Source organism: Pristis pectinata, chromosome 22 (genome assembly GCF_009764475.1).
Source record: "Pristis pectinata isolate sPriPec2 chromosome 22, sPriPec2.1.pri, whole genome shotgun sequence".
Classification (NCBI taxonomy): Eukaryota; Metazoa; Chordata; class Chondrichthyes; order Rhinopristiformes; family Pristidae; genus Pristis; species Pristis pectinata.
Window position 1 is genome coordinate 33,105,954 of NC_067426.1, and position 72,089 is coordinate 33,178,042.

General features: G+C 41.9%; 1 protein-coding gene across 5 annotated transcripts; it reads right to left on the minus strand.

The window, feature by feature from the left end:
- Window positions 1-2,560: 2,560 nt before the first annotated feature.
- On the minus strand, window positions 2,561-48,697 carry LOC127581597 (KH domain-containing, RNA-binding, signal transduction-associated protein 2-like). 5 transcript variants are annotated; one of them, XR_007957974.1, is made up of 11 exons: window positions 48,520-48,697; window positions 41,390-41,511; window positions 37,448-37,564; window positions 36,629-36,775; window positions 32,465-32,586; window positions 31,410-31,653; window positions 28,614-28,681; window positions 27,494-27,552; window positions 26,251-26,427; window positions 23,197-23,256; window positions 2,561-2,818 (listed from the first exon to the last, which is right to left on the minus strand). XR_007957974.1 is itself a non-coding variant. In XM_052036092.1 (9 exons), exons 1-9 carry the CDS (start codon window positions 48,680-48,682, stop codon window positions 26,333-26,335), a joined length of 1,122 nt encoding a protein of 373 aa, XP_051892052.1. In that variant the 5' UTR covers window positions 48,683-48,697; the 3' UTR covers window positions 24,262-26,332. The 5 variants fall into 5 exon arrangements, 2 of the variants coding, with proteins under 2 accessions (XP_051892052.1, XP_051892050.1); XR_007957975.1 differs by lacking the exon at window positions 2,561-2,818 and adding an exon at window positions 12,042-12,738 and having other exon boundaries at window positions 31,410-31,638; XR_007957973.1 differs by lacking the exon at window positions 2,561-2,818 and adding an exon at window positions 12,052-12,738.
- Window positions 48,698-72,089: the final 23,392 nt, after the last annotated feature.

A 72,089-nucleotide genomic window follows, 5' to 3' on the forward strand; every position in this document is an offset into this window, starting at 1 on the left:
AGTTTGGCCTGGATTTAGAGCAGCCCAAGACCATGTTCTTGGGGGGGGGGGTGGTGGAGCAATGCAAGTGGTGATTTCAAGTTTAGGACATGCCTTATCTATCACTAGAAAAACCCCAAGGCACTGAAAGACTTATCAAAGGTATTTGCACCAGTCTAATGACAGGTCTAATAGGAAGGCTTAGACCAAAGGAAAACATACTACACTACAATATCTTGGAGACTAATTTGGATAATAAAGACTCTGTTGATCATCAACAGTGCCCCTGGTCACCTGAAGTCCACCAATGATGTATGTAACAACATTAGGGTGATATTCTTGCTGCCCAACATGATAAGTATCTTGCAGCCTATAGACTAAGATATCATTTTTACTTTCAAGACTTATTACCTATGTCGTATGGTGCATCATATGATCAGGGAAAATGAGAAAGATGACTCACTACCCCTCATTTGCTACATGAGGGTAGTATACCATAAAGGATACAATCAGCATCAGAGCAGCCACTGAGGATGAAGTGAAGCAAATGACAAATGAATGGTGTTTGGCACAAGATATATCCTGAAGCAGTGTATGATTTCAGAGGCTTCCCTGATATAAGCAGCATCAAGAATGACACTGTTTCCCTGGCAGTGAGCAGGCATTGAAATGGGAGTTGAGGAGGTTCTCACCTCACATGCTGAGGAACATACAACCGAGGACATTTAAGAGCTAATGAAGAAGAGGCAGCAGCTGAGACAGAAGGTTAAAATCAGGAGCTTTCAAGATATCTTAGTGTGAAAATATTACAGGATTTCTCTTCTGAAATAGAACAGGCTTTCCCAATGATCCCAAAACAGAATGTAGTATGAAGGTTTTCCGTAGCATTGAGCTAAACATTCATTGTTACTAGCAATTGTATGAAAAAATTTGACACTAAACCATCAGCATCTGCCTCCACCAGACCAGTGCTTAACACATTGACAAAAATTGAAAAAAATATAGATACTGGAAACCCAATACAAATAGAAAATGCTGGAAAAACTCAGCAGGTCAGTTGACATCTGTAGGAGGAGAAACAGGGTTAATGTTTCAGGCCAGAGACAAAACATCTCCAACCTGAAACACCAACTGTTTTGTTTTAAAAAACGGATGTGACCTGACCTATCACATCTATATCATCTAACGCTAGAGCTAGCTGCCTTATCTGACTTGTACTCCTCTACCATTTAAAATGTAGATCATTTGCCCACATTTGCTGTCTAAAATGTAGCACTTTATGCATTTACAACAGCATTTTGGTGCTGTTTTGTTTTTATATTAGGTTACAAAATATCTTAGTGCGAGGTACAAAGCCATTTCTCTAAATAGAAAAATTGAAAGCTATCTCCCACTATATGAAGTTTTGTACAACAAGGGCACTCAAGGGAGATGTGTACATATCTAACTGGTTTTCATTTATATTGAATATGATTCCACCACACTGCATTACTGCAGTCCAGATCATTCTGGATGCAAGTAGGCCCCTCATTTGCTGCTCCTACTTGCCCAATATTTTAAATTCACAACTTCAAGTTTTTGATGTACTTACCAGGGGAAACACTTTTGCTGGGTTTGATCCATCAAATTCCTCTAGCTCTACCATGTCTCTCCATAATGCTCCCATTTCTCCAACATCTCCACATAACTGAATTCACCCATCCATGGCAACGTTCTGGTAATGATTCTTTATACCCTCTCCAAGGATTTGAGATTCTTCCCAAAGCACATGACTCTGAACTGCACACACTAATCCAGCCCTAGCCATGTTAGCTTTAGTATGATTTCCATGTTTGATGCTCCAATTATGAAGCCATACACACCATACACTTAATCACCTATTCCACTCCACCGCATTTCAAAGATGTGAAAATATACATGAAAAATCAAAAACTGCAGCAGATACTGGAAATCTGATAAAGGCAGAAAATGCTGGAAAAACTCAGGTCAGGCAGCATCTCTGATAAAAGAAACAGTTTAACATTATGACCGGAAAAACTAACAATTTCTCTTTCCGCAGATGCTGCCTGAGCTGCTGAGTTTTTCCAACATTTTCTGCAAATATACATCTTCAGATCCTTCTGCCCTTGCAGCCAGCTCAATAGAACACAAATTATACGACATATGCATGTTTCTTCTGCAGTGTTTCACTGACAGCAACACCTCATTGTACTCTACCTTAGATTCAATTTGAAGCCACAGTACACTGTGCTATTGATACCACAGAGCACATTTACAGCTGCCCAATGGAGAAGAATTTCTAAGCATATTCCCCTTTAATACCAGCATCATTTTCCAAGCAAATCTGTTATGTCTTCCATTATCAAATGCCTCTGGAAGTCCTTGTGCAACATTTACTGCACTACCTTCATCACCAGACTACTTAAAGATCTGTCATTTTCTTTAGACATGATTACCTTTTCAAAAGTTTGTTCTAGCCTTTTTTCCAACTTAGAATTAACTTTGTTCTCAACAATGGTCTCTAAAATCACTGATGTCAGACCAATTGCAGTTATCAGCTCTCTCATGCATTGTAAGTCTCTATTTATGCACCACCTTTACAAACGTCCCAGTTTACACTGCCCTGCCTCATTCCGCTTATAAAAATGTATTTGGCGAGAGGATGTTAGTGATTTAAGAACAAGGGATAATTATGAAGCAATGCCACTTTGAAGCTGTACAATGTTGGAGTTCAGGAGCTCACTTCACAGTGTATCAGTTGATGCAGGTCTAAATCCAGGCAAGAGATGAACAGCGTCATGTCCAGATGAGGGGATTCCTCTGGCTCTGTTCACAAAGCCTGAAAGACAAATGAAGCAGTTACAAGCACTTTCACATTAATTATCTCATGATCATGCGAACATTTTCAACAAAATAACTTCTCTGCAAGGGAGCTAGAAGTAAGGTGTTCCAGCTCTAATGCCCACATTAATCCTTTTCCAGAATTCAACATTCAAATACCCAATGCAGGTCAGAGTTCCCCTTGAAAGGTCAGCCTACACAGCTGGTCACAGACCACTGTCTAAAATTTATGATAGCAGCAACCTGGATTTTGGAAGTGCAACACAATTTCAAAATTTGATGACTGTGATATACATTAAATATCAAGAAATAATGAGGGAAAACATAGGACATATGTTATGTGTACATAGAATCATAGAACAGTACAGCACAATACAGGCCCTTCGGCCCACCATGTTGTGCCGACCTTTAAACCACACCTAAGACCATCTAACCCCTTCCTCCCACATATCCCTCTATTTTAAATTCCTCCATATGCTTATCCAGCAATCTCTTGAACTTGACCAATGTACCTGCCTCCACCACTGCCCCAGGCAGCGCATTCCATGCCCCAACCACTCTCTGGGTGAAAAACCTCCCTCTGATATCTCCCTTGGACTTCCCACCCACTACCTTAAAGTCATGCACTCTTGTACTGAGCATTGGTGCCCTGGGAAAGAGGCACTGGCTGTCCACTCTATTTATTCTTCTTAATATTTTGTATACCTCTATCATGTCTCCTCTCATCCTCCTTCTCTCCAATGAGTAAAGCCCTAGCTCCCTTAGTCTTTCCTCATAATCCATACTCTCCAAACCAGGCAGCATCCTGGCAAATCTCCTCTGCACCCTTTCCAACGCTTCCACATCCTTCCTATACTGAGGTGACCAGAACTGGACACAGTACTCCAAGTGTGGTCTAACCAGAGTTTTGTAGAGCTGCATCATTACCTCGCGGCTCTTAAACTCGATCCCATGACTTATGAATGCTAACATCCCATAAGCTTTCTTAACTACCCTATCCACCTGTGAGGCTACTTTCAGGGATCTGTGGATATGAACCCCTAGATCTCTCTGCTCCTCCACACCACCCAGAATCCTGCCATTAACTTTGTACTCCGCCTTGGAGTACTACCACATCACACTTCTCCAGATTGAACTTCTCAGCCCAGCTCTGCATCTTATCAATGTCCCTCTGCAATCTTTGACAGTCCTCCACACTATCCACACCACCACCAACCTTTGTGTCATCTGCAAACTTGCCAACGCACCCTTCTACCTCCTCATCCAAGTCATTAATAAAATATCACGAATAGTAGAGGTCACAGAACTGATCTTTGTGGGACACTGCTAGTCACAGCCCTCCAATCTGAATGCACTCCCTCCACCACAACCCTCTGCTTTCTACAGGCAAGCCAATTCTGGATCCAAACAGCCATGCCTACTTAGTTCCATTGAGTCTGATGTGCCATTTAATGACTTACAGTTTCAAACTTCTATCACCTTTTGTTCGTAGAAATGTTTAACTTTATTCCTGAAAATCCTGGCTCCAAATTCTAGATTATTCCCACTCGTCCTCTTGAAAACTTTAATTACATCATTTTTTATTCTTCCAAAATCCAGGGAAAACAAGCCTAGTTTGTGTACTATTTTGTTTCAACTCAACATTTCGAGCAGAGCCATCATCCTGATTAATCCACATGGCAAGCCTTCCATGGCCAAGCATCCTTCTTAAAGTGAGATATCCAAAACTAGTCACTATGCTCCTGGTGTAGCCTGACCAGGGCTTTGTATAGTTGCAGCCAAACTTCTAAACTCTTGTATTCTAATCACTCTTGCCTTAATAAATTCCTTAGCTAAAAAGTCTTTATTTCCCTGGTTTCTATCTCTTATCTTTCTGAATTTGAGTGACATGGTCAACCTTCTGACATATAGGAAAGACTCTTAAATGGAGAAAATGTGGGAAGATTATAGTTAGGGCATGTGCAATGTTTTAACCTGCTACTCCACAACTCTGGAAACGGTTAGTTTTTTGTTGTTGTAATTAGGTCACATGCTCCAGTCTAGAGCCAAGGGGTCAGGCTCAGAGGTTAATACAAGGCATCACAGACTGACAGCCATAAAATTGCAAAAGAGCTTTAGTTCATTTATATAAAGATATAATTCAAAAGCAGTTGTTGTTGAACTTGTACTCAAATTCCATTAAACCATATGGTGTCCATAGCACAATTCTGGTTTCCATATGACGAAAACATAATGAGACACTGGAGAAGATGCAGAGCATTTATCAGAATGATACCAGAAATTAGTTATTAAGACCAGAAAAAGCTAGGACTCTTTCCTCTTAAAGACAAAAATCAGAGGGCAATCTGAGAGGGCACTTCAAAATTTATGTAATGGTTTGATAATGTAGTAGACAGAGGCTTGAACTTGTGGGGAAAGCATATCAAGGGATAATCACTAATAAATTCGATGGGAATTTAAGAACACTCTTAGGCTAAAGAAGTTGTTTAAACCACTTTGAACTGGTTAAGGCATTTAGCACTGAAACCATAAAGCAGAAGCTGGATATATGAGGGAGAAAGGACTAATGGAGTAAGACAGCTGGTGTTTATGCTCATGACCAGCACAGACTTTTGGGCCAAATTTTTTTGGCTTGCTTCAGTATTGCAAGCTCAATAATGACAGAGCACAGGATCTCATACTCAAGTTTCTTTGTAGACATTGTGCTGGCAGACGCTGGATGTAAAGCCTCCTGGTCATCCCATGCTGCAGTTTGGTTTGCACTCACTCATCTAAGCTCTCAGCTTCCAGTGTAAACCCAAGGATACAAAAGGCATAAGGCAATTCATAGACCAATGCACACTTACCAGCTCACAGCTGGCAGTTCTCCTCCTCCAATCCAAGTCAAAAGTTCACTTGTCTTGTCACCTCTCACACGCACGCACGCACTCAATCCGGCAGTTCACTGATCAACATCTTCACTTGCACACAAAGGCCTACAATTTGATCCACTCACAGAATCAACATGTTCACAGCTCAGCCAGTGATACTCTGGTGTTACCACCAACACATGCATCAGCCAGGATGATATAAATTCCCCTATTTCTTCCACACATGAAATCTCATACATCCAGCTGAACAAATGATGCAGCTTCAGGCTAGCATCTCATCCATAAAAGGCCCCTCCAGCAGTGCAGCGCTCTCTTAAAACTGTTATGGAGTTTCAATAAATCAATCTCTTTGAAGGACAAAGCAAGTGGGGGGAGTGTGAAATGGCCAACTCGATGTTCAATGGTGTAAACGCTACTAGCCAGATTACATTGTTTCATCTTAAGTGTGACAATTGGTAGGGAGTATGAGTTAAAGTGGAATAAAATGAAGGTATAGACTTGAACTGAAAATCCCCTTCCTTGGTAACTTCCAAACAGTAACAGGATATGCAGAGTGGTCCTGGTGTGTAGCCAAGCGTGAAAGCATCTGGCTATCTGCTCCTCAGTTTATGGCGTTTGCCTCTTCTGTCCACAAGATGCCCTCTTCTCAGTTCATTCGGTCCCTGCCCCATCCTTCCCACTGAGCTCAGTCTGTACTAGTAGTCCATTTTGTTCCAAGGGAATTTGCTGTCAATAGTATTCAAAATTTAGCAGCTTCCAAGTGTAAGACACAAAACATTTAGGCTTTGGTTTTACCCTGCATCTGACAGTGGGTATCTTGCAGAAACAGACAGACCTATCTCTCTACACTGCCCATCCTCCCACATAGCACCATGAGGCGAGAAAAGACACATGATCCACATACTGCTGGCTAACCATGAATGTTTAACACTAATGGAAGGCTTATTACACCAAGGCAACACAGCCCAAGGATCACATCATACAATCCAATACCTGGACTCCTTTGGCTATTAAGCTCAGTCGTCAGCTAAAAATACACCAACACAAATAGTAGCGGAACTTAACAGAGAAAATACAAAACTGATATAATGAGCCAACAAAAGAAAAGACCCAAAAGATTCTCCTGTGAAAGAATGGAACCACTAAGATAATTACAGTAATTGCCAGCTTTTCCTGAGAACAGATCTAAAGCCCTGGGTTGTTGCAGGATGTCTTTGCAATAATAGGAAGAATACTACTGTCCCACAGTGATCAGTTTAAATTCAAGTCTGGCAGCATCTGACAAAGAAATTCCAGCTGCTGTTACTCACAAGGTTTAGTAGGGTTCCGCTTGCACCAAAGAAATTGTTGGGAAAATAAACCAGATTTTATTATTTTGAAATAAAAAAATTAGTCCCAGTAAAAATGATCAGCAGAGAGCAGCATGCAATATCAGATAAGAAATAAATTTGTTTACAATGGCTGCCCTGGTTACATACATACTCAGTTTGAAAATGACATCATGGTTAATTCCAACATCAATTAGTTTGGGTAAGAAATTTTTGCTGAGACAACAGGATTTCACGTATCAAAATAACTCATCTTCTCGTGGTTTCATCACTTTTAACATGTTCCAAAACATTTACAGGCAGTGAAGTAGTTTCTAAAAATGCCATTATGGCTGCAACATGAAAGATGACAGCCATTGCACATAAACAGTAATGTAATGATAACAAAGTAATCTGTTTTAGTTATATTGAGGGATAAAGTTGGCCAGGACTCCATGCAGAACTTGTCTGTTCTCTCAAATATAGCACCGGATCCTCCACAGTGAGAAAAGATGACAGAAATCTCACTTTAATTCCAATGAAAGATCAACAATTTGAAGCATTAGCTCCAATCCTCTCTCTACAGATGTTACCCGAACTGCTGAGAATTTCCTGTTCTTATTACAGATTTCCAGCATCTACAACTTCTTTTTCTTTTGGACTAGATCTTTCATATACATCTGGGAGTGGAAGAAGGAAGAAAGAAAGAAGTCTGACAGGGCCTCACATGAAGGTCTCAACCAAGAAATAACAAGCTAATTTTTCCATTAAGAGAGCACACAGATCTATTTCCAAAAACAGATGTCAACCTTAGTGGGTAGCATATACAGCCAAATCAGAAGGTTGTGCATTCAAATACACAATTCAGGCCATCACTCAATGTTACATTCCCTCAATTCTGCATTCATCACAGAAGCCATCATAAGTCATGTTCCAAATAGGAACCAATGATATACGAATGATATTATAACTGGATGTCCCACCCACTTCCTTAGGTCTAGCTGCTATAGAGAAAGTGCAGTCAACACTCACCAGATTTGTTCACAAGAAGAGATTGAGCAGGCTAGGCCTCATCACCTGCAGGGAATACTCATTAAAACATACAAATATTTAGAGACCTGGACAGGTGGATACAGGGAGAATGTCTCCCCTGACTGAGGAGTCTATAATGAAGGGTCACAGTTTAATACTATGGGGTAAGCCATTTAGAACACATGGAGCGTTCAGAAAGTTTGAGTAGGTAACCATCAGCCAGGTTAAGATGCAGAAATCCTTCAAGACTGTGGCGCTCTCAAATCAGTTGAATGCCAATGAGGGAGAATGTCTTGCACAGAGATTTTGGGGTAGGGGAAGTACAGACAAATAACTGCACCAGAATGATGTGAAAAGGGGTGGAGGTGATTGGTACAGCAGAGAGTAAAATGTGGCAATTTGTCTGCTGAGGACACAAGCTTTTACTCCTTCAAGTCCCAGATGGTATGCTACACCCTCCAGAGCCAAAGTTGAAGACAGTGGGAGCAGAACACAAAGCAGCAAATTCAGGGAACAGTCAGCAGCTCAGACAGTATTTGTGAAAAGAGAAAAAGAGTTAATGTTTCGAGTTGATGATCATGCTTCTGGGTGAAGAGCATTCTGTGGGGCAAAGGGAAGTCATATATCCATAAGTCATGTTCCACATAGAAACCACTGATGTACGAATGACATTGGTTGAAATCACACAAAGGATTTCAGGAGGAAAAAAGGATGTCAAAGGCCAAATTCTCTACACTACTCCCAGTGCCATGCTCAAGTGAGTACTGGAATAGTAAGACAGCTTGGAGCTTGTTTGGAAACACTGTGGAGTGGGGAGGATGGGAGGCAATGTGGGCAAAGTTCTAGGTAGCTAACTTGTGTAAAAAAAAGGAACATAAAGTTCCAGTTGTGTTGAGATTTGTTCTTTTAGGAAGGATAACTGGTGCTTCTGGGTGGATTTAAAATTAATTGGAGGTGAAATGGGGTAGAACAAAACATCTAAAGGAGAAACAGGATGCTAAGGAAACAGGTAGAAACAAAGCACCAGGGTAAACAGAAGTGATATTCATGGGGTATGGGAGGAAGGGGCAATTCCATTGAATTAAAAATTGCTACACCAGTGGGAGGGGATGATGTGATGAGGGGGGGTCAGAGACAAATCTTTACGGTTAGGATAAAGGAGCATCTGTGGAGTTGTGCTACTGGCTATCTCCTGTAGGCTACAGAATGGGAAGGAGATAAAGATGCAAATTTATAGAAATGTATTGTATCCATCCACGTGCTGCCAATGTTCTTCAGTGGTAGAGGTTGTGAGGTTTGGGAAGTGCTGTCAAGTGTCTAGGCTGCTAGCTGTAAATGGTACTGAAGAACAAGAAAGTAGGAGTAGGACTCCAGTCATATGCACAAAGGAAGAGGATGAACACTTAGGTGATGGATGGAGTGTTAAGTACACCATTTTGTCCTGCAGTCAAGCTTCTTGAGCCGTAGGATCTGCACTCTTCCAGGCAAAGGTGGGCTGAAGGGCCTGGTTGTATGCTGTATCTCTATGACTGAATGACAAATGGAGAGTATTCCCTTAACACTTCTGATTTCTGGTTGGTCAGGAAGTGGAGCACCTGCAGGATACCCAGCCTCTGAACCATTTCAGTAGACAGAATATTTATATGGCTGCTCAACCTGAGTTTACGGGTCAATGCTGACTTACCAGGATGTTTACAGCAAGAGATTCTGTGATGTCAATGCCACCAGATGTCAAGAATAGATGGCTAGACTTTTTGTTGATGGCCATTGCCTGGTAATTATGTGGCATGAATGTTGCTTGTCACATTATCAGTCCATGCCTTATTGTCTAGATCTTACTGCACATCTCAAGTTACAAATGGAGTTGAACAATGTGCTATCAGCAAATATCCCCACTTAACTTAATGATGGGAAGTTATAGACATGGTCTAGGACAATGCCTGATGAACTCCTCCAGCAATGCCCCAGAGATTGGATGGTTGACCTCCAACGACAACTTTCCTTTGTGTGAGATGCAACTCCAACCAATGGAAGCTCACTGACTCGTTTTACCTAGAACAAGGCTGTAAGCTGCAGGAGTAACTGGTCATGGTAAAAACCAAACTTACACAGATAATTGATGAAACCTCAGCGTCCTCCATCATTTATTGATGATGGGGCAGCTATTAGCCGCTCTGAATCCCTTGACAGTGGTTTCAACATATTGTTGGGTAGACTCTAGTGTTGCAGTTGTATTCGAACTGTTTGGCTTAAGGAATTGCTCATTCTGAGCACCAGTCTTCAAATCTACAGCCAGGATACCAATATCAATCTTTGCCATATTCTGTGCTCCCACTATGTTAGAGGGAATTGAAGTGACTAAAAACTGAGATGGTGGGGAAATCAGAGGAACAAAATAGATTGTACTCTTGTCACTTCTGGCTGAGGATACTTGCCAATTCTACTGCCTGGATTTTAAGCATTCACATGCTGATCATCAAGAAAGGGCATGTTCTTGTAGCTGCCTCCTATTAATTATCCACAAGACTAGATGTAGAATTGCAGAATTTTGGTTGTGGGATAGCTTAATTATGTTTAATGCGTGCTGCCTTTGATATTTAGCATACAATAGGACCAACTTTGGTGGACGATACCTCATTCTCAGGTATTGTTCCTTTATCCATTTCTCATTGATTCCCTACCTTGATGGTCATGGCAAAGGGAGGGATATGTCAGGTTGCAGATTGTGATGGAATATAAGTTTGGTGCTGTTGATTCCTCTGGTGCAAGTATGAACTTTCCTCCCATCAGTTTGCTCATTGCCTGCCTCAAACTCTGACAGCTGTCTTTCAGAACCTTCACTCATGGTACTACTGAGCCAGTCTTGGGAACTATGTAGTCATGCTCCTAGTGTAAATTCTGTGCTCTTCATATTGTTTCTTCAAAATATTGTTCAATTCATAGGAGGACTGACTTGGCTGAGGCAGGGAATTTGCTTGTCCTTACAGCAAGCGACAGGTCTCTCATGTAGCACAGTCTACCAGGTAGCAGTGATTTCTGCCCTCCTACGTGGTTCTGAGACCTACATAAAGGCATCTCAAGGCACTAGAAAGATACCAACACCATCTCTGCAAGATATTCCAAGTTCACTGGAAGGATAAGCAAACAAATATCAATCACACCACCTCCAGGCCTTAGATGCACTCAGTTGGCTACTTTGGGTGGGCCACTTCACTGATGGTGAAGTGCCTAGCATCATATTCCTGACACGAACACACTATTTGGAGCTCTATTATGGATAGAGTTCACTAGACAGGCAGAAGATTAAAGAATAGGCTCAAAGTCTGCTTGGAGAAATGCAAAATCCCCAGACTCCTAGCCCACGACTGCTCAAGATGGAGGAGGAATATTCTGGATGGAGAAGCTGAAGGCTAGGTATTGGGAGCACACAGAAGCCCCATGGCAGAGCACATCACAAACTATCTAATCACCTCATCTGTGGAAGTGTATGGTTTGCACAGAAAGATCACAGTGAGAGCTCCTCAATCCACAAAACTAGGATGGAAGTCAGTCATCCTCAATCATGAAGGACTGCCCGAGAACAAAACCAAGACCATACAAGACAAAAGCAAAACCATACTCCCCCTCACGGGTATATCACTATACTGTTGTCCCTGGTGGGATTGTACAGATCCAGGAATTGTGATGGAGTGAGCTGACATACAAATTGCAAGGTCTGATTTTGCTAGCACTACACCATCAGACTGTCCCGTGCCTAATCTGTGGGATAGCTCAACTAATTTAGGCACCAGTTATTAGATGTGCAAGATTAACAGAGCTATGAGTAAGTGTTCCATGTCAGAACCCAGTGCCAGCTCAATATAAGGAGGCCCATTTGGTTTCATTCTCATGTTTCACTGTTACCATTTTCAGACCATTGAATAGATAATAAACTATTATCCTAATTTGAAACTGTTCCCCCGTAAAAAGTAAAAGAGGAACAAAATGAAATAAGTAGCACATCCAGATTCTTCAAGGTAACAGGTCAGGAAGTGTTTAATCATTTCTTAAAACACCTTAATCAGAATCAGGTTTATTATCACCAACTTAGATGATGTGAAATCTGTTGTTTTGCAGCAGCAGTAGTACACTGCAAACAAAATTACTATAAATCACAAAAATAAAGTGCAAATCAAAAGGAGACAGTGTTCATGAAATCCGATGGCAGAGGGGAAGCAGCTGTTTCTATATTGAGTGTGGGTCTTCAGGCTCCTGTACCTCCTCCCCAATAGTAGTAATGAGAAGAGGGCATGTTCTGGATGGTGAGGGTCTTAAGTGATTCTTGAGACACCACTTCTTGAAGATGGCCTCTACAATGGGGAGGGTTGTGCCTGTGATGGAACTGGCTGAGTCAACAACCCTCTGCAGCCTCTTGTGATCCTGTGCCATACTAGGTTGTCATGCAACCAGTCACCATCCTCTCTATTGTACATTTATAGAAATTTGCAAATCTTTGGTGATATATCATATCTACTCAGACTCCCAATGAAGTAGAGCCGCTGGCGTGCCTTTGATGCATTCACAATGTGTTGATTCCAGGTTAGATCCTCCGTGACGTTGATGCCCAGGAACTTGAAACTGCTCACCCTTTCCACCGCCGACTCCTCAATGAGCACTGGTATGTGTTCTCCCAACTTCCCCTTCCTGAAGTCCACAATCAGTCAATTCCTCTAAGACAGACAATTGAATCTTGTTGTACCATTGCCAGTCAATGCACTTCAGATCATAACAATTCACTGCGAGAAAGTTCCCCATGTCACCTCTTTTGATAACAGTCTTGTATCTGCTTTCCATTTTTAATTATTCTGGCATTTGAAACCATTTCTATTTACTTCACCTGGATCCTTTAGTCTTCCCTCAACTTTCCCTACTTCATCTGCATAACTGGAGTACCACATTCCTAGAACTCTTCCAGTTAAATTTTCTGCAAGTTCTCCAAGACCTTTAGATCCCATTGTAGCCACTGATAATAAAAATTCAGCATGATTTTGAACAGCGTTTGTAAACAGAATCCCATCCTGTCACCTTCAGATTTATATGGCCCCTCCTTGCTCTTCCTAACAAAATATTTCACTTCAATCTCTTCTGCATTAAGCTTATTCTACACGTGTATACCCATTCCACCAGCCTTGTATGTTTTGAAGTTTTTGAGCTCATTATTTGGTAGACTAAATAATGAGCACCTGCAAATTTTGCCCTTGTACACCCACGTCCAAACTATTATTATATCAAGATAAGTGTGCTCAGTTTCCATCCTTGAAGGACACCACTTCAAGCCTTTCTCCAGTTACTTACTACTTGTTTTCAGTCAAAGCCAAATCCATAATGTTGCCACTATCTTTTGTTATATGCATTCCACTTTTGATGAGCCAATTATTAAATGCCTAGTTAAGAGCACATACAGTAAAACTTCAATAATCCAGTACACTTTAAGATTTAATAGAACTGGATTTGGAGATTTTCTGGACCATTGGATATTATTTCTGTTGATACCTCACACTTTCAATTCACTTTAAAACATTACAATATGATAAATTGCCCAGTGGCCCCAATGAGTTTAAAGGGAGCACGGTAAAATGTTATTCTGGTGAGTCAGATGTTGAACCACTAGGATTTCAAAATAGCAGGTTAACAGAGTTTCAATGTATCAAGCACACCTTCCCCAAACCTTTGTAACTTCAAGTCATTTTGGCACAATTTACAAATCTGTGCTGGTTCCATCAATACATACTTGTCCACAAACAATAATTTGGATCATTTCAAGCAGCTTCCTCCTCAAAGATTAGACGGTCTGACCTGATGCAGCTGCCTTTGTACTTGCATCCTCTTAAGCAATGACATAATATTGGGAATTCTCTAGTCCTCTGGCACCATCCCCACATCTGATAACAATTAGAAGATTATGCCCAACATAAAATACATTCTCCAACCTTCCCTTAGAAGCTCAAGATGAATTCCATTTCGACTTCAATCTGCTTTTAAGCACCGCCAGTCATTCTAATGGTTTCCATCAGTATACAACCTTAGTACCTACAACTTGTTTTTTTTTAAAATAAGGGATATACTATCCCTGGTTGTCATTTAAAACCTGTGTGTGGATCTGCTCTGATTAATTGGAGAAACAGTGGAGAAGAATCTGTATTCTGCCTGAAATCCAGCATTTTTCAGATACAAATCTCATCTAGCTCCAATGCCAGTTGATATGAAAATAATTTTCAAACTGTTGTGCCCCTAATGCCTCTGCTATTGTTGAATATGCCACGAGTATACAAAATAAGGTAGATGAGCTTACAGCACAGTTAGAAATTGGCAGGTATGACATTGTGGGTATCACAGAGTCGTGGTTGAAAAAAAATCACATCTGGGAGCTAAACATCCAAGGATACATATCCTATCAAAAAAGATACAGGTGGGCAGAGGGCTGGAGTGGCTATGTTGGTTAAAAAGTGAAATCAAACCCTTAGAAAATGACATAGGATCAGAAGACGTAGAATCCTTGTGGGTAGAGTTAAGAAACTTCAAGGGTAAAATGACCCTGTTGGGAGTTATATACAGGCCTCCAAATAGTAGCCAGGATGTGGGGTACAAATTACAACAGGGAAAAGATGAGATTTGTATCTGGAAAAGGAATGTAAGAAAGATAATGTTACAGTGATCATGGGGGACTTAAATATGCAGGTACACCGGGGAAAAAAACCAGGTTGGTACTGGATCCCAAGAGAAGGAATTTGTAGAATGCCTGTGAGATGGCTTTTTAGAGCAGCTTGTGGTCGAACCCACAAGGGAAACAAGTAATTCTGGATTTGGTGGTGTGCAATGAATGAGATTTGATTAGGGAGCTTAAGGTAAAGGAACCCATAGAAGGCAGTGATCATAATATGATAGAATTCACCCTGCAATTTGAGAGGGAGAAGCTAAAATCAGGTGTATCAGTGGTGAGTAAAAGGTAGCTACAGAGGCGTGAAAGAAGAGCTGGCCAAAGTTGATTGGAATGGAACCCTAGCAGGGATGATGGTAGAGATGGCAGGAGTTTGAGTGTAATTCAGAAGACACACACACACAAAATCAGTTCATCCCAAAGAAGCAGCATTCTAAAAAGGGAGGATGAGGCAACCATGGCCAACAAGGGCACAACAATATTGCAAAAGAGAGGGCACACAATATTGCAAAAATTAGCAAGAAACTATGGGATTGGGAAGCAAATAAAAACAAACAGAAGGCAACTAAAAAAGCAATAAGGGGAGAAAAGATGACATATGAAGGTAAGCTAGCCAACAATAAGAGTTTTCTCAGATATATAAAGAGAGACGAGAGTGGACATCGGACCACTGGAGAATGACACTGGAGAGGTAGTAATGGGGAACAAAAAAAATGGCAGACGAACTGAATAAGCATTTTGCGTCAGTCTTCACAATGGAAGACACCAGCAGCATGCCAGAAATTCAAGCGAGTCAGGGTGCAGAGGCGAGTGTAATTGCTATAACCAAGGAGAAGGTACTTGGGAAGCTGAAAGGTCTGAAGGTGGACATCACCTGGATCAGATGAACTATACACCAGGGTCTTGAAAGAGGTAGCTGAAGAGATTGTGGAGGCATTAGTAGTGATCTTTCAAAAATCACCAGAATCAGGAATGGATCCCAAGGACTGGAAAATTGCAAATGTCACTTCACTTTTTAAAGGGAGGGAGGCAAAAGCCAGGAAATTATAGGCCAGTTAGCTTGACTTCAGTGGTTGGTAAGATTTTTTTTTTAAAAAGAGTCCATTAAGGATGAGGTTTCGGGGTACTTGAAAGTACACGATAAAATAGGCCAAAGTCAGCATGGTTTCCTTAAGGAGAGATCTTGCCTGACAAATCTGCTGGAATTCTTTGTCTACCCTGCTTGTTACTTCCTCAAAGGAGTGTCAGTGGATGCTGTTTACTTGAATTTTCAGAAGTCCTTTGACAAGGTGCCACACAAGGCTGCTAAAGAAAGGAGCCCATGGTTTAAATGAAAAGGTACTCGCATGGATAGACAATTGGCTGACTGGCAGAGGGGGAAATAAAGGGGGCCCTTCTGGTTGGCTACCGGTGACTAGTGGTGTTTTGCAGGGGTCAGTGTTGGGTCCGCTACTTTTCACGTTATATGTTAATGATCTGGATGACAGAATTGATGGCTTTGTAGCCAGGTTTGCACCAGATACAAAGATAGGTGGAGGGGCAGGTAGCGTTGAGGAAGCAGGGTGTCTGCAGAAAGATTTGGACAGATTGGGAGCATGAGCAAAGAAGTGGCAGATGGAATACAGTGTAGGGAAGTGTATGGTCATGCACTTTGGTAGAAGGAATAAAGGAGTTGACTATTTTCTAAACGGGGAATGAATTCAGAAAATCGGAGCTGCAAAGGGACTTGGGAGTCCTAGTGCAGGATTCCCTAAAGGTTAACTTGCAGGTTGAGTTGGTAGTAAGGAAGGCAAATGCAGTGTTAGCATTCATTTCATGAGGACTAAAATATAAAAGGAGGTAATGCTGAGGCTTTATAAGGTGTTGATCAGACCACATTTGGAGTATTGTGAGCAGTTTTGGGCCCCATATCCAAGGATGGATGTGCTGGCACTGGAAAGGGTCCAGAGGAGATTTACAAGAATAATCCCAGGAATGGAAGGGTTAACATACAAGGAACATTTGATGGCTCTGGGCCTGTACTCGCTGGAGTTTAGAAGGATGAGGAAGGATCTCATTGAAACCTACCAAATATTGAAAGGCCTGGATCAAGTGGATGTTTCCCATAGTGGGAGAGTCTAGGACCAGAGGGCAGAATAGAAGGATGTCCCTTTAGAACAGATGAGGAGCAATTTCTTTAGCCAGAGGGTGGTCAATCTGTGGAATTCATCGCCACAGACAACTGTGGAGGCCAAGTCATTGAGTATGTTTAAAGCAGAGGTTGATAGGTTCTTGATTAGAAAATGCATCAAAGGTTGCAGGGAGATTGCAGAATAAGGTTGAGGGGGAAAAATAAATCAGCCATGACCGAATAGCAGAGCAGACTCGATGGGCTGAATGGCCTAATTCTGCTCCTATGTCTTATGAGAATAAGCAATTCAGACAGTCAATATGCTGCCTTTGGCCCACCATCCAAGCTCCACTGATACAATCCAAAAATCCTTTGAAATTTCTCAATTGCAAATATTGATAGAATTCAGTAAACCAACTTGTATTTACTCTTCAAAGTAATAGGACTTACAGCCCATTAGGTATACAGCAATTATAACACTTAATATGTACAAGATTGATCAGAGCCAAATCCTTCAATATTTGTTCAACACTTACCCAGTACGCAAAATGCACCATGTCATGATTGTACTTATGGCTGCTCATTAAAGTTAACTGTAATGGTAACTATTTTGTCAATGACCACCACCACAGTTTTACCTCTCACTCAGTGAAAATCTTCAAGATCTCCATCTGCCTCCCTGATGGTTATGGGCCTGCTTATATTAAAGCAAAAGCTCTAACCTTTAATTTGGTTTGATAAATAGGTCATTGGATTGTCATTATTTAATTCAACAGTTACTCATACAAATTGACTTGGACTTCCTTATTGAACAGATTAAAGGCTTACTGCTCCTACGGCATAATATCAGATTTCAAGACAGTCCATCTAATTCAAAAGTATTAGCCCGTTTTCCTTTTTAAAAGATGCAATGGTGCCTGCCTCAAACTCCCAAAAACAATTAACAATCCCTGTAGAGATTTCCCCATCTTTGACTTGCCGGTCTGTGTTCTGCTCAACTTCAAAATGTCACAAGTAATCTTTAATTTCCCCTGAATTTAATGCTTCTGTATCAGGGATTACCATCTAATAAGAGGTCTCAGTCACCACATCACCCTTGTAGTATAAGCAGCTTTGGAAGGAATTCTAGATATCATCATGTAACTCTTATAGATGACTATTTTCAGTTGTTCGAAACTGTTAGAGTATAGGCCAAGTGTAAATGTGCAGTGTTGTAATATAGCCTGGGAAAGAATGAAGAAATACAGTCGTTAGCAAATAAAACTGAGGTGGAAATATATAATTGAATCAAAATGCAGAATTTACATTTATAAAACATCCTAAATGAACTTAGAACCCAGGCAGCAAATATAAAATATATACAAAAACTGCAGCCTACAACAACTCCAAGGGAAGCAGATTACGATAGTCACCGATTTCATGGTTATGGCAGAAGTACTTTTCAAATCTATCCTGAAATGACTGAGCTCTAAAATCTCGTGCGTCTCTCCAAAAACACTTACCGTGCTAACAGATTCATCCAGAAATTATATTAAAAGCTTCTCAATAGTGAATGCACTTATTAACAAATAAAAATCGACAGTGCAGGGAAATTATTTGGCAATAGAGTAATATCTTTAGGTTAATTACCCTTTGAAAGATAGGTATTTGAAAGAATTCACAAACTAAAGTTTTGCAGCATGGGCAAGAAATGCTCATCAACAAGAAATGTATGCCATTGTATCTTAGGCCTTTGAGGAAAATAAAACCCTGATGGTGGCATTAAGATTTGAGACCAAGAGAAAGTTCGTATCTCAGACATGAGGTTTCTGAATCAAGGAACACTCGATGGATGCAAATTGAAATAGGAAATGTAAGGTGATAGAATTGTGGAATAGCTTACTGACAGGGCAAGTACAACAGAACAAGGTGGATTTCGTAGAAGTTCAGGTAACTGTTAGAAAAGGGCACAAAGCAATATTTGTTATAAATCGTAAGGTGGAAACTGATGGGGATTAGATAACAAGATGCATGCATGCCAGGTGAGTTCAAGCAAAAAAAAATTAAGATTTAAATAATCGTAGGTATTCTAAAAAGATGATATTCTAATTTGCACGTTAGAGCACTGTCTCAAATCAATTGAGAGAGAGAAATAGCCAGTCTGTATAACTGAGTGACATGCCAAGCAGTCCTTGTTGGAGACATTGGCCAACGTGGAAAGCTTCACCACATGGCAATGTGATGCAACCAAATTCACGGGAGACACAAGCGACTGCAGATGCTGGACTCTGAAGCAACAAAATCTGTTGGAGAACTCAGCGGGTTGAGCAGCGTCTGTGGGAGGAAAGGAACTGTCAAAAGTTTGAGGTCAAAAAATTGACCCAAAATGTCAACAATTCCTTTCCTCCTACAGACGCTGCTCAACCTGAGTTCCTCCAGCAGATAGTTTGTTGCTTGACATCTGGCCTATTCACATTTCCCTGAATGACTGCCCTCAGATCCAAATTCCAATACAGATTCCAGGCAGGATCTCTGCCTGCAACATTAGAGGAACTTCCCTCTTTCCCCAACACCAAGTTTACCTCACTTAAATTTCAGTAGCTGAACTGAATTCATATACCACCTAAACCTTGATATAAACAAAGCTTCCCACAGTAACTCACAGAACGAATTGATTGGTTTCATTTGAGAATATCTGGCTGAAATTCAAGACATGAATTACACCGCTCAGCTCAAAAAGCCTCATGGATGGGATGAAATAAACATTGTTGCAAGCATTTATGGCAGATCAATAAACATCACGAATATCAAACATAATTCTTGTGGAATTTTAAAAGGAGTTACTGCTTGCTTGTGCTTGAAATTCTAGAATGAGATAGGGATGGGCCCTGCATCACTGGACACAAATTGATTACAGTTGGAGTTCAGCATTTGATGGTGCTGCAGCTGGGCTCACCTCAAAAAAGGTACAAGCCACAACTTTTCCTTAAAGAGCCTTGGTCTGAAGCCAAAAATTAAACCAATAATAATTGCATCTATTGCAATCAGCTCAGCCTTGAATTACATCAATTTGCTGTGGTACCCAGACAAAATTGGGTGTGTAAAATTTGTTGTCCCAATCTTCCTGTAATGGTGCACTCTTTCACCCACTATTGTTTTCTACAAGATGCAATGTCGATTACAAATGATAATTACAAATGTATAGCTGATTGACAATGATAAAAACAGAATACCACTCATTATCCCAGACCAGCTTTGCTGACCGTTCTTCAACATTTTACAGTACAAATCCAAATTCAATTAATTCCTTAAGTTATTGCATTGTCAAATACTAAGACCAAAAACTGTTTTCATTTCTAATTTGACAAACACCAGAGTACAAGATTTTTCTCTCAACATCTCATCAGATCTTTCTTTTATTGACCTTTAATACACACAAAATGCAGCAGTACAAAGAACTCAACATGACTGTTTACAAAGTCTTATCTACTTTTATATTGTCTTTAACAAAAGATCTGAGCTCCAAGGAATCTCCACATTTTCCACTTGCTAAAGAGGACAGATTAATCTTTCTAAACACACGCAGCATCCTTCTACTCCCCAGCAGCAGCCGCCTGTGATCTAACATGATACAATTTTTCCATATATTGTTAATCACAGGACAGAAAACATCCTTACAAAGAAAAGCAGTTATTTCTTGCCTCATTGTCCTGGAGTGAAATGATGTACTAGTAATCAGGACATACATTTCTGAAAAACAATATAATTCACCATATAATCTCCTGTGCTTTAAACAATATCCTACTTAAAGAGCTTTTGTGCAAAGATGCAAATGTTGTAATGTTCAGCAATCTACTGAAGATATGATGACAGATGGTCCTTCAATAGTACCTTGTTCAGTGGTTTACACACTTGCTACAGCAATAATCAGTTATTGACCACATGGGCTTGGTTATCTTTAAGGGAAAAAGGTCAGAGAAACCACGCTACACATTATTGCCACACAGTTTAATAAAACACAGCATCCTTAATTCAAAATGCTCCAGGTTACTACATAGTACCTGAATATACTAGTTTAAAAAAAACAAGCAGGCAATTGCTGCTACTTAGGTGCAAGCTTCAAAGGATTGAGAATTCAATTCTTTTATCAGTAGAAAAATACCAAACTATTAGAGGTAGAATGCATGTTTTCTGAACCAAGACTACACTCCTCAAACTTGGTAAGAGGTAGGAAAGGTTTCTGAAAAACAAAGGTTCAACTGCATGAGTAAGAGCAATAACAGGAAAAACAAAACTGAAATAGAGCAGTGTGGATGGTCTGCAAGTGTAAACCCACTTAGGTTGGGTAGCAACATTTCATTGGAATAAGGGCAGTATGTGCTGTATTCCCAAGCAACAATTATATCAAGGCTGGGTTTCCTAATTTAATGCCATTATGTTAAACAGACCATTTGCAAGACTGCAGAATAAAACTAAAAGTTGAGGATTAGATTGGACAGCTCCTTGGGCCTTCTCCACAATCCAATAAAACCATGACTGATCTAATCATGTCCTGAACATCACCTTTGTGCCAGTTCCCAATAACTTTCAACTCTCCATGCAGTCAAAATAGGCTCGACCTCCATTACTCTGGGTAGAGAAATCAAAAGAATCACAACTCTTAAATTTTAGTCTTAAAGGGCAACTCCTTATTCGGAAACCAGAACTTGGGTTCTGCATTCCCTCATGAGTGGAAATACCCTCATACCATCTACCCTGTCAAGCTCCCCTTTGAATCCCATGTTCATCAAGAGGAATCATAACTCAAATTCCAGCTTGTCCTTGTATATCAATCTTATCATCCCAGGGATCAATGTAGTAAATCTTTTCTAACTACTAATATATTGCACCTTAAAACTATACACAGTACTTTAGATGTGGTCTCACCAATATCCTGCATGCAACAAAACATCCCCATTTCTCTCCTTGATTACCAAGTTAATATGCAAGTAAAACATACAAGAACATCCACATCCCCGTGTACAGCAGCATTTTCTACTCTCTCCACTTAAAAAAAGTGTTATGTCTTTCTATACTCCTTATCAAAGTGGACAAACCCAATTTCCCTACATTGCATGCCACATGTAAAACTTTGGTGAGTTACTGATCTACGTACATCGCTCTGCACTCTGTCCTCCTCACATCTTGCTTTCCCACCTACGATATCAGAAAGTTTGGCCACAACACACTCCGTTCAAAGTTGTTAATACAGACAAAGCTTCACGAAAGGAAAGGAAAGAAACGGGTAAGCTGACAATTCTTGTCACAACTTGCCAACCTCAATGAGCCATTTACTGCAAGTTTGCCAATCTTCTCTGTGCTAGTATGTTAACTCCAACACTGAGCACTATGCATTTTTAAAGAGCACACTTCATTGAATGACATCAATTTTCAGAAGGCATTCAATGTAATATAATTTTAAAATGTCTTATTCCTGCTTTCTTAATCAATCCAAACAATTTCCCAACAGATGTTAGACTAACTGCCTTGCCCCAATTTAAAACAGGTTAAATTTGCAGTTCTCCTGCCCCAATAGACTTCCCCAGAAGACAAATACTTGAAACAAATACTTACATTATCACTGTGATCACTCTTTTTAAAACCCACGGACTCACTTGCATCCATCAGCTTCATCCAGCATCTTTTCTACTATAACTGTTAAAACACTTCCTTTATTGCTTTCAGATTTTCTACTATTGGGATCTTTAGTGTCTACCCTGTAGATACAAAAGTTGTTCCAAGTCTCTGCCATTTCTATATTTCACATTAATTCTTCAGTCTCCTCCTCTAAGGACCTAACTTTGCACTTTTTATTTATCTGTAGTGCTGTTTATCAACTTTTCTTGCACAATTACCACTTCCTTCCTCTGTTTTGTGATCCAATTTTTGTAGCACAAGCTTTTCTTTTCCTAATTATACCCAAGCTAAACTTCAGTTTGAGAAGGATGGTCCACCCTTGCCTATGATTTTGTTGAAAATACTTTGAAATGTCTGCCACCCTGAATTTACTATGTTTTAATTTTATTTTCCCACTACAGCTCTGATCCATTCTGAGGTAGCGTTATAGATACAAAAGGGAAAAAAAAAGGTCAACAACATAAATCTGGCAGTTATATGAAAAGGGTTTCCATCTCAATAAATCTGAGATGCCTAGATCACCCTGAGCAAATACATAAAGCAGCTACCTCTTCTGAAAGTAGATCTTTTCCAGAGACCAGTCTGAGGCAAACTAAATAGTTTTCTTCACTCAGACTTTTTGGCGACTAGGGCACCATAAATTAAGCATATTGGAAACAGGTCTTTATTAGAATAGCATGGAAATATACATTCATTCATACATACCCAACAAGACTTCTCAACTTTCCATGGGTGTAGAATTCAGCAGGGCTTGCTACCCTATGCCTGTGAAAGGAAAGAAACAGGTAAGCATTCCAGTTTGGGATGGACACAAGGTGAACAGTTTGAGTACTTCCATGCACACTAGATTTACATCACACAAGGGCAGCATGCAACTCAAGCTTTTACAAATAGTAACAAACTTCAGATTTAAAGATTGGAAAATAGATAAAGTAAAAAAATTAGTCTTAAATAGGCAAAATCTAATGCATTTTATTACTGCTTGAGGACAAAAATCAAATTTCTTTTAAAGTTTTACCTGGACTGATCTACTTTTTGTGTGCTTTGTTTCAAGTTTTAATAGCATTCAGCGTTTAGCAAGAGTTGCATTACATTCATGTTATGATGGGCAAATTTAGACTCTTTAATCAAGACAGGGTTAAAACAGAACAAGTTTATCACTAGTTAACACTAATTAGAAATTTATTTGCCTATTTTCCTATTTTAATGTTTGGAAGTTTACATTTTTAAACCATTTATAACTATAATAGTTACCAAGAAAGGTTGTATATACACATCAGTGCCTTAAAATTAGAGATTTAGCATTACGGTTACCTTGTGCATTTTGCGAGGTGGTTAAGGTTTAGTCATCCGTCCTGCGATATATTCCTTTAAAAAAATCAGCCATCATCTTTCATTTCACCATAAAGACATTGAGCCCTGTAAACTGACTGGGATTGCCGAGACTCAGTCACATTAACACTGAAAATTGCAAATACATTTTAAAACTCAGTATAGAAAGACATTAACTTTTTTGTATTCATTAACCTTGTGTGTTTTTTTTGTTTGGTGTTTGTTAACTGACATCGGTTATTAGACTCCAAATACTGCAGTGCTCAGGACCCCCGTTTGGCAAAATATCAAACGTACGATTTTAACGGTGTTAGTCACAATATAGAATCTACAAGGAATATTTTGTCTTTTAACAGTTTTATGGCGAAACAGTGGTCTTACCTCTATCTTCTTTATGTTTTGTTCACATAAAATGCAGGCATAAAAAAGTCCGCTATATTTATTTTAGCAAGATGAAACCATTTGTGTGTTTATTTCACCGTTTCTGTACATATTAACCAAAATACATGCAACAGGTTTAACCGGTTTTCTTTTAACTTTCAACTCAATCCAAGGACTTTAACCAAACTATTTTTTTTGGTAAAATGAAATCATTAGAACAACAAGGTCTTTAAATTTATAGTGAAAGTGTTTATTGTACTGCAGGAAAAAAAAGTTTTATTTCTAAGGAAGAGAGGGAATTCGGTTTAGTTCTATACAAAAGAATTGAACTTTATTGACAAACTGCTGCAAGTGTGTCTGACAAATGTTTAGCTACCTATTTAGGCAGGCTCACACAAGGAGTGTAATGCATATTTATGTCCAGGCACAGATTAAAGATAACAGACAATTGTGGCTATAAACTTCCAACTACACACATGAACTCAAGTTTAGCTGCAACATCCCTTTTTACATTAGCAGAAAGGCCCTCTTGAAGATCGCCATAAGCACAGAGGGAAATGGAAAAAGTAGTAATGATGGAGAATGGGGAATGGAATGAAGAAAATCCACTAGCTTTCAGAATTATTTCTGACATGATGGACCATAAAATTTAGGTAAATGTTCAACTCTTAAGTTACTAAAAATGCTTGAATATAAAGATCCCAGCTACCCAAACACTTGACACTTTTTGTACAAAATGATAGACACCCTCTATGAAATGCAAGTTGCTACAGATCCAACTAAACACTGCTTCAACATAAAAACCCTGAAGCACATGCCCAAAACCTATCCACAAGTAAATATAATGGTGTCAAAAGTCCTTCAAAATTTTTCCTTTGACATCACTAATGTTCAGTATATACTGTGGAAACATGCATAACTGCTTCTGAAGTCAAGTAACCTCAAGTTCATGGAAGATCAGCTGGGGAAGAAAGAAAAGATCTCCCTACTCCCACCAGCTGAAATTACTGCAGTTTTTGCAAGGTTTCCTGGCAGGGCTGACAATTACATTACTGAAGCTCCTCATCCAGTAACCCAAATTTAAATAAAATGCTAAGGAACATAAGAGCTGACAGCAGACACTGGGAGCTGAATGACTGACAGACTCTGTTTGAGAATAAATTGCAATTTCAAGTACACATTTATGTACTTGCCATAATCAACCCATACCAAAAAACCAAGATGGCATTCTACTCCAAGAGGCCAAGCTGGCATATACTGAACAATCCCATTTATAATGAGCAAGGAATGCAACCAAGCTTTCTGCAAGCTGGAAGCAAAATTTAAAAAATTATTTACATTGACAATATATTTCCCTTCCACCAGAAGTGAAAATGTTGCCTTGGGGAATTCCAATGGATCGTTAACATGTCAACCTTGGGAGGGTCTTTGGAAAAAAGAGAAATCAAGATCAATTGTACACAACATCCCTTTATAAAAATCCTAAAGATTTGCACTCTTGGTTAAGAGGTCCTTTATCTGACACTGAAACACTAATTAGGCTTAAAATAGTATTTGGGGCCTGCATAAATCCACTAAGAATAGATTGTAGCAAAGAGACTGGCAAAGCTTCATTAATATGTATAATTCTGCAGGGAGACAGAAGGTGAATGGAATGTGGCGAAGATTTGATTTGACAGGTTTGAAATGCAGCTTATATAATCCAATGGGATTCTGCAACTCCAAAGATCAGTTAAAACATTGTCTAAACTGAATCAACAGAAATGTCTAAGTAAACAGGCCTAAAAAAACCTACACAGCAGAATGAAATTCAAATGGCAAATAAAAGCCATCTTTACATGTACATGTAAATTGACAGATGCGCCAACAGTATAAAAACAAAAACAAAGCATTCTAATCATTTGGATTCAGCTAGAACTCACTGCTCACTAATTTATTGAAACAATCATGCCAGAGTTGCACTATCATGGATTTTAATTATCTAAACATGTACATAAATCAGTCCACCCAATAAATTTCCAGAGTAGAAAACAAATGGACTATTACTTGTCTCACAGTTGATAACAAGATGGTGACCACAGAAGACTGAAGCAATTTATAAGGACGCACACATGGTAGGAGGCTGGTCTTAGTATCGCCCATAGGGATGTTCTCTGTACATTCCCTTCAGTGGCCTTGCTGGTGCCTTCCTGCTTGTTCGTCCTGCATTCCATTCCTCCTGACCTGTATTTTAGTATGTTTACATTAGACAGGTTAGTATCCAATGTGCAAAACATCTAAATTCACTGCAACCTGGTGCAGCCATATCCTTCAACTGCCCTTAGAAAACATTACAGCCAACCAGTGAACAGTGCGCCAACCAGTGAGCATTGCTTCTGACATTCAACTGCATTTCAAAAATCAGGTGACTTATTTTTTTAAATGAGTAACCAGAGAATTCAGGAGTTGTACATCAATGAATTGCCATCACAGATAAAGATGGTCACAGATTATAATAAGTCCTCCAGAATAATCAAGCAAATTTAATGCAACCCTTCTGAAGTGTAAAAGGAATCTGAAGTACAATGTGATTAAAACCATGATATCACATGAATGCCAAGTTCATAAAATGGAAGTGAAAACATTTCTGGCTAAATTAGTCAACTGCCCCTCAAGAACTAAAAGGACATCAAAGAACAGGAAAAACAAAATGGACTTGCATGTGCAAACAGAGTAAACAGTTATTTATATCAAGACCACACATGGCACCTAAATGTAAGTGACAAGTTAATTGAAACTTTCATGATGGCATTCACTTAATTCTTGGGAAGTGGAGTTATGGTGCAGGCCTCAAGGCTAGAGCGGCTGAATGGCTTACTTCAGTTTCTACACACCAGTTTCTGAGTGCACAATACATTCCCACCAATCTAACCCTATTTTACCTTGAATACAATTTCTGAACATAACTTCATTTTATCAAGGCAGGCGAGAGCTACAAATGGTAGGCTAGAAAAAGAATAAAGGCACCAGAGGAAATTGAGCAGTTTGGCAACTTGTACTTAATGCCTGAAGGTCAAAAGAAAAACCTCTGTAGGTTGATGAGAGGAATAATGACCTGTCAAATAATTTAGTTTACTGCATTTGGTATGACTTATAATGTGACAATAGACCACATTCAAACCAAGTAAAAATTCAACACTTGGCAATCATACAATACAGCAAGACAGAATAAAATTGGTTTTTAAACCTTAAAAACACATTAATCTACCATTGGATCAGCTATAAAAAGGTGCAAATGCAATTCACTCACCATAATCATCATATGTGTCCTGCACTTCACCATGTCCATAGTCAAAATATTCAGCGTCGCTGCAAACAGAATATCAAGTGTCACCAGATAATGCACTGAAGCTTTGGAAGCAAACAGCTGTGTGTTTTGCTTTTGGTTCCATATTGCAATGTTATATCATCAAATAATGCTCTGGCTTGTTTTTAAAATAATAGTTTTCTTCAGTGACTGAAGCATCAAAATTCCACAAATAGCACTGACCACAAAATTTCAGATCCAAATCCTAACGTGCAGTGCATTCTTCAACTCCAAACACATGGAGGATGATGAACTACAAACATGATTTGGACAAGCAGCTTCTGCTTTAAATCTTCTTTCAAAAACCAAAGCATTTAAGAAATTAAAAAAAAATACAAGATATGCAACCTGTGTTATCAATGTATTTTAATAATGACTTTCAAAATGCAGGAATTGTGCATAGACTATTGAGCAATTGCACTATGAGTGTACAAAATACATGGAGGTATTTCTGGGCAACACGTATGGTGCAGGGATGGGGGTGAGGTAGTAAGAGACCTGGATCAGTAAAACCACGAGCAACAAAGTTGATTCATTATTAACCAGAAATAGCCAATTTTTCCAAAAAACAAATGCTCCCAAAACAAATTAAACATCAAAAAAATTAAATTCTACCTCAAATTTAATGCTACAGAAAACTATGGATCCATTATTCCACACTATGGTGTCAGTAGAGAAAATTGTGATCCCAGAATATGGGTCACTAATGCAGAACAAAGCAACAACCAGGTTTTTGGAGAGAACCATATGAATGTTTCATTCAGCAGACACCAGTTTAGAAGTGGGATTATACACCTTCCAGAGTCATAGTTTTAGGAAATCTGATATCAATGCAATAAAAACACAATCAAAGTGATAACAAATGTACCTCAGACTAACATGCATTAACCAATCCCTATTAGAGAAGAATAAATTTAGTTGAGTGCTGTGGCTTTCAATAATGGAAAGACCCCACATAACACTGCATTATACAAAACCAAAGTACCATGCAAATCCTAGCTGAAGAGTGCAAATATCTTTATGAACTGAACTATTAAATTTATCAACAGCAGACCCCACTTACCCCTGGGCTTGATCATAATAGTTTTCGTAACTATCATAATTTTGCTCTGAATAGCCATCATCATAGCCCTGCAATGTTTAAAAACAAGTTGGGTTACTCACAGGCTTATTAGAAAGTAGTCTAGTTAAAATGGTGAAGAACAATTGTCACCGTCTCTCCAGAGCAAGACATAACCTGTTCGGATCTAAAATTTGTGTTATTTTTAAAATTTAGTACCTGCAATACTATTGTGTAGAGCTATTTATAAATCACACAAGGGAAATGAGACCCAGGCACAACTATACAGGATTACAATGCACAGATGTGTGGATGCAAATGCTGCAAGGAAATATAAATGGCGAGAGGCCTACATACAGAACACAAGAGCAGGGCGGTCAGCTGGGCCATAATGAATGCATACACCTCTGGTCAATATACTAGAGCAAGGATGAGAAAGGTACACAGAAGACACTTAAATGGGGGATGTTGCCAGAGCTACAAGAAATTTACAAGGAGATACTACTTAAGATGCTGAAAGATACCTCTTCTTTGGAAGAACTGGTACAAGGAGAAATGCAAACAGAGTTGCATAAAAGTAAGATGTCTAGGTAGAATGAACAGGTAGAACCAATTTCCCTTGAGCAGAAAGGTTAATTATCAGAGGAAACAGACTTGTTAATTGGTAGAATAATTAGAGAATTGAGGCAAACCTGTTCACCCAAATACTAACAGGTATCTGCCTCAAAGAGTGGTGAAGGCAGCAACACATTACACTCAACTGCCCATCCATGTACTGTTTGAGTAATAACTCAAAGCTATCCTAACCATATTCTAAAGATAAACAGCTATATCTTAAGCATCATCTTGCAAGCAAATATGAACATGGTGGAAAAATCAAGAAATGTGGCATTGATTTCCATTATTATATACTTAATATACTAGCTCTAGACTCTACATAAATACATTCCACTATACTTTGCACTAACTATGATTAGGTGGCAGGCTGTGGTTCACTGCAGGTACTCAAGCAATTCAGAGACATTACTAGATACGTCAGATTCATAAAAAGTAGCCACAAAAGGTGTTTTCTCTGATATTATCAGTTACAATAGCCTAGTTTTACTTTAAGGCTGACCATAAAAGTAGACATGGATATAAGCATAGATCAACAGCTCCTTTAGGGAATTACAGCTTTCAGCACCAGTTAGCCTCTCAATTCTGTGCAGCTTATCCCATATGGACCTGGCAATACTTTACTGGAAAATGCACAATCCTATTATTTGGGGCATTGAGGAAAAAGACCTAATATAATGGGAACTTGAGCCACAGGTTGTATCTTTTGACAATATCTCACATGGCTGTCCCATTATATATTAATGATTTAGACTTAAATGTTGGGAGGCACAATAAAGGTGCTTAACAGATGATATCAGAAAAAAAAAATCAGCCCTGTAGTTGGCAAAAAGGAGAGATTTAGCCATCAACATACAGCCTGGTCAGTTAGGCATAGAAATACGAAGTAATGCATTTGGGGAAAGGGGAGGTGGCAGCAACGCAAGGGAAAACTGATAAATGGGAGGAACAAAAACCTTGGAGTACACTTATAGGTGGTATAAAGAAACAAGGGATGCTTTCCTTCATAAAATACATGAGCAGATAGGTTGTGCTAGAATCATTGAATTCTTGTTAGGCCACAGTTTGAATTACATTACAGGAAAGATGTGATTACACTGAAGAGGGCACCAGGGAAGCAAGCAAGAATGTTGACAGGCCTGGAAAACTGTAGCTACAAGGATTAGATAAGCTGGTGTTACTTTCTTTGGAACAGGCGAGTTTAAGGGGAGGCATCACTGGGGTATATACAAAATTGAGGGGTCTACATACTCTACATAGAAATGACCTACTTCCTTTAACAGATGGGTCAAAAAAAAACAAGGGGGGGGCATGCACTTAACCCACTTAATCTTCTAATTACAGTGGAGTGAGGAATTTCAGCCCCCACCAGAGGGCAGAAGTGATCTGGAATATTGCCTGAAAGGACAGTAATCCCGATCTCATTTAGAAATACTTACAAATGTGCTTGAAGTTTTGATGTGCATTGGGAGGGGTGAACTGGACAGCACATCTGACCAGCACAGACACAAATGGGATTAATGGCATCCTGCTGCATCTCAAATTTTGCAATTTCTTGATCTCCAATCTAAGCTACATTTGATTGTGCAGTTCTGGTTGCCGCATTACAGGAACAATGTGAAGGCTTTGGAGAGGGTTCAGAAGTAGTTCACCAGGACGTTACCTAGATTGGAGAATATTAGCTATAAGGGGAGATTGGACAAATTTGGATTGTTTTCTCTGGAGCATCAAACGCTGAGATGAGAACTGATAGAAGTATATAAAATTATGAGAGGCACAGATAAGGTAGATAGTCAAAGTCCTTCCCCCCTCCACCAAGAGTAGAAATGTCAAATACTAAAGTGCATAGCTTTAAAGGTGAGGGTGGGAAGTTTAAAGGAGATTTATCGGTCATGCATTTTTTTTGTATGAAGAGATTGGTAGGTGCCTAGAGCATGCTGTCAGGGAAAGTGGTGGAAGCAGATAAGATAGCAACATTTAGGAGGCATTTAGACAGGCACCTGAACAGGTGGGAAATAGAGGGATATAGACCAAGTGCAGGCAGATGTGCAGCTTAAATTGGCATCATGGACAGAAGGGCTGTACTGATGTAAATAGATGACAGGCCATACATCACTAACCCTACATAAAAATGCATCCCAACATACACTCCAAACTTCATTGCAGCATGTTTGAGGGGCTTACATATTCATCATAGCTGTCTTGAGCAGGCGGTGGGTGCAGTGGTTGTCTGTACACCGCAGGTGTCCCTCGAGTACGAGGTGCTGGGGCACCCCTCTGTGCTGGGGTGGCACCACGCCCAGTTGTCACTTCTCTGCGGCCTCCTGGTGCTCCTCTCACTGCTGCTCCACGCGTCATTGCACCTCGTGGTCCGTACTGCGGGGAAGGAGGAGGTGGTGCGACACCACGGCCCCTACCAAGAAACACACTATACTTGAATAGATCAGCCAGCTGTTGAAATGGTGCAAAGTAAATCCTTTAACTACAAGCTCAAATAAACAGGACACAAGCTTCCCCACTCTTAATCAACAGAATCCAAAAGAATTTTGAAATGTGCTTCTGGCACAATTGTGGCTGGTGATTTATCCAGTCCACAAGACTTGTAACAAATCAGCAGTTTATTTAATAAGTGGAACATCCATGAGGCAGTCCAGGTGGAACAGTAGGTAAGCTCCCTCCCAAAAATGCAGAGAATTGGCAATAAGTATTCATGAAAATTTGTGTCACAGGAACTATGGGAAAAGTTTCAATGATGTGATGCAATACTGAATGGATGTTAATGCTCAATTTGTAAGCATACCTTCATTTGGTTGCCACAGCTGTAACTCTGAGATAGATGCTGTACAACTCTGGAGGTGCACACACATTTTTATGCAAAAAGAGTTAAGTCTTGAAGATGTACAATTTTATTTTTTCCAGTCAAGCCTTGTGTATGCATGCCCATGCAGGAAGGGAGGAAAATGTGGAAGTGTTTAAAAAGGTTATCTCTAAGAAGATGCACAATAACAGCCTCATGAAGATGGGTATGGAGATAGTGAAGTACTTGGTGTGGCACTACAAAAAGAAACAAGGAAGGTTATGCAGTCAGGTTTGAAGCTGTTCAACAAATCAGATGATTTAAACAAGCCCACACTAAGGATGGAAGGGAAATAAATGATGTTTACAATAAATGAGGCAACCCTACTGGACTATTATATCCCTAGCAATAACTCTTTCCACAACACTTTTAAAATTTTTACCTTGCAAGTGGTACAGGTGGAGCGCCTCGGGCACGTACAGCTCTCCCACGGGATGCATCTTGTCCGCCATTCAAGTATGCCAGCTCAGTTAGCTGCTCCTGCCTTATTTCATCATTGTAGTCCTGTCAACACAAGACATGATTACAAATCAATAATAGATAATTACATGTTAAACCATTTCAACATCAGTCTGAATGACATAATTCAAGTTCTGCCAATTCTGCCTATGTATTTAAGTTCTGACCAACTAAACAACTACAATATTTCATGACTTCCTCACACACCTCTTTTGTGGTTGGATTGGGGTTGCTTACTCTCCTAGGCACAAATGTCTCTGACAACAGTTCCTGCACATCCTGCAATTTTACATTCAACTTTAAAAAAGCTCCAGGAAATACCCATGTTTTCCTTCTCACGTGCAAGTCAGAATGCTCACAACATAGTTTTAAAATTCATTCACTGCACCAAAACTAAATTTTATCCCTTTCAAAATGACAAGCACCTTGGGCTAAATAGTTCATCTAGACCAGGCAGTTCACAGTGAAAGTTATCCAAAATATAGGAAACAGATGGTGCACCTAACCTCCAGATCAGATTTTGTTTAGCCTGTCACCATGACAGCTACAAGCCATGCTATGGGCCTACCAACTTTATTAACCTTATTATGATTGACAAGTGAAATTTACCCTGAAGTTACAAAAGACCCTGAAGTTCTCCACAAAAAGTTTAATTCTCACATAGCTGGCAAAATGCATAAATTCTCTCACATCAAGAATATCTTCAAGAGGTGGTGCCTCAAGAAGGCAGCATCCATCATTAAGGACCCTCACCATCTGGGACATGCCCTCTTCTTAATACTACCATCAGGGAGGAGGTACAGGAGCCTGAAGACCCACACTCCACAATTCAGCAGCAGCTTCTTCCCTTCTGTCATGAATGGTCCATGAACACTACCTCATTGTTCCTTTTTTTTTGCACTATTTTGTAATTTATAGTTTTATGTCTTTGCACTGTACTGCTGCTGCAAAACAACAAATTTCATGTCATACAAGACAGTGATAATAAATCCAACTCTTGAGCATTAAACCAAAATAACCAACCTGGTATCTCCTCCTCTCAGACCAAGAGCATGTACAACGTACAGTATACTCTTATCTATCCAGCATCCATGGGGAATTGGGAGCAGGGGTGATGGCTGTATGAATAAGCCAGTTGGATGAGAAATGCTCAAAAATATTACTGTACATCACACATTCAATACACGAGCATTTAAATCAGTAAACTACATCTCTTACCCTATTAAATAATATTTTACACTGCAATTCTACATTAAGGCTAAACAGTATTAATGTAAAAAAAACAGCAAAAGTAAATCAAATGACTACTCACCATCACATGAAGTCCCAAATTTTCACAGAATGTTGATGCTAATTAGCCTACAATTGCACTGCTCTTACATACAAACTAAAAATCTTTTCACACTTATTTTGCATGAAATAAAATTCACTTAACATTATGAAATTGCTTAATATTCTTATAAATTTACAGCCATTGCACAAGAATTCCAGATGTGCAAAAACTAGATAAATCAAGAGGCCAAACAGTATTGCCATGTGTGTATTTATATCATGAATCTACCTGGAAGAGCTGAGCCACATAGTACACTCCAAAGAATTAGGTTGGAAAGACAAGACCAATTATCACAATGAATAATCGAATCTCATGGCAAAGGCAGCCATTCAGCTATGCTGTAGCTAACTTTGAGAGAGATTCAATTTGGTCCAACACTAATCAAAAACAGTGAGGAAAATCATGATCAACAAGACTGGTTTTAAAGATGGGTTTTCAAGATGGAAGTAATTAAGCTAATTGAAAAAAGATCCCAATTGCAAGGTGAAAGGGAACTAAGGGAGGCAGATTTGCATAGCTTTGAAGGTTGTAGCATGAAGTGGCACACCATCTTTAATTTAGCAGGAAGGTGGTATTCAATATGTACTGACAACCATTTTGGTTTTACTTTCTCATCACGCTTTACAATATTTTGTTATTCATTTTAACTACCTCCAAAAGTATGGCAGACCACCAAAATATAGGCTTTTTTTAAAATAACAGCAGAAAGTCAATTAACTTTGTGAATGAAGTTTCAGTAGAAAATTAAATCCCTAAATTTTTTGGATTGAATAAATTTAATCTATCAAGTCCCATTCAATCTAATTTCTTCTTTCATCCATCCAGAGTTGACTCAGCTTTTTCCATATGGAAAAGGAAGTTAATAGTATGTTTTTGTGATTTATTCATTGATAACTGTTTTTCATCTTTTGAACAATTGTCTAACAAATACAATTTGCCTAGATCACACTTCTTTCGATATTTGCAAATTAGAAATGTTTTTAAAAGCTACTATACCCTCTTTTCCCACACCTTACAAAACTGAAATTACGGAAAAAATTTTTGGTTTTAATCCTTGTCAGAAGGGCTTGATAGCAGTAATTTATGATTTAATTATGAAAATTCATTCAGAACCACTGGACAAAATTAAGAATGAATGGGAAAGTGAACTCTGGACATCTATACCTACAGAGACTTGGAAGAAAATTCTTCATTTAATTAATACATCTTCAATGTGTGCCAGACATTCTTTGATACAGTTTAAGGTAGTTCACAGGACCCATATGTCAAAAGATAAGCTAGCTCGTTTTTATCAACATATAAATCCTATGTGACAGATGTAAATCGAATGTGGCTTCTTTGACACGTTTTGGTCCTGTCCTCTTGGAAAAATATTGGAAAGATATTTTTAAACATTATTTCAAATGTATTGAAGATTGATTTACAACCTCATCCTATCACTGCAATTTTTGGTTTACCAAGGATAGAATCTGGCCATCTATCTGCCTCCACTAACCGTATGATTGCCTTTGTTACATTAATGGCCAAACGATCCATTTTGCTTAAATGGAAGGATCCAATACCCCCTACTACTTTTCAATGGTTCTCTCAAACTATATCATGTTTAAACTTGGAAAAAATTAGGAGTGGTACTGTTGATCCTTCGCTTAAATTTGAGGCAGTTTGGAGTCCATTCATTCAATATTTTCACATGATATAGATCCCCTTATAATAACCTTTCAATTTAGAGAAACAGAGTTGACGACATAATATTGCTCTGTTTCTATTGAGAAATTTTAGTCCAGTTTTTTTCCCCCGTTTTTTGAATTTTTTTTTTCTTTAGCTTAGTTTGGTTTGATATATTGTTTATAATTTTTCTTATTGTTTTGGGGATTTTTTTCTCTTTTATATTTTATAGTAAATGTTTCTCTTATATTCATTCACTAACAGATCGTTGGATCTACAGATTTTTTTATATACTTTATTGTTCTTAATGATTATCCATGTCATGATTGTTCTCCTGATTTCTTTGTATTACATGTATAAACATTGATATATTAATCTGTATTAATTTGAAAACTAATAAAAAGATTGAAAAAGAAAGAAAATTGAATCCCAAATCCAGGTTATTGGTTTTTCTCTTGACAATGTTTCTCTGCCCATATTTAAGCCACATTGGCAAAGTTCATGTCTGCACAGTGTGTGAAAATAGATTTCTCACTTTTGAAGTACAATTTAAACAGTAGAAACTGTTCTTGTACAAATCAGAACTAGACCACCCCTCCCCTAAATAATCACTTTGCATGAAAATTCCATTTAATGACATTTAACCAAGTGTAGAAATTCTGAATTTAGGCAAGTCCCACCTCCCTGTCAACAATAGTACACTCTGATGCACTTCATCCTATAGTTAAATACCTTAATTAGTTGATAAATAATTTTGTCCTTTGTCCAAAAGCAGAAACGATGTAGTTGAAAGTTATCATATTCACCCCAGATTTAAGTTAAACAAAACTGCAACTTCCTCCTTCCCCCATCTTGATGGCTATCATTAATCCAAAAGCAATTGACATCTTAACCTTCACTTGGCTGCCAGCTACAGGACAGAAAGGTTAACAGAGGTAGAAAGTAGGGCAATGAGCAGCTCTTGCAATCTCATTATACTCCCACTGATGTAGCAATCATTCCATTCACACCCTGGGATGATCAGTGCAATGAGGTAAAGCAGAAGCATGAAACTCTCACTTGGAAACAAAGCTGAGAAACAGCACTTACGGGTATGAGAAATTTTTTCAGCTCCTCCATAGCATGGTACATTCGTGAATAGGCTTCAGTTGGAGGTGCAAAGACTTCAACAAGAACGTGCAGATCACTGTTCAAGTGTGCATACTTAGCTTCTCCTCCTTTACGGAGCTCATCTTCCTGAAATGAGAAAAACAACAAGCATGATAGATCAAAGCACAATCACTGATTAACTGCCAAATGACTACTTTCAAGATTATCAGCAAACTGTTGTACAAGAGATGATGTCACATGTGGTACTAAGGATTTTACACTAAAATGGACACTAGTACTGTTACACAAGTATATTGATACTGGCCTATCAGTGTCTTTAGTGTTCTTGAGTTTAACTAATTCAGGGAAGGAAACAACCAAATTCAATACTGTCCTCCCCAAACTAGGCATGCAATTATCAAAAACACTGGATAAAATCTTAAAGTGTTCTCCTCCCCACCTTGCTCGCATAACAAAAGCCAATTTTAATTGTCCCTACCAGCAAGTGAACAGATTGAGGTCAAATCTGACAGTGTTCTCCAAATAGCAATCAGATGCAACACAAGTTACAACATTTTCGTACCTGCAATACCTCAACAACAGTTCACTCAACTTGCATCAAGTGACCCAAGAGACCCATCAAACATCTGACACGTTTACAAAAGACTGTTACAGCTAAAGAAATGGTGTTATCCAATTGCACAGAAGTGAACTTGAAGCCCAATTTCCTTTTTCTGGTTCCATCATTTATCCAGAGATGAAGTTTACATCCAATTGCCATTCCAATAAGCTTATTCAATTTCTCCCAAGTATTCTTACCTTGGCCTTATCTCTCATTGAGCCTTTCCCAAGGATGGACATTTTTGTGCCAGTGTCCTCCTGTAACCGCTTCAATGAATTTCCTCTTGGTCCAAGTAGTTTCCCTACAAAGTTGAACTGCAGAAATATTAAATATTAATGCAAAACTATATTGTAACAGTGACTAGACTTCAAACATACTGGTTGCGAAGTGCTTTAGGATATTAACAAATTGGGTTATTATTGTCACATGTACCAAGGTACAGTGAAAAACTTTGCTTTGCATGCCAGCCATACAGATCATTTCATCACAGTGCATAGATTGATATCAAGGCCATGAAAGACAGGACAATACAAATCCACAGAGTCTATGTATGATATTTAATTAACCATGCAAGAATGATGACTAAAGAACATGCTATTAGGAGTCCCAGGAACAGGCTATTCCTGGGTAACAAAACGGTTCTTTTTACAGACATTCTTAAGTCAATTTTGTCCACAAGTCTGAAAATAGACTAGATGAAAAAAAAATCACTATATGTTAACCATACCTCCAATGTGTTGTAATGAATGACATCAAAAGTACCTATACTGATATGAACAATTACTAAGTGGAGAGAGAGGGGTGGAAACTAGTTCTGTCGTTCACAGGAACGAGCATATGCATGTACACTGGACTTTTGAATTTAATAATATTGTGGGAGCTCATTCATATGCAAGTGTATCCCCAAGTCCAGCATTTGTAACCCAAGACCAGCCTGTATCTTAAAATAAAAAGTGGCACTAACTTGAAGGTGCAAACAACTAAATATGCACATCAACAATGTGATATGTAATCCAGACCGAGCTGTGCCACCAACCAAGCTGTTACAACAAAGCTACCACACCAGTATCCAACTGATAAAGACAGAGGAGTTCCTTCTTAATATTCACAAGCAGGACAAATCCAATCTGGGCAATAACTTGCTCTACCTGCCTGCTTGAGATTAAAAGGAAATGATTACAGTCATTGCCCATGCTCTTAAATAACATTTACAAACAACCCAGTTTCAGCTGAAGAGCCACCTGGTTCCAGATTTCATTACAGCCTTGATCCAAAAGCTCTGAGCAGAACCAAAATCCAGAGACAGGGTTAGAGTGACTGTCTTTAGTAGCTATTCAGGATCTGACCAATACCATTAGCAACAAATTATTAAATCAAAACAAAAATGATTGTGGTTATCATTGCAACCCCATGACATCACTGCAGAATCTTAGGGCAGTGCCCTATACTTGTTATGGAGAGATGGCAATTGATGAAGTGGGGATATTTGCTGACAAATGCCCCACACTCAATTGAATTCACACCTCCTCAGTTGCTGACAAAGCCCATGTCTTTGCACCTGGATAACTTTCAGTTTGGGATTGATTAGGCAATAATCTCCAAGAACAAAACCTAAGCACCTCCATTCATGAGCATCAGCATCTTACAGCTAGAAGGGGGCATGAGAAGTCCTTGGCGAGTAGGATCAAGGAAAACTCCAAAGCGTGCTACACAAATGTGAAGAATAGGAGGATGACCAATCAGGGATAAAGGAGGAAACATGTGCCTGGAGTCAGAAGAGGTAGGGGAGGTCCTCAATGAATACTTTGTTTCAGTATTCACTAGAGAGAGACCTTGACAATTGCGAGGATGGCGTACAAAAGGCCGATATGCTAGGGCACGTAGACGTGAGGAAAGAGGATGTGCTGGAACTTTTGAAAAACATTAGGATAGCTAAGTCACTGGGGATGGATGGGATATATCCAAGGTTATTATGGTAAGCGAGGGAAGAGATTGCTGTGCCTTTGGCAATTATCTTTGTGCCCTCACTGGCCATAGGAGTAGTGCCAGATGATTGGAGGGTGGCAGATTTGTTCCTTTGTTTAAGAAAGGGAGTAGGGATAACCCTGGGAATTACAGACCAGTGAGTTTTACTTGGTGGTGGCAAATTACTGGAGAAGATTCTTAGAGACAGGATTTATGGGCATTTAGAGAAGCATAGACTGATTAGGGACAGTCAGCATGGCTTTTTGGGGGGGGGGGGGAGGTGCAGGTTGGGCAGGTCGTGCCTCACGAGCCTGACTGAATTCTTTGAGGATGTGACAAAGCACATTGATAAAGCTAGAGCAGTGGATGTGGTGTACATGGATTTTAGTAAGGCGTTTGATAAGGTTCCTCATGGAAGGCTCATTCAGAAAGTCAGAAGGCATGGGATCCAGGGAAACTTGGCTGTGTGGATTCAGAATTTGCTCGCTCATAGAAGACAGAGGGTGGTGGTAGATGGAGCGTATTCTGCCTGGAGGTTGGTAACCAGTGGTGTTCCACAGTGATCTGTTCTGGGACTCTGATTTTTATAAATGACTTAGATGACGATGTGGAAGGGTGGGTTAGCAAGTTTGCTGATGATACAAAGGTTGGTGGTGTTGTGGATTGTGTAGAAGGTTGCTGTAGATTACAAGAGGATATTGATAGGATGCAGAGCTGGGCTGAGAAGTGGCAGATGGAGTTCAACCTAGAAAAGTGTGAAGTGATACACTTTGGAAGATCAAATTTGAAGGCAGATTAGAAGGTTAATGGCAGGACTCATAGCAGTGTGGAGGAACAGAGGGATTTTGGGGTTCACATCCATGGATCCCTCAAGGTTGCCGCACAGGTCGATAGGGTTGTTAAGGTGTATGATGAGTTGGCCTTCATTAGTCAGGATATTGAATTCAAGAGGCACAAGGTAATGTTGCAGCTCTACAGAACTCTGGTTAGACCACACTTGGAGTATTGTGTTCAGCTCTGGTCACCTCATTATAGGAAGGATGTGGAAGCTTTAGAGAGGGTGCAGAGGAGATTTACCAGGATGCTGCCTGGATTGGAGAGCATGGCTTATGAGGATAGGTTGAGTGAGCTAGGTCTTTTCTCTTTGGAGGAGGATGATGAGAGGAGACTTGATTGAGGTGTACAAGATGATAAGAGGCATAGATTGAGTGGACAGTCAGAGACTTTTTCCCCCAGGGCGACAATGGCTAACATGAGGGGGCAAAAATGATTGGAGGAAGATACAAGGGGGATGTCAGGGGCAAGTATTTTTTTTTAAAAAACAGTGGGTGCGTGGAATGCACTGCTGGCAGAGGTTGCGGGGGGGTAGATACATTAGGGACATTTACGAGACTTAGACACATGAATGATAGAGAAATGGAAGGCTCTGTGGGAGGGAAGGGTTAGATAGATCTTAGAGCAGGATAAGATGTTGGCACAACATTATGGGCCAAAGGGCCTGTACGGTGCTGTGATGTTCTATGAAACTATACCTTCAACATCCTGGAGGTCACAGTCAACAAGAAACTTAACCGCACAAGCTACATAAATATTGTAATGTTGCAAACATGTTAGAGGCTGTATACTGTGCTGCGACTCACTCACCTTCAGGCTCCCAAAACCCTTTTGATAAGGTATAAATTAGAAGTATGTGAGAATTTTGCCTGAATGAGTGCAGCTTTAAGAGGCAACTCCAAACACCCAGGACAAAACATCCCTCGAGCAATAATATCAAGGCAGCAATTAGGAACAACAAACAGTGGTCTTTCTGACAATGCCCAAATCCCATGAAAATAATTGGTTTTAATTTTCATCTAACACCTACTATATGAAGCATCAAGATTGGCATGAATTATCAATTTTCACAACCCACCACTCCCTAAATTACCTGTTAATCTCTCCCGACACTGAGGTCTACTTTCTTATAGTTACAGAGAACATGATTTGCTCTTGAAACGAACAAGTGGTTGGAACAAAGCATATCACATTTTCACTGCTCAACAGTGGATGTACAGCTTTTTCCTGCAATAAATGACAGATTTTCCTCCCCCAGTCCAAAACCCTACTCTGGGAACTATCCAACTTTCAAACTGGGGGGTCAACTAAAAGACATGCAGCCCATGAAAACCTCTTACCTTTGGGAACTGTGCAACTGGTATCAGGCATCGCTCAGAAAGCTTGATGTTTTTCTGTGTCAGAACATCAAGGAATCTCTTTTCATCTTCTTTTTTCTCTCCCTTCTGAACCTTTTCAATTTCTGCAAATTTGAAAAACAAACTAATTAGAAGTGTTTCTACCAAATTCATGTTATGGTGACCATGAAAAAGGCACTGAAAACCTTCAGCAGAAAACAAATAGAGGAACAGAGTCTTCAGTTTCACACAAGTTGTAAGATAAGATTTCTTTATTAGTCACATGTACATCGAAACACACAGTGAAATACATCTTTTTGCATAGTGATTTGGGATGGGGGGCGCAGCCCGCAAGTGTCGCCATGCTTCCGGCGCCAACATAGCATGCCCACAACTTCCTAACCCGTATGTCTTCCGGAATATGGGAGGAAACTGGAGCACCTGGAGGAAACCCACACAGACACGGGGAGAACGTACAAACTCCTTACAGACAGTGGCCAGATTTGAACCCGGGTCTCTGGTGCCTTAAAACATTATGCTAACCACTATGCTACTGTGCCTGCCTATGTTATTTTATGTTATTCTACAAACCCATTAACCTCAATGCACCCTTTTAATCCGCAAGCATGAAGAAGGACGCGGGCTCTGGGAGGTTGGAGACAAGAACATGGAACAAAGTCTAGCAACGTGAAGGGGCACTTAGGACCCAAGCATTGTGGCAGAAAAGTGGAAAGGAGAAACTTCTGTCATGACCAAGAACACCAGCCCATCAAAATTAAGGCTAGGATACACAGGATATCTAGGATACAGTTTCCATACACCACCACTTTCTTTTTCTTTTATCAGCAATCACAGGAGAAATGTACACTTTTATGTAACAATGATTAGAATCAGAATCAGGTCTATTATCACTGACATGTCATGAAATTTGTTTTGTGGCAGTGCAAGACAAAGACTACGAGTTACAAAAATAGTGTAAAAGAGAAGTAACAAGGTAGCTTGCTTAAACAGTTTTAAGACAACAAATCACCATATTCAAACTATATCAAACCTTGGAAATTGCAAAACTAAATTATTAAAAACTCCTAAAACCCCCTCAAAGGATCAAGATAACCTTGTGACCAGTCAAACCATAAATATTGATATTGCCAAGCACAAGCCTTTCCCCTCTGAACGTATAATCTGCTTTGGAGGATTTGCACATTTAAAAAAAACACAAAACAGGGTTCCTCTTGCTATTCTTTCCCCACACCTTCCCCCTCCCAACTGTTCTGCATAAGTACAGAGCATTTTGATACAAATTTCATTGTATTTCAGAAACAACCACTGGCAGATCTTCAAGAGAGAGACATGACAAAACATTTAAAGGTGGACCAATCTAAAGTAATAACTGCACATAACCATTACTATAATCTGTTTCTCCTTAAATCACACAAAAAGAGCATTTTGCACTCATCTCAAAAGAGAATACATCAGATAACAGAGCTTTAAGAGTATCACACAAGATATTTTTGAGTTGGCCTTTGTCCAATTCACAGCAAATCCTTGTTCTTGTGAATCACTCCACATCTGGAAATGTATTTGTATCATCCACAGATGAAAGGTTTAAGCCTCAATTTGGGCCAACTTCTCCACATGAAACAAGACTTCCTGCCCTGACGAGACATCTACCAGAATAAAGATGAACTCCTAAATTCAACACTAAAATAGGCCTGCATTTAGTAAATGCTCTGAGTGATCACAACCAGTCTTTCACTTACAAAGAACTCCCCTTCAAGCAGTCATCTAATACACTGCAGGGACTAATTGCAAAGACTGCATGTGCCATAAAAAATAAATGGCACCATCACAAGACCCAAAACAGATGCGAAGTACTAGCATAGTGGGTTTTTAAATAATACATTGGATCCTTGCCAAGTTTGTCCATTAATTTGTGTATGCTTCCCCCTACATCTTTATCTATCATCTCCTTTAACAATATGCTGGACATGTACATTCACTGAAACTACTATCACTACATGCCCAACATTCTAAACTCTTCCATTTACTTCAAGAATTCTTACCAAATTTGCTGGCTACTATATGCGGTTTTAGATACAGGCTACTGTATAGTATAGCTCCAAATGTGGTTTTCAAAGCACATCTAACTGAATTCAGCATTAGGTCAGAAATAACCCGTCAGTCCTCCCCCTGAATCACTGCCAACAATGTGCCCACATTCAAACTAACCTGGTCTAAATGCAGAAGGCCGATCTCACTGGCCTTAACTGTCAGATTTGGTGTCTGAATTGTGACAGCAAGTCCAGAACTTCAGAATACACAGGCAAATTAATGGTATGCAAAGCAATGATCAAATCTTCAACAATGCAAAGATCTTTCCTTTTGGGGAAAAGGAAAGTAGTTGTAGTAGCTAGCTACCAACTACAGCCAATTCCAACAGATTGGGTAAACAAATTGAAGTAAATTTTGAGGTTTGCATCTGAGGAACTTCAGTCTCAAGGAGACACAAGAGATGGCAGTAACAAACTATCTGCTGGAGGAACTCAGCAGATTGCGCAGCATCCGTAGTGGGGTGGTGAAAGGAATCATCAACATTTCCATTCAAAACCCTGTATCAAATCCTTTCCACCCCCAAAGATGCTGCTTGACCCACTGAGCTCCTCTAGCATATTGCTTGTTATTCAGTCTTGAGACTTCTTCCTCCTGGGTGCCCCGCTGTTATGAGGCTTCATTGCAAAAGGACAGTGTGGATGATTTATTGGATAGTGGAGGTGGATTTTCAGCATCCAAGTTCAGCTTAAGATGTGTCATTTATGGCCTTAAATCTATGTATTTGTATGCATTAAATGAAAGTACTTAGGTGAAGGGAACAGTACACCCATAAAGTGCAAGTGTCAGTCACAAGTTCTGGCACCTGATAAATCAGGGTTTACTCTCAGTGACAGCAGTTGCCAAACTGATCTGAATACTCTCTTCACAACTTATGCCCCTGCAGTGTATAACTTTCATAGCATTCCACATGTAGAAGAGACTGAAGCACAGTAATAATCTGCTCTGCATTCATGGCTTATTATGTGGCTCTTGGAACTGCTGTCTAATAATCACCGTAAAGCTGTGAGAGCATTAGCATTTAACCAGCAAGGTGGTTACCATAAAGCTTGTTTGACATTTGGAGATGCCTAACAAAAATGACAACAACTAAAGTGAAAAATAATGCATGTCAAGCAGCATCTATGCTTGACGGTTAACTTTCAGTCTGCCAACTTTCATCAGAACGTGGAACAAAGCCAGAGAAAAAGAGGGAAAAGTTACTATTTAAGGGGAAGCTAAGAAATGATTAAATTATAGCAATAAAACAAAAAGAATTACATAATGAGGCAGAGCCCAGGTAGTAGAAGCCGAGGTAATTTGGCAGAGTGAATAAATCTTCAGGTGGGTGAGAGAAAATAACAGCAGGGAACTTACTAGGAAGTCAGTGGGATTTTTGAAGCCACTAGTGCCACCTGCCTTCCATCATAAAACCTTCAAATTAATAACAATTTTGAACAGTAACCTATTTAGCAGCCCCCAAATGTTGGGCAAAGGGAGCAACATACTTTAATGACATCACTGTGGTTTTTATTTGCACTTTTAAGTTTTGCAATCAGTAGCTTTCATTGTTGGATCAACATACAAGTCAGCTTTAAATCCCTTGGAGTTAACATATCAAATGACTTGTCCTGGGCCCAGCATATAGATACAGTCACAAGGAAAGCATGCCAGCGTCTTTACTTTCTTAGGAGGTTAAGCTAATCACTGAACACTAACAAACTTCTACAGATGTACTGTTGAAAGTATCCTGACTGGTTGCATCATGGCCTGGTACAGCAATTCAAATGCACAGGAACGCAAGAAGCAGCAGAGAGTAGTGACTCAGCCCAATACATCACAGGCACATCCCTCACCACTACTGGTAGTATCTACAGGAGCCACTGTCTCAAGTCAGCAACATCCAAAGATCCCCCACCATTGGAGCTATGCCACCTTTGCACAGCTACCATCAGGCAGGAGGTACAGAAGCCTGAAGTCCTACACTACCAGGTTCAAGAACAGCTACTTCCCCTCGACCATTTAGTTCTTGAACCAACCAATTAAACTACAGTTTAGCAACATTATGACCACTTTGCACTAAAATGTACTTTGTTTTTTTTGTTCTAATCATGTTCTTTCTTGTAAAATTGTGTGTAATTTGTTTATATTTTTCATGTGAATGCTGTGTGTCTGTGATGCTGCTGCAAAAGTTTTTCATTGCACCTGTGCATATATGTACTGGTGCACATGACAATAAACTTGACTGACTTCATACCACTGTCAGAAAGGTCAGGATTCAGCTTGGCAGCCTAGCCACAGGTTGAAGGACTCAACTATTAACACCACATTTAAACTAGCTACAATGCAAGGAACCAGACAGTACATGCCATTTCCAACAATTAGAAGTCAAGATGACTCTCAGTTGGTTAAGTTCATTCTGCAAGACAAATGCAACCCCCACAGAATTGCAGAAATTATCAAAGTTGCCATCACTTGATTTTTTTTTCTTAAGTCTCAACCACTTTGACCATTATTTTCTCTAAGCATACTCTTAGGTTGCTTCAGATAATACAATATTCCTGATAATATATCACCTATATAGGTGATTCGGCCCATTGAATCTCCTCTGCCATTCAATCACAGCTATTTCGTTTTGAACATCATTCTTCCACCTTCTCTCCATAACCAATCAAGAACCCATCAATCTCTGCCTTAAAATACACACAGTAACTTGGCCTCCACAGCCATCTATGACAACGAATTGCACAGATTCACCACCCTCTGGCTGAAGAAATGTTTCATCTCAGTTTTAATGGGATGTCCCTTTGTTCTGAGGCTGTGCCCTCAAATCCTAGACTCCTACTATGGAGACATCTTCCCTACGTCCATTCTACTCAGGACATTCAGTATCCTGATCTTATGCAATCTGCACCTTATTTCTTTAACACCACTTGATTTTATGAAGTTTGCAATCCATTTCCCCCTTAAATGAAAGATGATCAACCCAAAACATTGTTTATCTCTCCGCAGATGCTGTTTGACCTGCTGAGTTCGTCCAGTATTTTCCATTTTTTTTAATATGCAATAAATATCATGCCAGCCTTAGCTCAGTGGGAGCATTATTATCCAAATAAAATTTGAGAGTTCAAATTCCACCCAAGACTAGAATTCATAACAATGTACTACTGAGGTTAAATGAACACTCTGCATGCTCTCAAAAGCAAAATGTAAAATAATTCACTGCAGTTTTAAAGTCCCTCTAGATATCTTGGCCAATATTTATCCCTCAAATAATTTCATTGGCACTTGTCATCATTGCTATAATAGTGATACACTTCACTGGCTACGAAAGGCACGGAACAAAGTGGCTCATTTTTGTTATTCAATTTTAAACAGGAAAAATCCCCAAAACCTAACTTGGGCAAAACAAGAAGTCAACCGATCAACTCTAAACTATAAACGATTTTTGCTCATTTTGCTGTACGGGTTTAAAAATGAGGATATGGACCATCTAATGCACCTGAAAGGAAAGAGTATGCAAGGCTTTGGCGAAAAGGGCAAGTGAGTGGGACTAATGGGATTGCATTTGCGTAAAGCCGGTAAGGACTAGATTGGACCGGCCGAACGGCGTCCTTCCATGCAATAATTATCCTGCGAGGTGACTGCGCTTGAATCAAGTTCCTCCGTCCCTATCTTAATGATCTGACTACAACACAGAAAGTGAGCATCGGCTCAAAATGTTTAAAAAAAATCTGCGGAGTTCCAAATCAAGCTGAAGGACGTTGGTGGGTTGACCGGAGACCCAGGCGCTGCTGGTGACACCCGCCAGCAGAGGCCGGGGCCCACTCTACCTCCGCCCAAAGGCGGGAAGAACACAGGCCCCGCCCGCCCGGCGGGAGGACTCTCACCGTGGCAGGCACCGGCGGCGTCAGAGGCGGTCCGGGCGGGGGAAGAAAGAGGGGTCCGGGCGGGCGGGGGGAGAAAGGGGGAGAAAGGGGGAGAAAGAGGGAGAAAGAGGGAGAAAGAGGGAGAAAGAGGGAGAAAGAGGGAGAAAGAGGGAGAAAGAGGGGTCCGGGCGGGGGGGGGGGGAAGAGGGGGAAAGAGGGGTCCGGGCGGGCGGGGGGGGGGGGGAAAGAGGCGGAAAGAGGGGTCCGGGCGGGGGGGGGAAAGAGGCGGAAAGAGGGGTCCGGGCGGGCGGGGGGGGGGGGAAAGAGGCGGAAAGAGGGGTCCGGGCGGGCGGGGGGGTGGAAAGAGGGGTCCGGGCGGGCGGGGGGGGGGAAAAGAGGCGGAAAGAGGGGTCCGGGCGGGCGGGCGGGGGGGGGGGAAAGAGGGGTCCGGGCGGGCGGGGGGGGGGGGGAAAGAGGCGGAAAGAGGGGTCCGGGCGGGCGGGGGGGTGGAAAGAGGCGGAAAGAGGGGTCCGGGCGGGCGGGGGGGGGGAAAAGAGGCGGAAAGAGGGGTCCGGGCGGGCGGGGGGGGGGGGGGAAAGAGGCGGAAAGAGGGGTCCGGGCGGGCGGGGGGGGGGGAAAGAGGCGGAAAGAGGGGTCCGGGCGGGGGGGGGGGAAAGAGGCGGAAAGAGGGGTCCGGGCGGGGGGGGGGGGAAGAGGCGGGGGAGTCCCGGCGGGCGGGGGAAGGGAGGCGGGGAAGTCCCGGCGGGCGGGGGAAGGGAGGCGGGGGAGAGGTGTCCTGGCGGGCGGGAGGGGGCAAGAGGAGGGAGAGGAGGGGAGGGGGGTGTCCCGGCGGGAGGGGTGGGGTTCCGCCGCCAGACTCCCCTCCCCCCACCCCGCCGGCCCACACGTGCTGCACCCTTTGTTCTCCGCCGAGCCGCCCGCCCTCCTTTCCCCAGCCGCACCTGCCCCCGCCCCCGCCCCCGCCAAGCGGCGCGCTGCAGTCCAGATGCTCCAACCGGAGCCCCGGCCTTGCTGCCGGGAGCAGGGAAAGTCCGCGCACCGGGCGGAGGAAGTCCGCAGGCTTGGGGCCTACACGGCAGGCCCTGTGGGTCGGAACACCCGTTCCGCACCACCGCCTCCCTCATCCTCGCTTCCTCCCGCGGGCAGCCGACCCACCTGCCGACAGCAGCCGAGAGCCGTGCACGAAGGAGGGGTCCAGGCTGTCCCTCTCGGCCATCAGCTCGGGTAGGTATTTATCAGCCGCCATGTCTCCTCGGTCCGCGCTCGTCGTCTCACCACGCGCACTAACCGTCGTCCGACTTGGTCTGAGCCCGCCCATGGCCCGCGTCACAGCCCGCTGTGCAACATTAGAGCGCCCATAGGATATTCCTCATGTCAATCAATTTGATCCCGTATTACAATTCGTCAATCAACTGTCAATTCAGCGTTATGTTGTTCATATCACCGCCCACCCCTGTCACTTTCGCACTGGCGTACCGTATAGGTCAGATTAACCGTCAATCATATATATTCTGCCTTCTAATTCGTTACGTTGACTGTCAATTATGAACACCGCGCATTCTGATTAGCTAATATCCACTTCAATCAAGAGTCCACATACTCTACACCGCCTCCACCCTACATAATTCCTTCCCCAACCCCACACACAGTTTGATGTCCTTTGTCAATTCCGCGCAGAGGGACCAAGAAACACGACGTGAAGTGACGCTTCATGCAAACCAAGTGAAGCAAACGGAGCAGAGGCCTGGCTGCCAATCACACGGACAGCCCGCCCACAGGAGGTGGGAACAGCTCCCGCTTGCGGTTTACGTCACAAGGCGCTGTCAATCAAAGTGCGGACCCCGGCGGTTTTGCAGACGCTGGGAATCTGGAGCAACGCACGAAATGCTGGAGGGAGTCCGTGGGTCGGGCAGCAGCACTGCATCAGGCCTGACCTGCTGAGTTCCTCCAGCATTTCTTGTGTGTGTCAGTCAAAGCGCGGCCGCTGTGGGAAGTGTCCGGGGTGAATGAGTTTCGCCTGGGGTCAGGCAGGGGACCATTCGTCCCCTTGCACGGGTAAGATCCTGTCCCTTCCATTCTGGGCTCTTCCCGCACAGCCGTGCATGTTTTGCCTTCTCTGATTCGTATTTCAAGACTACAGTTTAATCTGCTCCCATCCCCTTTTACATCAGTGAATCCCAGATCATCATTGCTCATGGTGGGGTTGGGGGGGGGGGGGGGGGGGTGGGCGCTGGGAGCTGCAGATCTCTCTGACAATGGAAATGCTGTCTATCCACATTCTCCAACAAAATATTTAACAACCTTCGCTGTTCTCACAACAACAGTCCCAATTTCTCTAGTCTGTAATGTAACTCAAATTAACCCTGCAACCATTTTCCCCCTAAACCTTCTAAGGCCTCAGCATTTTCCTAAAGTGCACTGGGGCATACTTCTGAGGTGCATATGTGTCTTGCCTGAATGAATCCAGGTCTTGCTACAGACAAGCATTTTCTGGGAGTTGTGAATAGAATTGAACATTGTGCAAACATCCCCAACCTCTTTTACCTTGTGAGGAAGTAGCTGAGGTTGGTAGGGCCTAGGGTCCCAGCCTCCGTGCCAAAGCACAGGGTACCCCCCCACGTCACAGCCAATAGTGTTACGGAAATTCACCCTTACGGAATTGAGAAATCACTACCCAAAAATTTGAGATACGGAATAAAATGTGCTCTTATGGAATTTTTGTGGGGGAAAATTAAATAAACACAAAATGTGAAAGAAATAACAAATTTTGCCTTTTTTTAAACTGATTTCTTGAGGCACACACAGATAACATTGCTTCTTTTTAGCATGGTAGGTTCATTTTGCTGCCTAGCAGGTTTTGTCTTCAGGTGTTTTCCATATTATTTACCCTCAAGATGTCTGAATCAGGCCCAGCAAGTTTAAATGCAAGTTGTAAAGCTAAATGACCACAGAAAGGAATTTCACTTCACATAAAACTTGATATTTTACATGAAGTCTGATTCTGCAGAAAAACTTTGTGCTTGCAACAGGACCTGCAGTTCCTTGTCTCCAAACACAGGAGTTTGTACGTTCTCTCTGTGTCTGCGTGGGTTTCCTCCGGGTGCTGGGGTTTCCTCCCACATTCCAAAGACGTACGGGTTAGGAGTTGTGGGCATGCTATGTTGGCACTGGAAGCGTGGTGACATTTGCGGGTTGTCGCCAGAACATTCTCCGCAAAGATGCATTTCACTGTGTGTTTCGATGTACATGTGTCCAGTAAAGAAATCTTATCCTGTTTTATCTTAATCTCTTAAGTGGCCCCCTGCTGTGAACCAGCAGCTGCAGTATGTACTATCATTACTGTTGAGGGAAATAAAACCTGTGATTCAATGGGAAATAGGGTTTCACATGATGGATCATCATGAAACTGACAGTTTTCTTGGACTGCAACCCCTCTATAATGAGGGAGCCACATGTATAATGGAAGAAATAACAATGTAGGAGGGGTAGAAAATGTCAACTTTGGTCTCCCCCTGTAACAATGAAAAACAGCCCTCTGATTTCCTTTGTATGGGCAAGGGCTCTGCAAATTCATCCTGCCCCTGATAGCTACTTCCTGTTTCCTCTTCCCTATTCACACTAAACATCTGACCTTCCCTTTCTGGATCCTCTGTTAAATTATACTTTAACACTTCTTTCTCCTCAGTTACTGTCCTGACTCCCACCAGTGAATCACCGTTACTCATCCCTGATAGTCCTTGCCAACTGCTGCCCATTTTTAACCACCTTTCTTTTTCAAAGTCCTTGAATGTATTTACCATTCTCAAATTCATGCCCAACTCCTTTGAATCCTTCAAATCCTTCTCATCCCCGGTACGCTATCAAAAGGCTCTTTTCAAAATTACAGACGACATCCTAAGTAATTGTGACAAGTAATCTATCCCTCTCCATCCTTCTCAACCTCTGGCAGTGAATGACGTCAATGTCTTGCTCTACTGCTTGTCTGCTGTCACCACCTGGAAGAACAATCACCTGCATCAATCCTTGTCTATCCGATTGTAACCAGAGAATCACCAGCAATGGCGTCTCTTCCCACTCTCTTCACAATCTGCTGACAATGGGAGCCTTCAGCAAAAGCTTTGGAAATTCTAAAGGAAATTGGTTGTAAGAAAGTTTCTTAAGTACTTTTACAATAGCAAGTGAAATCTGAACCCAACTGCCTTGCAATTGAACTCATCAGCACTCATTTCTCACTCAAATAGCATATAAAGGCATTTCTACCCCAATAGATTGCACCAGTGATCATTTTTGAGGAAATTGGGCTGGGTACTCCTGTGTGCAATTCTCCCCAGCATGCCCGACATTATCCCAATGTCATTCGCTTAATTAATGACAACAAGTTGCACAATCCTCCCTTGCCACATAAATTGGAGACTCTGGGTGCATACTCTGACCTTTAATCAGTCCAGCTATGAGCACACTTTATTCCCTTGTTTCAAGCGATGATATACAGATGTTGGAGGACCTGACTGGGTCACATGAGAACTTTCTGCAGGCTGCACAAGCACCTTCCAGCATTCACTGAATGTAACTAAACCAGTCGGAATTGTTTCCTTTTGTCACTTAGGTGATGATATATACAATCCATGGGTGCTTCAGTAGCCACATTACCGTCTTTTTGCTTCTGCCCTTTCCATGCCACCGTACTTGAATAAACTACAATTATTTTTCAATTCTGTTATTCTTTCATACAGCATCAAATATGATGTTTCAAATCTATAAGCCTTCATCAGGTGCTCTCACTCACGTGCAGCTTTCCTCCATTTTGCCTGGGGATTTGAAAATACTGCAGCTTTCAATCAGACGCTGAGCTGTTTGTTGGATGCTACAATTCTACAGGGCTGACTGAGGTGTTCCTTTGATGAAAACACAAGAGACTGCAGATGGTGGAATCTGGAGCAACAAACAAGAAGCTGGAAGACCTGAAATTTCAACCGTCCATTTCCCTCCACGGATGCTGCCTGGCCCACTGAACTACTGCAGCTTCTCGTTTGTTGTTGATATTAGCTGTTGCTCTGGAGTGAGTGTATCCAGATGACGATAAGTTTTGTTTGACCTGCGTTTTCTGTCAAGGTTATAGTGCAAGAGGAGCTTATTTGGCATTGTAATGAAATGGGACAGAAATAGGGCAGAGTTGCAGTCACTCCTTTGCCACCTTCTGGAACTTATAAACTTCAAGTATAAAAGGTTTGCAACTTTCAAGCATTTGCCTTTGTTGCCAGAAGTAGTGTTAGGGCTTGTTGTCATGTGTTGATTGTTTGATGCCTGAAATTGCAGGAGAAATTCTACAGATGTGTAAGCTGTGCAAATTGTTATGACATTCAGAGCACAGTTAAGGACAGTATCAATTGTTTTTAGTGTGACAATTTCTGTGGCAAGTCCACTTGTTCTGAGTAATCTGAAGTTAGTGTCCCATGTCGTGCTGGCAACAACCAATGCAGAGACACAGCTGCTGATTCCTGAGTGGGCTGTTTATAGGTGAGGAGACAAACCAGTGTCACGCCTGGGTAGGTTACTGTGCTTCCCTACTCCAAATATTCAGCACAGAGCCTGGCTGCCCAACCTAAGTCTGACGGGATCCAATCGTAAGTGTTTGGTTCAGGTTGGAATGGCTTTGGAAAAAAATTGCAGGACTTGGGCTCAGGTTGGGTCGGGTTTTAATTCAGTTCCTGAGATGACCACTGCACAATTGGTATTGTTATTGGTTTATTATTGACACCTGTACCGAGGTACAGTGAAAAACTTGTCTTGCATACCGTTCATACAGATCAATTCATTACACAGTGCATTGAGGTAGTAATGTCTGATTTATTAGCTTTTCTCTCATGCATTAGTTCCAGGTAGCAGAATTACTTGATATTTTTATTGTTGTGAAGCAAAGGTTGTAAGTTAAGTAAAGACTTGTTATTTATTCACGCATATTGTTCTGCATTACACTCCATAAGTCAGTTGCAGGGGCTGAGATTTGACACCAATGGTATTCAGTCACTGTGAGATTGTCGGGGCAGGAGTTGGGTTAGGTCAGGTCACACCATATCTTTTCTAAATGGAGACATAAGAGACAACAGATGGAGCACAAAACAAACTGCCGGAAGAACTCAGCAGGTCAGGCAGCATCTGATCAGCATTAGTGGAGGTAAAGGGATAGTTGATGTTTCGGGTTAAGACTCCGTATCAGCATGCCTTCCAAGTGCCTGGCTACATATACCATGGGGAAGAAACGTGACTTGGTCTCAGGAGGACTCCGGGATGGTCAGTTTGAGAATTTGGAAACCAAGTTTTAAAAGTTGGGCGCATGGATATGCAGAGGGTAGGGTGAGGAAGGGAGGCATGAGGCTTGGAGAAGCTGGGAGAAAATTTTTTTCAAGGGTTGGATCAGGCTGGACAGCAAGAAAACTTTGTGCCTGGGCTAGGGTGGGGTTGGATTAATTGTGCTGCTGTGGTTCAGGTTGGGTTTTAACTTTGTACCTGAGCGAATATTTGGTGTGGTAATTGTGCAGAGTGACAATACTGCCAGACTATTGTTCAACTGTGGGCACCATCTGTGCAGGTAGTCAACAATGCATCTCAGGTCAATGCTCAGACAACTCACATCTTACTTATTGGAAAAGTAATATAAATATAAATAGGGAAAGTACTTGACAAGTTAGCATCATCTCAGAACAGACTCTCAGTTATCAGCATTGATAAAATGATTTTCCAGCCCGTACCATCCAGGTCAGCTTCAAGTTGGAACTTTCAGTAGTCTGATCGGCAGAGACACCAGAGATTGAATAATGAACAAACAAGCTAACTAGAGGAACTATTAGAACACAACATTGATCAAGGCCATACCATACTCGCATATTGCTTAACTGAAACAGCTCGGATCTGGATACTAATGTTTCATGTTGAGGCAAGCATTGAACAAGCTCTTAAACATTGTCACATCATGCAATGATCCTGCAGTTGTAAACACTGCACATAACAGTTGACCACTTTCTTGAACAACATCAAAACTGAGAGAGAGGGCAGTATGATAGAAGGATTAGATATTACCCACGCGAGTAGACAAGCACAGAGCAACATTACCAGCATTACCATCAAACTCGATTGCAAATACAATGCAATGAAAGCATATACAGTGACCCCAGCAAGTAATATATTGAAACGATCGGGTTTGTAATTCACGAACAACTAAAATTACCCACTTTACTTTAACCACCTTGGACTAGAAGACCTCTTTGTTATTTTTATGTGTTACCATAGAACCATATAGCACAAAACAGGCCCTTCGGCCCACCATGTTGTGCCGTCCATCAAACCACCCTCACACTACCTAACCCCTTCCTCCCGCATATCCCTCCATCTCACATTCCTCCATATGCCTATCCAACAAGCTCTTGAACCTGTTCAATGTATCTGCCTTCACCACCACCCCAGGCAGTGCATTCCATGCAATAACCACTCTCTGGGTGAAAAACCTCCCCCTGACATCTCCCCTGAACCTCCCACCCATAACCTTAAAGCCATGCCCTCTCGTCTTGAGCATTGGTGCCCTGGGAAGGAGGCGCTGACTGTCTACTCTATCTATTCCTCTCAATATTTTATATACCTCTATCATGTCTCCTCTCATCCTCCTCCTTTCCAGTGAATAAAGCCCTAGCACCTTAAGCCTCTCCTCATATTCCATACGCTCTAATCCAGGCAGCATCCTGGTAAATCTCCTCTGCACCCTCTCCAAAGCCTCCACATCCTTCCTATAATGAGCCCACCAGAACTGAACACAGTACTCTAAGTGTGGCCTAGCTAGAGTTTTGTAAAGCTGCATCATCACCTCGCGGCTCTTAAACTCAATCCCACGACTTATGAAAGCCAACATCCCATTGGCCTTCTTAACTGCTCTTTCCACCTGTGAGGCAACTTTCAATGAACTGTGAATATGAACCCCCAGATCCCTCTGCTCCTCCACACTGCCAAGTACCTTGCCGTTTACCCTGTACTCTGCCCTGGAGTTTGTCCTTCCAAAGTGTACCACCTCACACTTCTCCGGATTGAACTCCATCTGCCACTTGTCAGCCCAGCTCTGCATCCTATCAATATCCCTCTGTAAGCTCCGACAGCCCTTCACACTATCCACAACACCGCCGATCTTAGTGTCGTCCGCAAACTTACTAACCCAGCCTTCCACCCCCTCATCTAAGTCATCTATAAATATCACAAAAAGTAGAGGTCCCAGAACCGATCCCTGCGGGATACCACTAGTCACTGCCCTCCAATCCGAGGGGACTCCCTCCACCACAACCCTCTGCTTTCTACAGGCAAGCCAATTCCTAATCCACACAGCCAACCTTCCCGGATCCCTTGACCTTCTGAAGAAGCCTACCATGAGGAACCTTATCAAACACCTTACTAAAATCCATGTAAACCACATTCACCGCACTGCCCTCATCAATCTTCCTAGTCACCTCCTCAAAGAACTCTATCAGACTTGTGAGGCAAGATCTTCCCTTCACAAAGCCATGCTGGCTGTCCCTAATCAGTCCATGATTCTCTAGGTGTTCATAAATCCTATCCCTTAGAATCCTTTCTAACAGCTTACCCACCACAGACGTGAGACTCACCAGTCTATAATTCCCTGGCCTATCCCTATTACCCTTTTTGAACAAGGGGACCACATTCACAACCCTCCAATCCTCTGGCATCATCCCCGTGGACAACGAGGACTCAAAGATCCTTACCGGCGGTTCAACAATCTCCTCCCTCGCCTCTCGAAGCAGCCTGGGGAAAATCCCGTCAGGCCCCGGAGATTTATCTGTCTTAATATTATTTAACAACTTCAACACATCCTCTCTCTTGATTTCTACAACCTCGAGAACATTACCCCTACCAGCACTCCCTTCCACGTCATCAAGACCCCTCTCCCTGGTGAATACCGAAGAGAAGTACTCATTGAGAACTTCTCCCACTTCCGCCGCCTCCAGGCAAATTCTCCCATCTTTGTCCTTAATCGGACCTACTTTACTCTAGCCATCCTCCTACCCTTCACGTACTTGAAAAAGGCCTTGGGATTTTCCTTAACCCTACTAGCCAATGCCTTTTCATGTCCCCTTCTAGCTCTCCTCAGCCCTTTCTTAAGTTCCTTCCTCGCTACCCTATATTCCTCACGGGCCCTGTCTGAACCTTGCTGCTTATACCTTATGTATGCTACCTTCTTCTCCCTAACAAGTCGTTCCACCTCTCTCGTCACCCACGGTTCCTTCACCCTGCCATGCCTTCTCTGCCTCACTGGGACATATTTATCCCTAAAATCCTGCATATGATCCCTGAACATCGACCACATCTCCATGGTACATTTCCCTTCAAAAAGGACATCCCAATTTACACTCCCAAGTTCTCTCCTTATAGCCTCATAGTTCGCCCTTCCCCAATTAAAAATCCTCTTGTCCTCTCTGCACCTGTCCCTGTCCATGACAATTTTAAAGGTTATGGAGCAATGATCACTGTCCCTCAAATGTTCACCCACCAATAGATCCTTCACCTGTCCCTGGTCATTTCCTAAAACTAGATCTAACATGGCATTCCCTCTAGTCGGCCTGTCAACATACTGCGTCAGGAATCCCTCCTGGACACATTTAACAAATTCCATCCCATCTAAACCTTTGGCACTAAGCAGGTTCCAGTCTATATTTGGGAAGTTGAAGTCTCCCATTATAACAACCCTGTTATGTTTGCTTCTCTCCAAACACTGCCTGCCAATCTGCTCCTCTATATCTCTACTGCTACCAGGGGGCCTATAGAATACTCCTAGTAGAGTAACTGCTCCTTTCTTGTTCCTTACTTCCACCCATATGGACACTAGAGATGATTCTTCTACAACATCCATCTTTTCCACAGCCGTAACAGTGTCCCTGACCAGTATTGCCACCCCTCCTCCTCTTCTCCCCCCTTCCCTATCCCTCTTAAAACACCGAAAACCAGGAATATTCAATATCCACTCCTCTCCTGACGTCAGCCACGTCTCAGTAATAGCCACGATATCATAGAGTCCCATACTTATCCAAGCCCTCAGTTCATCCTCCATTAGTCCTGACACTTCTTGCATTTAAGTAAACACACTTCAGTCCATCTACCTTACTACTTTTATAGCCTGTATTCTGCTTCTCCTTCCCCAAAGCCTCTCTACCTGTTTGAACTAACTTTTCCCCATCCCCTTCTTCCTCTGACCTACTCCTCCGGTCCCCTTCCCCCTCACAAACTAGTTTAAACCCTCCCGAACCACCCTAGTAAATCTCGCCGCAAGGATATTGGCCCCCTTCTGGTTCGGGTGTAACCCGTCCTCTCTGTACAGGTCCCACCTTCCCGAGAAGAGATCCCAATGATCCAGAAATCTAAAACCCTCCCTTCTGCACCAACTTCTCAGCCATGCATTTATCTGCCACCTCCTCCTATTCCTGCCTACACTATCGCGTGGAACCAGCAGCAATCCTGAGATTGCTACCCTTGAGGTCCTGTTCCTCAATTTTCTGCCTAGCTCCCTGAACTCACTCTTCAGGACCTCATCCCCCTTCCTACTTATGTCGTTGGTGACAACATGGACCACAACTTCTGGCTGCTCTCCCTCCCGCTCAAGAATCCTGTGGATCCGATCAGTGACATCCCGGACCCTGTCACCTGGGAGGCAACATACCATCCGGGATTCATGCTCACTGCCACAGAACCTCCTATCTGTTTCCCTGACTATCGAGTCCCCTATCACTACTGCATGTCTCTTTCCCACCCTTCCCTTCTGAGCAGCAGTACCAGTCCCAGTGCCAGAGACCTGGTAACTGCAGCTAGGCCCCTGCAGGTCATCCCCCTGAACAGCTTCCAAGGCAGAAAACCTGTTACTGAGGTGAACAGCCCCCGGTGTTCCCTGCTCTGTCTGCCTGCCTGACTTCTTCTTCCTCTTCCCTCCCCCGACAGTCACCATTCTATCTGCCTCCTGAACCTCAGATGTACCTGCTCTAAGGGTTCTAAATAGCTATTAAAGCTATCCAACCTGACAAAGCCAGTGGAGCAGCAACCTATCGCAGGACTCGTTGCCAAACTGTGAACCACAATGAATAGATGACTGAAGCAATTCAAAGTCGTGTTTATTGTCAGATGCACAAGTCCATGTGTGCACAGGTGCAATGAAAAACTTACTTGCAGCAGTGTCACAGGCACACAGCATCAGATAAGCAGCAGGCACAAGAATAACATAAATTACACATAAGTTATACACAATTTTTACAAGGAAGAACACAATTACAGAGTACAATTAGAACAAAAAAAAAGAGTTCAATTTAGTGCAAAATGATCAACGTAGTTACAGTGTTCCCACATTCTTGGACGCCCAAAAATCTGCAGAAAACCTGAGGTCCTTACATTCCTGAAAATTAATAAATAACTAAAGGATTCAAAAAATTATCAATCATCTCACTACTCTGTGCTCCTCCACCAATCACTCCCCTTCTCACGGCATTTCTCATGCTCCCTCAGGAGATGCAACACTTGCCGTTTCACTTGTTCCCTTCCCACCTTTCAGGCACCCAAATCAACCTTCTAGTGAATTAACAATTCACATGTACTTCTTCTAATTTACTCTGTTGTATCCATTCCTCTACACTGGAGGAACGAATTATAGATGGCGATTGCTTTGCAAAATACCTCAATTCAATCCACAGGAATGACCCTGAACTTTCAGTTTCTTGTCACTTCAATTTTCCAGCCCACTCCCACTCTATTCTTTTGCCTTATGACTCATCTGCTTTTCCAATGATGTCCACCATGAGCTCATAGAATATCACCTCATTACCTGACCTGTATGCTCTGAAGACTTTAGACAATATTGAATTTAACAATTTCAGGTTACTCCTTTTTTTCTCTCACACCACAAATGTGGCTGTAACTACTTATTTCAATGTATTTCTCTTTTTTGTTTCCAATTGCTGGTTCTAAAGTTACCATTGGTCAGCAGCCCCTCCTCCGCCTCTCTGCATCTTTTTTGCACTGTACTGCTGCTGCAAAACAACAAATTTCACGTCATATGTCGGTGATAGTAAATCTAATTCTGATTCTGATTCATAAAATGTGCTTGTCTTCTCTCCTTTTCCAGTTCTGATGAAGGAACCTTGACCTAAAAGATTAACTCTTGTTGTTGGTTCAGACTTTGTTACGTGCAGAGCATATCATTCTGGGAAGAATAAGAATCTTCATTTATCCTCAACTCCCAAAGAACAAACTGGCTTTCAGAAAAAGCAACACACCGCTGATCAAGTCCCATTATCCACAAATAGCAGAGAGAATTAATGTGAAACGTGGCAGAAAACAGGTGTGGCTATATTACAAGTACCTTAAGAGTATAATAACAGGAGCAAGAGATAGCTATGAGGCCACTCGAGTCTGCTATTTAGTAAGATCACAGCTAATCACTTTCCTGTCATAATCCCTGACTCATTTTTAGTCCAAAAATCTGCCTGTGTTATCTTTGAATAACTTGATGTCCACAACACTCTGAGGTAGAGACTACCAAAGATTTACAACCCTGGGAGAAGAAACTTCTCCTCATCTCAGTCCTAAGTATCGGACTCCTAATCCTGAAACTATGCCACTTTGCTCTAAATTCCCCTACCAGGGAAACATCGTCTCACCCCTATCAACTCCATCAGATTCTTATTTGTTTCAATGAGATCACCTCAGGCTCATTCTGGTTAATCTTTCCTCACAGACAAATCCTTCATCTTGGCAATCAATCTAGCGAACCTTTGCTGTGCTGCCTACAAGGCAAGTAGCTTCCTTCCTCAAATAAGGAGACCAAAACTGAATACAGAGTTCATATCGTGTAATCACTATTGACCAGTACAGTTGTAGCAAGGTCCATTACTGTTGCATTCCTCCACCCTTGTAGAAAAGGATCAGCATTCCATTTGCCTGCTTAAGTCATATGCAGGTCAACTTTCTGCTTCTTATGAGGACACCCAGATCTCTGAACACTAGCATTTAACAACCTTGCACCATTTTCATAATATTCTGCATTCTATTTTTCTTATCAAAGTGCATAACCTCACATTTCCCCCTTATTATTCTCCACCTGTCATCAGAAAAACAGAACCTGCTGGAAAGGCTCAGCTGGTTAAGCAGAAAGTTTCCGGCATCTTCTATTCTTATTCCTCTTCCAGTATGTTCCCTGAACCCCTGGAGTCTTTATCTTGTAGCATAATGTTTATGTGACCCCTTGATGAATGTCTTTTAGATATCTCGGTTCACTGTCTTTATCTGTCTGGCTACTTACATCCTCAAAGCACAATTTTTCTTGCATAAAACCATGTTGAATCTGCCTAATCGTGTTATGCTTCTCTAAGTGCTCTGTTATCTTGCAGCACTTTCCCAATAACTGATTTTAAAAAACGCTGGAAATATACCAAGGCAGGTGACATTGTGAGGTGGAGAGAACGAGTGACTATTATCTCAGGTCAAAAACCTTTCATTACAGCAGATACTAGACTGATTGGCTTGTAATTCACTTTTCTCTTCCCTCCTCCCTTGAGTAAATTCAATACATTAGCTGTTTTGTGCGGAAGCTGGATTTAACCTCAGAGAAAATTACATTAAGTGTTTGAATTGGATGCTGAAACATTGTTTATGCAGACTAGGTGATCTTTTCAATGTTAATCCATGGAACACTGTTGATTTTTTTTTCGAAAATAAACGTTATTCATAAAATATATTACAAGTACAAAAACACAGTGCATGGCTCTATTTGCATTTGTAGTGTTGTTCAGTCTAAACATTCATAGTGTTATTGGTTCTGTACACTGGTAGCGTTCACACATTCTGTGTTCAGGGCACCATTGCCACTCATGTGGCCTTCTGGGGCAATGCAAACTTCAAGTGTTAGAGAGATTCTATCCTGGATTTAGCCCCTCAATGTCTAGTGGCAGAAGGACCCTAGATTGCAAGAATTCCTTGGAACATTGTTGATATTTGCAAACACCAGACAAGTTGTGGCATTCAGAAGGAGAGAACAATGATGTGATCAAACCACAGGAAAGATCTCTCTGAACAAGAGGGAGCAGGTGTAAAGAGCTATTTAAAGACTCAACACAGCAGTCAGGAGAGGGAAAGAGTGGGTGTGGACCTAGTCAACCTATAATCAATCCAGACTGCACCATATGGAGGATGACTGTTGTACCTATCATTGAATGAGTGAGTTACATACATGCATGCCTGTATAAATGAGTGGTCAGGCAATGCTGCAATGTGTCTTCTAAGTCAGTAAGTAAAGACAAGCTGAAAAGCATTGGAAGCCTGCTTGTTATTTCTATTGTTAATAGAAGAGTTGAATTAACACCAGTGGACAAGTTGAGTGGGTCCTAATTTCCATGTCCTACATTCCCAGTCCACTGGAACTTGCTCAGGATTGAGAGAATTTGGGAAGATGACAACCAATGCATCCACCATCTCTGCAGTCACTTCCGCTAAAACCCTAGAATGAAGGCCATTCAGTCAAGGAGACATGTCAGCCTTTAGACCCCTGAATTTACTTGGTATGTTTTTAACTGATATTAATTGTTTTAAGTTCCTCATTCTTTTTGGCCCCATGGTTACCTACTATTTTACGAATGCTTTTAGTTTCTTCTACTATAGAGGCAGATGGAAAATATTTAGTGTCTGTTATTTCTTTGTTCCCCATTATTAATCCCCCTGCCTCAGCTTCTATAGGAACAACATTCACTTCAGCTACTCTCTTCCTCTTTACATCCTTCTGCAGATCATGACAGGTTTTGAAAAGGCTTGCAAAGGAAAGCTGTTCCTATTTTCTGCTAGTACGAGGAATACATTTAAAGATGTGAGCAAGAGAACAGGAGATCTGAGGGTGAACCTTATCACACAGTGAGTGGTAATAACTGGAACCTGCTGCCGACAACGTGGTGGTAGCAGAAACGATTAATGATTTCAAAGGGGAGTTGGACAGGCATCTGAGGGAAATAAACCTGCATGGATGTGGGGACAGATCACGGAGAATGGGACTGATTGGATTGCTCCATGGAAAGTTGACATGGACTTGAAGGGACCAATGGCCTCCTCTGTGACAGTATAAGATCTTAATCCCCTTGTTAACTTATACTCACATTCTATTTTCTCCTTTTTTAAATCAATTATTTTATTCTCCTTTTGTGGGTTTCTAAATTTCTCCAACTCCTCGTTCCTACTTTAACTATTGCAACTTTAGTCCTTTTCTTCCAACAAAATACCATTCTCAACTTCTGTAATAAGCTACAGATGAATCATTTTTCCCATGGACTCTTCATATCTCAATGCAATGTATATTGAGAATAATGAAATACTTTTTAAAATGTAGCTTATCTACTTTCATACCTTTCTAATCTAATTTCAGAGTGTACTTTCGCCAATTTACCCTCTATCAGTGCAATGGTCTTTATTTAAGTTTCAGATGCTAGTTTATCCCTTAAAAATGGAATGTGATATTCATCATATTATGATCACTCTTCCTGAGAGCATCCTTTATTATAGGATTACAAACTAATCCTATCTCATTACATTAGATCTAGATAGTCTGTTTCCTTATGCAATCATAACATTTTGTTTTAGAAAACTGCCTCAAATGCATTCAATTAACTCATCCTCGAAACTATTTTTGCCAGCTTAATTTGCCTGGTTAATGTTAAGATTAAAATATCCCATTACCTTTGTTACAAACTCCAACTGTTTCTGGATTAATAGCAAGTCCATCTGAATCGCTATTGTTAGGGGAGCCTTTAACTCGTTGCACCTATGCCTCCTTCATTAGAGAAACCAAATGCAGATTGGTGACTGTTTAAGAGGATACCTCTGTTCAACCTGGAAGCGTAACCACAAGCTTTCACCTTAATTCATCCCATTCCCAATGTAATCTCTGTCTTTTGCCTACCATACTGTTCCAAAGAAGTCCAGCTTGAAAGAAAGAAAAATAACTGCAGAGCTGGAAATCTGAAATAAAGAAAGAAAATGCTATAAATACTCAGTGGGTCAGGTAGCATCTATGGAGGGAGAAACAGAGTTAACACTTTAGTGAAAGATCCTTCATCAGAACTGGGGAAGAGAGAAAATAAATTAGTTTTGTGGAGAGGGTGAGGGAGTGATGGATAGGATAAAGTGAATATTATTGAGAAATGGTGGTCAGGGTTGCCATGGTGATTAGCCGTTGAATTTTTCTGTAAATGGTAATGAGGGGAGTTAGAAAGGAGAGTGAGTGTGTTCATGAGGAGAGAAGCACTGAACCATTATCACAGAAGGATGATTTAAAGCATAAGTGCCCAGTCCTGCTGCAGACAGAGAAAGCAAGTTAACTGAAATTGTTGAATCTAACATCAAGTCCAGAAAACTGCAACGTTGTTGTAACAGTGCAGGAGGCCATGTACAGATAGGTCAACATGGATTGGAGAATTAAAGTGAAAGCTCAGGGTCACTCCTGCAGACTGAATGCAGGTGCTCCACAAAACAGTCACCTATTCTACTCTTGGTTTCTCCAATGCAGAGGAGCCCCATTGTGAACAGCAAATACAATTCACTAGATTGGTAGAAGTGCAAGAGAATCACTGCTTCATCTGGAAGGACCACTCGGGTCCTGGAGTGTTGGGATAGAAGGAGGTAATAGGACAGATGTTACATCTCCTGTGGTTGCATGGGAGGTGGTTTTGGAAGGAGCGTGGTTGGTAGAGATGGAAGACTGGACCAGGCAGTCACAATGGGAATGGTCTCTTCAGATTACTGAAAGGGGAGGGGAGGGGAGGGTTTGTCTAGTAGTGGAATCTCATATGGTGATGGGGATTGTGAAGCATGATCTGCTGAACGTGGAGGCTGGTGGAGTGGAAGGTGGGGACCAGGGGAACCATATCCTTTCTCTATCCAAGAAGACAGGAAATGAGGAACGGGAATTCCCTCATTTTTTTCGATCAGGAGCGAGAGGCGAACAAGCGGAAGCAGCCGAGGAGTTCCGAGCAGATCAGTTTTTTTCCCAACGGTTCAGGGATAGCGGGGATTAACCACACAGACGCGTGACGTCAGTCGGTAGTGCGCAAACAATTTAAGACGAAGACCGCCATAGCAAGCGAGTAGTGTCAGAGCAGGCAGCTGAGTGAGAGGGAGCAGAGTGTTTGGGCTTTGGCTCAAGGGGTTTAGGTGTAAAGGGGCGAGGCTGGAGAGTAGCTGGTAGGTAAAGGTAAGGTTTTCCTGTTATCTGTTAAAAATTTTTAAGTAGGATAAAACTAGGTAGGGAAAGTATAGTTCAGATGGAGGACATGGTGGTATGCTGCAGCTGCTTGATGTGGGAGCTAGTGGACCTTGCTGTGGTGCACGGTGACCACGTCTACAGTAGGTGCTTGAGGCTGGAGGAACTTCAGCTCAGAACTGATGAGCAGGAGTCACAACTTCAAACACTGCGAAGCATCAGGGAGGGAGAGAGTTATGTAGATACTGTGCATCAGGAGACAGTCAACCCCCCTTAAAGCAGGTACTTCTGGGGTCCAGGAAGTAGATAGAAGGGTGATTGTCAGGGGAGAGAAAAGTAAAAAGAAAACGAACAGGCAGATAGAGCAGGAGGACCCCGGAGGCTGTTCCCCTCAATAACAGGTTTTCCGCTTTGGAAGCTGTTGAGGGGGATGACCTGCAGGGATCAAGCAGCAGTAGCCAGGTCTCTGGCACTGGGACTGGTCCTGCTGCTCAGAAGGGAAGGGAGAAGAGGAAGGCAGTAGTGATAGGGGACTCGATAGTCAGGGAAACAGATAGGAGGTTCTGTGGAAGTGAGCACGAATCCCGGATGGTATGTTGCCTCCCAGGTGCCAGGGTCCGGGATGCCTCTGATCGGGTCCACAGGATTCTTGAGCAGGAGGGAGAACAGCCAGAAGTTGTGGTTCATGTTGGTACCAATGACATAGGTAGGAAGAGGGATGAGGTCCTGAAAAGTGAGTTTAGCGAGCTAGGCAGAAGGCTGAAGGACAGGAACTCAAGGGTAGCAATCTTGGGATTGCTGCCAGTGCCACGTGATAGTGAAGGTAAGAATAGGAGGAGATGGCAAATGAATGCATGGCTGAGGAGTTGGTGCAGGAGGGAGGTTTTAGATTTTTGGATCATTGGGATCTCTTCTGGGGAAGGTAAGACCTGTACAGAGAGAATGGGTTACACATGAATCCCAGGGGGTCCAATACCGAGGCCGGTTTGCTAGGGTGGTTCGGGAGGGTTTAAACTAGTTTGCGAGGGAGATGGGAACCAGAAGGGTAGGTCAGAGGAAGAAGTGGATGTGGAAAAGTCAGGTCTAACAGGCAGAGAGGCTTTGAGGAAGGAGCAGCAGAGTACAGGGTATAAAAGTAGAAAGGTGGATGGGCTAAAGTGTATTTACTTAAATGCAAGAAGTATCAGGAATAAGGGAGATGAACTGAGAGCTTGGATAAGTACATGGGACTACGATATTGTGGCTCTTGCAGAGACTTGGCTGTCACCAGGGCAGGAATGGATATTGAATATTCCTGGATTTCAGTGTTTTAAAAGGGATGGGAAGTGGGGGAGAAGAGGAGGAGGGGTGGCGTTACTGGTCAGAGATACTATTACAGCTGCAGAAAGGGTGGATAATGTAGAAGGATCCTCTCTAGAGTCAGTATGGGTGGAAGTTAGGAACAAGAAAGGAGCAGTTACTCTACTGGGAGTATTCTATAGGCCCCCAGGTAGCAGCAGGGATACTGAGGAGCAGATCAGGAGGCAGATTTTGGAAAGGTGCAAGAATAACAGGGTTGTTATCATGGGAGACTTCAACTTCCCAAATATTGATTGGCAGCTGCTTAGTACCAAAGGTTTAGATGGGGCAGAGTTTGTTAAGTGTGTCCAGGACGGATTCCTGTCACAGTATGTTGACAAGTCGACTAGAGGGGATGCCATATTAGGTTTAGTTTTAGGTAATGAACCGGGTCAGGTAACAGATCTCTTGGTGGGTGAGCATTTGGGGGACAGTGATCACTGCTCCATAACCTTTAGCATTGTCATGGACAGGGATAGGAGCAAAGAGGACGGGAAGATATTTAACTGGGGAAAGGCAAATTATGAGGCTATAAGGCTAGAATTTGAGAGTGTAAATTGGGATGATATTTTTGAAGGGAAATGTACTATAGAGACGTGGTCGACGTTCAGGGATCTCTTGCAGGATGTTAGGGATAAATTTGTCCCGGTGAGGCAGAGAATGAATGGCAGGGTGAAGGAACCATGGGAGACAAGAGAGGTGGAACAACTAGTTAGGAAGAAGAAGGCACCATACATAAGGTGTAAGCAGCAAGGATCAGATAGGGCTCGTGAGGAATATAGAGTAGCAAGGAAGGAACTTAAGAAAGGGCTGAGGAGAGCAAGAAGGGGACATGAAAAGGCTTTGGCGAGTAGGGCTAAGGAGAATCCCAAGGCTTTTTTCTCATAGGTGAAGAGCAGAAGGATGACGAGTGTAAAGGTAGGTCCGATTAGAGACAAAGGTGGGGAGATGTGCCTGGAAGCTGGGGAAGTGGGTGAGGTTCTCAATGAATACTTCTCTTCAGTATTCACCAAGGAGAAGGGTCTTGATGACGCTGAGGACAGCGTTGGTAAGGTTAATGTTCTAGAGCATGTAGATATCAAGAGAGAGGATGTGATGGAGCTGTTAGAAAATATTAGGACAGATAAGTCCCCGGGGCCTGACGGAATATTCCCCAAGCTACTTCGTGAGGCGAGGGAGGAGATTACTGCACCATTGGTCCTCATTGTCAATTGGTCCTCATTGTCCACAGGAATGGTACCGGAGGATTGGAGGGTAGCAAATGTTGTCCCCTTATTCAAAAAGGTAGCAGGGATAGTCCAGGGAATTACAGACCAGTGAGCCTTACGTCTGTGGTGGGCAAGCTGTTAGAAAGGATTCTAAGAGATAGGATCTATGAGCATTTAGAGAATCATGGACTGATTAGGGACAGCCAGCATGGCTTTGTGAAGGGAAGGTCTTGCCTCACAAGCCTGATAGGGTTCTTTGAGGAGGTGACCAGGCAGATTGATGAGGGTAGTGCAGTAGATGTGGTCTACATGGATTTTAGTAAGGCATTTGACAAGGTTCCACATGGTAGGCTTCTTCAGAAGGTCAGAGGGCAAGGGATCCAGGGAAGCTTGGCCATGTGGATTCAGAATTGGCTTGCCTGTAGAAAGCAGAGGGTTGTGGTGGAGAGAGTGCATTCAGATTGGAGGGCTGTGACTAATGGTGTCCCACAAGGATCGGTTCTGGGACCTCTACTTTTTGTGATATTTATTAACGACTTGGATGAGGGGGTGGAAGGGTGAGTTAGCAAGTTTGCAGAAAACACAAAGATTGGTGGTGTTGTGGATAGTGTGGAGGTCTGTCAAAGCTAACAGAGGGATGTTGATAGGATGCAGAGCTGGGCTGAGAAGTGGCGGATGGAGTTCAATCTGGAGAAGTGTGAGGTGGTACACTTTGGAAGGACTAACTTCAAGGTGGAATGCAAGGTTAATGGCAGGATTCTGGGTAGTGTGGAGGAACAGAGGGATCTAGGGGTTCATATCCACAGATGACTGAAAGTTGCCTCACAGGTGGATAGGGTAGTTAAGAAAGGTTATGGGATGTTAGCTTTTATAAGTCATGGGATGGAGTTGAAGAGCCGCGAGGTAATGATGCAGCTCTACAAAACTCTGGTTAGGCCACACTTGGAGTACTGTGTCCAGTTCTGGGCGCCTCATTATAGGAAGGATGTGGAAGCGTTAGAAAGGGTGCAGAGGAGATTTACCAGGATGCTGCCTGAATTGGAGAGTATGGATTATGAGGAGAGACTAAGGGAGCTAGGGCTTTACTCATTGGAGAGAAGGAGGATGAGGGGAGACATGATAGAGGTATACAAAATATTGAGGAATAGATAGAGTGGACAGACAGCGCCTCTTTCCCAGGGCACCAATGCTCAATACAAGAGGGCATGACCTTAACGTAGTGGGTGGGAAGTTCAAGGGAGATACCAGAGGGAGGTTTTTCACCCAGAGAGTGGTTGGGGCATGGAATGCGCTGCCTGGGGCGGTGGTGGAGGCTGATACGTTGGTCAAGTTCAAGAGATTGTTAGATAAGCATATGGAGGAATTTAAAATAGGGGATATGTGGGAGGAAGGGGTTAGATAGTCTTAGGCGTGGCTTAAAGGTCGGTAAAACATGGTGGGCTGAAGGGCCTGTATTGTGCTGTATTGTTCTATGGTTCTATTGAATTAGCTGAGATGTGGCCAAAGGTTGCGTTCACTATGGTAGAGGGGAGTCATGGTTCAGGAGAAGGAAGACATCTCAGATACACCTGTGTGGAAGGTCTCTACATTTGAGCAGATCCAACAGGGATGGAGGAAGTGGGCAAATTGATGGAATCGTTACCAGAGGCAGAGTGAGAGGAAGTGCATTTGATGGAGCTGTGGGAGGCTATGGGTTTGTACCTGGATGTTCGTCGTTTGCCTTTCCCCTGGGATGGAGACAGAGGGATCCAGAAATGGAAGGGAAGAGTCACTGATGGACTGTGTGACCACTCCATATCCAAATGCAGCAAGACCAGCACAACATCTAGACCTGGCCTGAAAGATGGCAAGTAACTGGAGTGGAATCAAGTGCCCGGAGGCGGAGAATATTTGCTCAGTGTTCACTAGGGAGAGAGACTTTGATGAACGTGAGGTCAGTGTCGAACAGGCTAATGTGCTGGAGCATGTCGAGGTTAAGAAGGAGGCAGTGTTGGAGCTTCTGTAAAACATTAGGATAGATAAGTCCTTGGAGCTGGACGGGATACTGTTGTGGATACAGCAGAGAAAGATTTGAGGCAGAGGCCTGAATGAGACTGAAACAAAGACGGATCCAGGTCTCCCAAAGAAGGACAGGTATAGCTTGGGCCCACGTGAGTTCCCATGACATGGAGAAAGTGAGTATCATAGGAGAAGTGTTCAGTGAATGGAATCTTGAGGGACGATATTTCATCTCCCAACTGGTCATTACAGCCTTCCAGACTCTACAATGAGTTCAAGGTTTCAGATCAATGGCAATCTCAACCTTCGTACCTCACATTTCCAGCACTTCCAGCTTTTTCCCTTCCTTACAGCTAACTTCACCGTACTGTATGAATCATGGAATCATACAGCACAGAGACAGGACCTTTGTCCCAAGTATCTGTGTTAATCCAATTTCTCAGCATTTAATCTGGAGCCTGCTATGCCCTGGTGTTTCAAGTGCTCACCCAGATACTTCTTGAATGTCGTGAGAGTATTGGTGCACTTGTACCAAGGTACAGTGAAGAACTTGTCTTACATACTGATTGTACAGGTCAATTCATTACACAGTGCAGTTACATTGAGTTAGTACAGAGTGCATTGATGTAGTACAGGTAAAAACAATAACAGTACAGAGTAAAGTGTCACAGCTACAGAGGAACTGCAGTGCAGGTAGACAATAAGGTGCAAGGTCACAACAAGGTAGATCGTGAAGTCAGAGTCCATCTCATCGTATAAGGGAACCGTTCAATAGTCTTATCACAGTGGGATAGAAGCTGTCCTTTAGTCTGGTGGTACGTGCCCTCAGGCTCCTGTATCTTCTACCTGATGGAAGACGAGAGAAGAGAGAATGACCCGGGTGGGTGGGGTCTTTGATTATGCCGGCTGCTTTGCCAGGGCAGCGAGAGGTAAAGACAGAATCCAAGGAGGGGAGGCTGGTGTCCGTGAAGCGCTGGGCTGCGTCCACAACTATTTACACCTCATCCAGACTCCTTCATGCCTTGTATGCTCCTCTTTCACCTGGCTCCATCGCTAGTTTTGTCATTTAATCTCTCCTACTCCCTATCACAGATTTCCCTTTATATTCTCACCAATCCTTCCCTTTCTCTGCATCTTGGCACTTGTTTTAATTCTAAATTCAATTCAAAAATAAAACACTGCAGATGTTGGGAATCTGAAATAAAACAGGAAGTGCTGGAAATTGTCAGCTGGTCGGCGGCTTCGTTCATTGACCTGAAACATTAATCCTGTTTCTCTGTCTGACCTGCTGAGAATTTCCATAATTTTTTGTTTCATTTCAAATTTCCAGCAGCTGTCATGCTTTGCTTTTGGAGGGTTCTCTGCTCTTCATAATGTTACTGAGATGTGCAAGATTCTGAGATGTCTTGGGAGGACGTGTCTTTGGCAGGAGGTTGACAACCATAGGACATAACTTTAAGTTAATTGGTAGCAACATCAGAGAGTTGAGAAAAGTTATTTCACCAAAACAGTAGCAGGGGTCTGGACTCACTGCCTGTGGGGGCAACGGAGGCAGAGACACACCACTTTTTAAACGTAAAATTAAAAAAAAACAGAAAAAGCTGGAAACACTCAGATGGTCAGGCAGCATCTGTGGGGAGTGAAACAGAGTTAATGTTTCAGGTCAGAAACCCTTGTCCGGAACTGGGAAAGAGAGATAAAAAATATGATTTTAATTTGCAGAGTATGTGGTGGGAGGGATGGTGTAGGAGTGAATGAGAAACACAAAATGGAGTTGGTGTCCAAACCAGCGTGCAATTTATTGATGAAAAACACAATGATGCTAGAGGAACTCAGCAGGCCAGGCAGCATCCATGGAGAAATTTATTGAAAGATTTAACCATGGGAGATTTATTGAAACTGGTGCGCGCTTGGAGAACAGGCAAAGCTGATCTACCCAAACGCGATTTCAGTACAGTTTGTACACTTCTCTGCTTATGTGATGACACAGAAAACTTAATTAACAGTAAATCTAAGTTTTGATTAGAGAATAAAACACCATATTATCAGTGAATATAACTGAGTTAACAATAAATCCAAGTTTTGGTTACAACAATAGTTGCGTGCTACAACATAGTTATAGTTATCAAGCTTCTGTTCCTTGGTTGTAACTGCAGTTACACCTCCATCCCGTCTCCCTACTGTTAAACTGTATTACCTGTAACTACAACTGCATCCTGTTTTACTAGTTATTAACCATCTCTATTCCTTCCCCTACAACAATGGGAGTGGGGATTGTGGCAGTCAGGGTTCATTGAATCACGTCATTTGCAGACATGAGGAGGCCATTTGGCCCATTGTGTCTGTGTTGGCCTAAAATAGAATTAATCAGGTTATTCCCACGTCCTTGTTTGCAATCTGTAGCCTTGCAGATTATTGCTCTTCAAGTGTTCATCCAGGTACGTTTAAATAAAGGACTCAATATCCAACTTTAGGTCTGTACCACAGCTGGCCCTTTCTGTGTGAATCATCCATCTGTGATTGACAGGTTTTCTCTCCCTACTGGTACAGCCTAGCTTGTCACGGTCCTGTTCTCTGGAGCGTCAGAGGCCGAGGGGGCGACCTGACAGAAGTATATAAAATCATGAGGGGCATAGGTAGGGTAGAAATGGCAAACACCAGAGGGTATAGCTTTAAGGTGAGGGGGATAAAGTTTAAAGGAGAGTGCGAGGTAAGTTTTTTTTACACAGAGGATGGTAGGTGCTTGGAATGGGAGGTGGTGGAAGCAGATACAAGCGCAATATTTAAGAGGCATTTAGACAGGGATGTGAGCAGACAGAGAATGGAGGGATATAGACTATGTGCAGGCAGATAGGGTTAGTTTAAATTGGCATCATGGTCGACACAGACATGATGGGCTAAAGAGCCTG

Coding starts and splice junctions, on each gene's coding strand:
- LOC127581597 (XM_052036090.1), bottom strand. CDS start 48,682: ATGGGCGGGCTCAGACCAAGTCGGACGACGGTTAGTGCGCGTGGTGAG. Junction 41,512..48,519: donor CTCTCGGCTGCTGTCGGCAG/GTGGGTCGGCTG, acceptor TCAAATTTGCAG/AAATTGAAAAGGTTCAGAAG. Junction 31,654..32,464: donor CCACCTGTACCACTTGCAAG/GTAAAAATTTTA, acceptor ATTCAAGTATAG/TGTGTTTCTTGGTAGGGGCC.